The sequence below is a fragment of the Quercus suber genome, unplaced genomic scaffold, assembly GCF_002906115.3.
Source record: "Quercus suber isolate HL8 unplaced genomic scaffold, Cork oak 2.0 scaffold_888, whole genome shotgun sequence".
NCBI classification, from domain to species: Eukaryota; Viridiplantae; Streptophyta; class Magnoliopsida; order Fagales; family Fagaceae; genus Quercus; species Quercus suber.
Window position 1 is genome coordinate 131495 of NW_027070315.1, and position 72089 is coordinate 203583.

A 72089-nucleotide genomic window follows, 5' to 3' on the forward strand; every position below is an offset into this window, starting at 1 on the left:
TTTTTAGTTTGGTAATATTTTTATTACAAAGAATAGACATTCCTTATAAATAGCTATTCTTCAAAATGAAGAATAACTATTACTTTCTAATAGAGTTGTAAATGCTATTCTTTAATAGATGCAATAATTTTTAAAATTAACGTATTTCCAAATAAATAAACTTTCCATATATATGTAACAATTATAAAAATAAAAAATCATAAACTTATCTCTCTCTCAATTAATTTTTTTTTAAAGGAAATATAATTATTTGAGTAAGATATTTTTTAAAATAAATCTTAAGTTTTATTCCAATGTTACAACTCACAGTCAAATTTATGAATATGTTTAATTATTCCATTACATCACATTTTATTCCTAGGGTATGTTTGGTACACTAAATGGGGATTACGATAGGAATTGTAATCTTTATTACTAGTAATAAAGTGTGTTATAATGTAATAACTAAACATATTCATTAGTTTGGTTGTGAGTTATAACATTAGAATGAAACTTAACATTTATTTTAAAATATCTTACTCATACAATTATATCTCCTTAAAAATTGTTATTTTTAAATTTAAGAGAGATATGTTATTTTTTAATTGTTAGATGTATATGAAAAGTTAGTTTATTTGGAAATATATTAAGTTTTGAAATTATTGCACTTACTAAGTAATAGCTAAAGAATAACAAAACCATAGAAATAATTATTACATTACAGCGCCTATTAAAGTCTACCAAACATGCTCCTAGTAATCAAGATCACAATTTCTGTTGTGATTCTTATTTAGTTTACCAAACGTGCCCTAAGATTTTTGGTTTATTTTATTTTTTTCTAACATTACCATAATCTATAATTACAAAATATATCACATCACCTTAATCTCATTATATTCCTAAAAAATGTAATGTTGTATTCTTATGTTGAAATTACATTAATGTAAGATTACAATAATGTAATATTACGGTGTAATGTAATATCACGATGAATCAAACTCCCCCTTAATGGCTCTACATCATGATGATATTTGATTTAGTAGATGAAATTAGAGTTAATGCTAAGTTAGAAATTTAACAAAATGCTTTAGAAACAAACGGAGCATTTGTAATATATATATATAATGTTGAAAATTGAGATAAGTATGCAGGCTAGATTTTACTGTGGTGATAAGCTTGCTAGCTAGATTTTGATAAGTTGAGGCCTTTAGCAGCTGTGTAATTTAGCCTTTAATTATCGCAATAGCCTCCAATTAAAATATACTACTCTGCTTATTCTAGCTCTTCAAACCAATCGACTTTACATTACTATATATATAATGTGTAGTAGCAAAGAATAGGTACATGTTGTATCAAAAGGAAAAGAATCACTTTTACTTTAGCAATAACAATATAAGGTAGATGACCACTTATGAATAAAATCCTATATACAGTTACTCTATATTTACTACCTCCCTTTTTGTTTTATAATGTTATCAGACGAAATTCTAGCCAGATTCAGAAAAAGGAGTCATCATCATTTTCCCTGTTGAAGTGAAAGGTTATTACTTTGACACTTTCACTTAACTCACATGTGTTTACATATGAATAACGTAAACTAAATATTGTACTGCTTAATTAAATTTTTTCTGTCGTAAATACTTATCTACTTTAATTATTAATATTGCTACATCTCTGTTGTATAAATAGATCATGTCGAACTTGGCAAAACTTGAGTTTGTTACCCTTGATCAATCGGATACAAACTATCTATCATGGATTCTGGATGCCGAGATCCATTTAGAAGCAATGACACTTGGAGATACAATTAAAGATGGTAATAAAACATCTCAGCAGGATAAAGTAAAAGCACTAATCTTTATTCGCCATCATCTCCATGAGGAACTAAAAACTTAGTATCTCATGGAAAAAGGTCCTCTTGTTCTATGGAAAAAGTTAAGGAAGAGATATGAACACTATAAGAGTGTAATTCTCCAAAATGCTCGTTATGATTGGTTACAATTAAAGCTGCAAGATTTCAAAAGTGCGAATCAATACAATTCAACACTATTTAAAATAACCTCACAATTGAAATTATGCAGTGAAAAAGTCACTAAAGAAGACATGTTAGAGAAAACGTTTACGACGTTTCGTGCCTTGAATATGCTTCTGCAGTAGCAATATCAAGAGCGCAAGTTCCAGAAATATTCTGAACTTATATCATGTCTTCTGGTAGCTGAGAAAAATAATGAGATTTTATTAAAAAACTCACCAATCCCGCCTAACTGGCTCCGTACCATTCCCCAAAGTGAATAGAATATCATTTAAAAGAAATGGAGGGACTAAAGGTCAAGGGCTTGGTCATGGTAAAAATTAATCAATACAAGGGGAAACATACTCTTAGAGTCTCAAAAGGAAATAACCCACCTTATAACAGAAAGTGGAATAAAAGTGGGATAAAACCACAAGAAAGTGGCAGAAGTTTGCAGAATAAACCTCCAAAGGGCCATGAAAGTATATGTTATAGGCGTGGCATAAAAGGGCATTGGTCATGTACATGTTGTACGCCTATGGACTTGGCAGACTTGTACCAAGCCTCCTTGAAAGATAAGGGAAAAGGAGTTGAAGTGAACCTTGCCGATCTCAGTGATCCCAAAGATCCAATGAATTACCTTGATATCTCAAATGAAGCAAATGTTACTCATCTTGAAGCTTTTGACTTTTTTGAGGATATGGATAGAGAAGTTGAGAATTTAATTGGTGATCAAAATGTTGGTACCAATTAAATATTTCCTCTCATTGTATCATAAGATTATGCTATGTAAATTATGTGTGTGCTTAAATTAATAAAGTTCAGTGTACATTCTATATATATAATCTCACTGATTAATCAAAGTAGTCTAGGAAGACCCTGTGATTCAGGAAATCTCATGAATACATCCAAAAACCTGTTCATTGTTCACGCCAATGGCTTATCAGCCACACACACAGCGCACTAGGGGGGGCAGAAATCCAAGAGAAATATCCTAAAGTATCCTTTGCTCTGGATTTAAGGGATTTTGTTCCAAAAGAAGCAAACTTTTCAGCTTCTAAACCCCCCCCCCCTCCCCCCCAATCCTTCTATATATATGTGTGTTTATCACCATTGCAAAACACACCATAAACAAAGAAAATATACATATTTCATATTAGCAATATGGTTCTACTATTTTTCCTTTGTATTCTTCTTATGATCTTTTTGATTGTTTACATGTTAGCAGTGCAAAAATATTACTCTGCATTGTATTCTGACTATTATCTATGATAGCTTTAAGTATACTTCATTACGTGTTTATTTCATTTCTAAGCTATAAAATTCAATGTATACATTTTGTATATTTCAAAGAAGCATGGATCCTACTGATGAGTATAATTCCAAGATGATTGAGGAAAATTTTTGTCTAGCAGACAGTGCAACAACACATACAATCCTTAAAGATAAGAAATACTTTCAAAGCTTAACATTGATCAAAGCAAAGGTCAATACCATATCTGATTCATCAAACATAATTGAGGGCTCTGGAAGAGCAAATATTAAATGGCACAAGATTTTGTATTGACAATGCTTTGTATTCTTTTAAAGTTAGAAGAAATTTGCTCAGCAATAATGAAGGCAGTAAAGAATATATTTATATTACTTTAATGGTTTTGAGCTAGAAGCTCATATTATAAAAACTGCTTATTTTCTCTTCTGGTTTGTATTATATCACAATAAGAACAATTGAAGCAAATGTTGCAATGCACTAGAAGTGCTTTGATCCAAAGATCTTTATGCTTTAGCATGATTGTTTTGCACATTTAGGATCAATTATGATGTCTAGAATTATTGAAAACTCTCATGGACACCCCTTAATGAACCAAGTGACTATACATGCAGTGCCTATTCCCAAGGAAAATTAATTGTCAGACCATTGCTATCAAAAATTGTTTTTGAATCTCTATCTTTCTTAGAAATAATTCAAGATGATATTTGTGGACCTACACATCCACCTTCTGGCCCATTTAGATATTTTATGATTTTAATAGATGCATTAACTAGATGGTCAAATGTTTCTCTACTTTCTATTAGAAATGTAGCATTTGCTAGACTTCTTGCTTAAATCATTAGGTTGAGAGCACAATTTCCTGATTATGAAATTAAGAAAATCTGTCTAAATAATGCAAGTGAATCTAAATAATGCAGGTGAATTGAAATCTCAGGCATTTAATGATTATTGTATGTTAATTGGAATTGATGTTGAACACCCTGTTGCGCGCGCGTGCACGCACACACACACACACACACACACACACACTCAAAATGGTTTATCTAAAGCACTTATTAAAGACTTCAAATAATTGCTCGTCCTTTACTAATGAAAACTAAATTACCTGTTTATGCTTGGGGACATGCCATATTACATGCTGCATTATTAGTTCACATTAGACCAGCAACTAATCATAAACACTCACCAATACAACTTGTTTGTGGTCAACAACTAAATATTCTTCACCTTTGTATTTTTGGTTGTGCTGTATATGTTTCTATTGCACCCCTACAATGCACTAAAATGGGTCCTCAATGTAGGCTTGGAATTTATGTTGGTTTTGATTCTCTATCAATTATTCAATATCTTGAATCTTTAACTGGTGATGTTTTTGCAGCATATTTTAATGATTTTCATTTTGATGAAATTATTTTCCCACCATTAAGGGGAGAAAAGGCGTTGCCTGAAGCACGATGATAGATAACTTGGAATGATTTGGCATTATGCCATCTTGATTCTTGTACAAATCAATGCGAATATGAAGTTCAGAGGATTATTCATTTGCAAGGTATTGCAAGTCAATTATAGGATGTATTCACTGGCAATAAGAAAATTGTGAAATGTCATATTCCAACTGCTAATACTCCAACAAGGATTGAAATCCCAAAAGAACAATCAATTAAAATAACAGCAAATGAACCTAAATCGCACTTGAAGTGTGGGAGACCTATTGACACTAAAGATAAAATTCCTCAAAAAAGGAAAATATAGGAAAATCAAGTTGCAGCCCCTAAAGAGGTTATACCTGTGAAGCAAGCAACAAAAGGAATTGATCTATCCGAAATTCTTGAACAAAAATCTAATGAAAATGAACATTCTAAAAAGGATCCTCTTAAAGAGGAGTCCCCTGAAGGATTATCCTCTAAAGAAAATGAAGTACCTGAAAATAAAGAGATCTTAATATAATATGTGATTACAAGAGATATATGAGATAGAAATAAAATAGTCGTTGACAACATATTTTCATTTAAAATTGCCCTTGACATTATTGGAAGTAATGATCATGAAATAGAACCACAATCTATAGAAAAATATCGACATAGAAATGATTGGTCAAAGTGGTTAGAGGTAATTCAGGTACAAATAAATTCACTTGTAAAATGTGACGTATTTGGGCTTGTAGTCCAAACACCTATGGATGTAATGCCTGTAGGATATAAATGGGTATTTGTACAAAAACGTAATGACAAACATGAAATTATAAGGTACAAATAGGACTTGTAGCATAAGGTTTCTCACAGAGACCCGACATTGATTATGATGAAACATATGCTCTTGTAATGGATGCAATCACATTTAGATTTCTGATTAGCTTGGTAGTAGCAGAAAATTTAGATATGCATTTAATGGATGTGGTTATAGCATATCTATATGGATCATTAGATAATGATATATACATGAAAATCTCTGAAGTGCCTAAAGCATATAATTCCACATCTCAAAATGTATATTCTATCAAGCTACAGAGGTCTCTATATGATTTAAAGTAATCCAGATGCATGTGATACAATTGCCTCAGTGAATATTTATTGAAATAAGGATTTAAGAATAATCCAATTTGTCCATGTGTTTTAATTAAAAGATCAAAATCTGGATTTGCTATTTTTGTGGTTTATGTTGATGATTTAAATCTTGTGGGGACTCTAGAAGAGCTCACAAAAACCGCAAATTATTTAAAGAATGAGTTTGATAGAAAAGAACTCGGTAAGACAAAATTTTGTCTTGGACTACAAATTGAATATCTTCCAAATAAAATTCTTGTTCACTAGACAACATACACAAAAAAGGTGTTAGGATACTTTTTTTTTTTTTTAATACCTAATTTTATTTGAGTACCACCTATTTATTTTCAAATACCACTAATAAGTTATTAGGTGTGGGGCCCATGGGCCTGATAGCCTCGGCCCATCATGTAGCAGACCCAAGGCCCATGCTGAGGAGCACAAGCTATTCTGGACTAAAGTGGGGGGAAAACCTATTTTCCCAATCCACGTCGAGGACCGCCTTATCCTCGGCCTGACAAAGGTGATTTTGGGGAGAGACTAACCCCAAAGTAAGCTGTCACTCTCGCATTTAATGCATTCAACTAACCCCCCTGGCCGCATTAATGGGGAGGTAACCCCTTGGCAGGATAACGTTGATCAGTGAACCACTTGAGTACCGATAAGGCCTCTGATGGGATGGACGGCTAGAAAAAAGGCAAATAGATGATCAACAGATGGAAGGATGAGATAGGAAGATGAAAACTATAAAAGAAAAGCTAGTAAAGTAAGAAGGGGGGGGGGAAGGGAGAACAATAAGGCCTCCTCGGCCACAGGCCGAGGAGCATCCCCCCATTTGTAAAGAAACTCTTAGCATTTTTTAAGAAAAGTTCATGCATGGTGATCGACGGCCAACACCTAAACCTGTCAACCCACTCTCTATAAATTTATTGTTTGGGCTTATTGGGCTGAAAACCCATCACTTAGGGTCAATCCAAATTGAGTCCTTACATTGGGTTTTTCCAAATATTTTTTGCTCTAATATTATGTTAATCACAAATGTTTTATATCTCACTATCTAAATTGGGTCGTGATATAAACTAAGCCTAGAACCGGCCCTATAAACCCAATACACATATCTTATTCTATTTAAAGCTCATAAATACTTATACTTGGTAATATTTGAAAAGCCCATGATTCAAGTCTATGGCAAAACAATTTTATCAATGGAATTCAAATCCATAATCAAAGCCCATGGTTTAAACCCATGGCAATTTATTTATCCAAAACCTAATTCACATTAGCAATATCAAAGTCCAATTCTCATTGGCAATATCAAAGCCCAATTTTCATTGGCAACATCAAAGCCCAATTCTCATTGGCAATAACAAAACCCAGTTTTCTTTGGCAATATTTAAAGCCCAATTCTCATTGGCAACATTGAAGCCCAATTCTCATTAGTAATATGAAAACTCAATTCCCAGGCTAACTACTTGGCACTATTTTATCAAAAGCTCAAGGTTATTAATACTTGGCAAAATACTATATCATAATTATTTCACTTAAAAGTCCAATAATGAACAATACTTTAAATTCTTAAACCTATTACTATAATATTACAAGCTCATGGAATTTATGAATTATCTATTCTCAAAACTCATGGCAATCATCTTATAAAAGCCTATGGAAAGTTATGATTATTTATCTTAGACTCATGACATTTATTTATTTCATATTATATTATAAACTCATGTTCACTATCTATCTTACATCACAACATTCATAATATCTGTAAGGACTCAATCCAATTTGAATTGAGTGTTGGGTTTTCAGCCCAACAAGCCCAAACAATACATTTATAGAGAGTGGGCTGACAGGCTTAGGTGCTAGCCGTTGATCACCATGCCCAGACTTATCTTAAAAAATGGCTAAGTGTTTTCTTACAAATGGGGGAATGCTCCTCGGACTGTGGCCGAGGAGGCTTCAAGGTTCTCCTTCCCTTCCTCTTTTTTCCCCCTCCCCCTTTTGGTTTTACTGGCTCTTCTTTTATAGTTTCCATCTTCCTATCTCCTGCTTCCATCTGTTGATTGTCTATTCGCTTTTCTTCTGGTTATCCGTCCCATCGGAGGCCTTATCGGCACTCAAGTGGCTCACTCTAACCAACGTTATCCTGCCAAGGGGTTACCTCCCCATTAATGCGGCCAGGGGGGTTGGTTGAGTGCATTCAATGCGATAGTGACAGCTTACTTTGGGGTTAACCTTTCCCCAAAATCACCTTTGTCAGGCCGAGGACAAGGTATCCTCGGCGTGGATCCAGGAGAATAGGCTTCCCCCCCTTCTCCTCAGAAATAGCTTGATCTCCTCGGCATGGGCCTTGGGCCCGCTATATGATGGGCCGAGGCTATCGGGCCTACGGACCCCACAATATCTATTTCCAAAACTCATGGTAATTATTCATCTTACATGTCCATTATGATTATCTATAGAAAAATTCATGAGAATATCACATTATTCCATTATAGTGGTTGTTACCATATTTAAAACCCATGGATATTGCCTCTATCTAAAACCCATGGTAAATATTATTCTCAAGAAAATATTGAAGGTCATTATTTAAAAAGCGCCAAAGAAAATATCATTTACAAGGTAATCCATAGCAAAAATTATGAGAAACTATATAAGTTGTTATTTAAAGCCCATGGAAATTAATACTCAAAATCTATCATAAATATTTATTAAAACTCATGGATTCATTTCATTTCTACTAACAACTAAAGCCCATGTGGAATTAAAATCCATGGCAATATATGGTAGCTTTGTCCATTTTGTAAGGCTCACAATGAGAAAGCAAAAGGATAGGCTTATATGGAGAGAATCACCAAGTCAGAGGCCCATCAAAATACTCAGCCTTTATGGCCAAGCCCAACATGAAATCACAGCCAAAACAGCCCATGTGTGCAAATTGACCCCACTGGAGAACTCCATTCAGTTCTGCCTTTTGCTATAGGTCACCTTAAGAAGCAATCAAACTCCTAAACCAAATTAGAAGCGGGCCACCTGTCCCACTACCAACTCTGACGTGAACAGTACCAGAGGCTGACACCTAAAGGCTAATGGGTAATAAATACCCTTTTTCCCCAAGTTTTGGTCACCACTCAAGGAAGGCACAACCAAGACCTCTAAGTTCATGAAATCCTCAACCAAATAGTTTATTTTACTACTAAAAATGTATGTAATTGGTTTATGAACCAAGCTTATGAATCCTAAAGGGGAAAATTTGGGAAAATGTGGTTTGGAGGGCATAAAGAGATCTCCAGTGGAACCTTCTGAAGTAGCCTTAAACTTTGACACCTGGCTTGGGGTGTTGAATCCTACTTCTTAGGGTCCAAATCTCAGTTGTAGCACTAGAATTCTTCCTTAATACTTGTCTTAATCCCATTGGCTAAACACAATCTCAACAAGCTTAGCATTTAATGCAAGATTACCCCAAATACTACCCATGTGTGACATTGCCCAAAGAAGCAAAACAACCCCAAAAGCAAATCTCTCATTTTTTGGCCAAATCCAAGTTATTAATTAAGCTATCCTGCCCCCCCTAAATCAGACCTACGTTTTTTGGATTCTTGTTAATTAATGCTTCTCTAAACTCCATTATAAAAGTATAAGCATCTCAGCCCACAAATACACAGCTACTCCCTCTGAAACTTTCTGATTTGTTTGCCATTTTGCTTGTAATTTAGCTCTCCTCAAGCCCATAACTCATTCCCCTTAACCCACACTCACCTAGCCTCAGACATTCCTTTCCTTTTTTGCATAATCACAGCCTATAAATGCCTCCCAATAGTCACAAACAGCACACTACTCACTAAAGCCTTAACCTTAGTATTAATTCCATCCGCATGCTCAAAACAGCCCATATTACCTCATTCATGCCTTATGCACACATACTCACCAAAATCTTAGTTTAATACTTGCTGTACTGAGCTAAGATCTCTCTCTCCCTTCATACCATGCCAAATAACTCCTTTTTCATCACTATGCAGCCACTAATATTTACTTATTGTTTTACTATAGGAGGCTATAATGTATTTGAGACTTTTGGAATTTTTTCTTCATATTGATGTAATGATGGCTGAGAGTACTGTGACCCTATAGAACAAAATACACGAGCTTCCTAAAGTTAATACTTTATTGAATTTATTTAATAATAGAATATAAATTACCGTACCTCTGGAGAACTGATTTGAACTATGATGTTGTAAGATGACTAATAATGTAACAAACTAACAATAATAACGTGTTTATTGGGCTTTATTGTTGTCTTCTTGTCAAGGTGCAACCTCTATCTCTTGCTTGGGCCGGCTTACACGGCATCGAAAGCTTTTGGGCTTTATTTCAAGGGCCCATCGTCAAGTTTTGGCTTGGCTACCCAATATTCTATTTGGGAACATCAAAATTTTACCCCCAACAAAAGGTCCTAAAGCAATTTCTCATGGATAATGCTCATCCTTTAAGCACTCCAATGGTGAATAGGTCACTTGATGTCAAAAAGGACCCTTTTCGTCCTCAAGAAGATCATGAAGAAATTCTAGGGCCTCAAGTATCATACCTTAGTGCAATTGGTGCCTTGATGTATCTTTTAAATTGCACACAACCTGCATAGCATTTTTAGTCAATTTATTGGCAAGATATAGTTCTGCACCTACTCGAAGACATTGGAATGGAATTAAGCATATCTTACGCTACCTATGTGGAACTACTAACTTGAGATTATTTTACCCCAAGGGATCAAATCCATAGTTGATTAGGTATGCAAATGCAAGATATCTTTCTGATCCACATAAAGGCTGATCACAAAGAGCATATTTATTCACTTGTGCAACACTTCTATATCATGGAGATCAATCAAACAAACATTATCCGCTACCTTCTCAAATCACTCAGAAATTATTGCAATCCATGAAGCAAGTAGTGAATGCATTTGGCTAAGATCATTAATCCAACATATACAAGAAAATTGTGGCTTACATCAATTAAAGATAGTCCCACAATTCTATATGAAGCTAATGCTACTTGTATCGCACAGATTAGAGGTGGTTATATCAAGGTGACAAAACCAAACATGTTTCACCAAAATTCTTTTATACACATGATCTTCAGAGGAACAGTGAAATTGATATCAAGCAAATACGATCAAGTGAAAATTTGGCTGATATATTCACCAAGTCCTTACAAACTGCAACATTTAAGAAAATGGTGAACAATATTGGCATGCATCGACTGAAAGATCTTCCATGTGCTCATGAGGAGAAGTAAAAGTTTAACATGACATGTGCTGATTTTACTCTTTTTCCTTCGCTTAGGTTTTTTCCCATTGGGTTTTCCTTTGCAAAGTTTTAATGACGCCATCCAAAGGCACTTAAAGGTTCACAAGAATACTGTACTCTTTTTCTTTTGCCATTGCTTTTTTCCCACTGGGTTTTTTCTTGGCAAGGTTTTGACAAGACATATTGTTAGCAAGTAGTCATCTAAGGGGGAGTGTTAAAAACTGAGACAAGTTTGCTGGCTGGATTTTACTATGGTGATAAGCTTGCTAGTTGGATTTTGATAAGTTGCAGCCTTTAGCAGCTTTGTAATTCGGCATTTAATTACTGCAATAGCTTCCAATCAAAATATACTACTTTACCTATTCTCTTCAGACCAACTGACTTTACGTTACTATACCTATATAATATGTAGTTGCAAAGAATAGGTACAGCTTGTATCAAAAGGAAAAGAATCACTTGTACTTCAACAATAACTATATAAGGTGGATGACCACTTATATATAAAATCCTATATACAGTTACTTTAGTATTACGACCACTCTTTTTATTTTATAACATATAAGTATTTTATCTCTAAAATAATGTACACTAGGCCTAGTTTGTTTCTCTTTCTGGTCTTCCAAAACCACTTCTCTCTTCTTAGACCTTTTTATAAAAAAAAGGAAATAACTCTTACACATATGAACGTACACAAGTAGATTTTAAACTGAAATCATGACTTTAATCACAATTTTCATTGAAGTCACTATTTTGGTTTAAAATTTGCGTGTGTATATGTTTGTGTGTAATAAACACACCCTTTATAAAATCTCTTTTTGATTTTGAAGTATTTTTTGGTGAGTTTTCTGTTGGATTTATATATTTTCCAGATGAATATCTTTGGTGCAATTTTGTGAATTTTTTTATAATTTATTTATGGGAAGATGGATGGGTTCCAGAGAGTTGAGAAGCCAAAAGGGTGAGCAACTGTATCTTGTAAGTTGTAACCTATGAGCCTCCTTCACATTTCTCTCTCCCTCTTTGGTTCAATTTTTTGCTTTGCATGGTTTGGTTTTTTTTTTTTGTTGTTGTTAATTTTGGCGCTTGATTTATGCTATATAAGTTATGATGATTAGTTTGCTTCTTTTACTAGATTTTTTGATTTGGTACTTATTTGACTCTGGAATGCTGGAAAATGGTTTGGTTTGGGTTTGTGCTTTTGTTTTGTGATAGGGAAAATTGAGAATGAGTATAAAGGTCAAAATAATGTTTAGAGGCTTTGAAAAGTGTACAAAATTGTGGTAAATTGTAGGGTTGTAAAAGATTGGAAATCTAAATAGAATTGAGAGGATTTCATTGATGGAGAAAGAAAGTTACAAGAAATTGAATTAATGAAAATACATTACTATGCTCTGTTTATATATACACAGGAGGATGTAACCGCCCTACAATTGGCGCCAAAATCTGTTATTTGGTGCCCTCTAGAATCTGTACACGTGGCAATCCAAGAGTAACTGACTCCTGAATTTATGGAACTAACTTCTAACTAACTTCTTCAATGCTACTGGATGAAGAACACGTGCTCTGGCATGGCTTCAAGCATTTCCAATAATGACAAGTGTGTTGATCAAGCCACGAAGGCAGTAGTTGCTGATGAGAAGTGCACTGCTCAGAGCACAAGGATTACATCAAGTGGATTGATAAGCACAGAAGAATTGGAAATGCTTGAAGCCATGCCAGAGCACGTGTTCTTCATCCAGTAGCATTGAAGAAGTTAGTTAGAAGTTAGTTCCATAAATTCAGGAGTCAGTTACTCTTGGATTGCCACGTGTACAGATTCTAGAGGGCACCAAATAACAGATTTTGGCGCCAATTGTAGGGCGGTTACATCCTCCTGTGTATATATAAACAGAGCATAGTAATGTATTTTCATTAATTCAATTTCTTGTAACTTTCTTTCTCCATCAATGAAATCCTCTCAATTCTATTTAGATTTCCAATCTTTTACATGGTATCAGAGCGACTAGCACAGTTATACTGATTTCCTAGTCTCGTTTTTTGATTCCAAAAGATTCTCGCTTACCAAACAGAAATTTCTTCAAGAAAATTCTTGAGTTTTGATTCACAGAGACTTGAGTTCTGATTCACAGAGACTTGATTCATCTGTACCTTGAAGAATCTTTTGATTTCGTTTCACTAGAGATTTCATACAAGCATCAATGGCTTCTGGAGAAGGAAGTGACTCTGTTCCTGCGTCNCAAAAAAAACCAGGTCATTGTTCAATGGCTCCTACAACTTCCCCTTTCATTTAGCAGGTTTTAAAGCAAACACCACTAAAAAAGAGGAGGGTGGCTAAAAGGTAGGGGACGGATTACCATCAACTCCAAAAGAGAAACTTCAAAACACACACAGGCTTAAGTACTCAACCCACTTGAAACCTCTTGGTTACCATACATGCACCCTAGAACACTCGGTTAGATTCAGCATGTGTTTAGTATGCACATATGAGTTCTAAAATACCAAAATAGGGTTACCCTTTTCTCCAATTCATTCCTCATTATTTCTCTTGTTTTCTTGAAGTTGTGGTAGATATTTTTGTAAGCTTTTATAGTTGCTGTCCTTTCACACCCGCTAGTGCGAGTTTTTGGACTTGACCTTCTTGCATGTGCCTCATGTTTATTTAGACTAAGGGAAAGATGCAAGTTGCTTGCAACCACGATAAGTTTCTATATTTCTTACTCTACATATTGCTTCACATCTTATATAATTATTGCTTAATACATATATTGACGTACTTTAACTTTGAATATAGAAACTTGGGCATTGACGAAATTTATTAAATCTCGCTAAATATATTTGTTTAGCCTTACTAAATGTATCTAATTACCTCAATTTCAAATGCCACGTAACCTAATATATTTCCTATCATGTATTTATGCTTCATATATATATATATATATATATTACAAGATAAAAATTCTACTCTAACCTAATCTAAGTGTATATATGTGTAAAACTCATTTTTGGATACGTGAATCCTGGTCCTTATTCTTTACACTTCACAAACATTTATACTTGTAAAGTGACCATCATATCAAGGGCGTGCGGTAATGCTTCATATCTTAAATTAATTACTCATACTCTAGAAAACTTTGATCCATACCAATTCATTGTTTTGATCACTCATTACATTATCCTTTTGCCTAGGAGGAAATATAATGGTAGTGGCCAATAGGGATGGCAAAATATGTCCGACCCAACCCTAATGGGCGGGTTTTACCCGATCTGTGAAGCAAATGGGGCTGATTTGGGTTTTAATAAAAAAAACCAAAACGGGTTTGGGTCTGTCCAAGTAATATGCAAACCCAGCCCGAACCCAACCCGTATACATATATAATATTAAAAAAAATTAAAAACCCCTAACCATTGATATAAATATCTTCTACACTCTCTATTCATCTCTTAACTCTCTCACTCACACACCGCCTCTCTCTCTTTATCTCTCAGCTCTCTCACCCACACGGCCACAAGTAGTTAAGCACAGCTCTTTGACTTTCTCATCTCCGTTTTGTCTTCGTCGATCTTGCATAGTCCTCTCATCTCCCTTGCCTATCTACCATGTCCCTCACCTATCTCGCACCGATACCTTGCTAGTCAGCCACCCTTTCAAGGCCTCACTCAGCCGCCCCCCTCACAGCCTTGTTCAGCTTCCCTCTCAAGGCCTCGCTCCACCTCGTTCCCCTTTTTTTTTTTTTTTTTTTTTTCTGGGTTCAGTTCATCTCAATCATGTGACTTTGTGTTTGTGTTTATGCTTTTTGTGTTTGTGTTAGGATTTGTGTTTGTGTTTGTGATTTTGAAATGGAAAATAAAAAATTTGAAATTTGTGTTTGGTTTGTGATTTTGAAAGGGAAAATCATAAATCATAAATTTGAAATTTGTGTTTGTGTCTGTGATTTGTGTTTATGTTTGTGTTTGTGTTTATGTTTGTGTTTGTGTTTGTGTCTGTGATTTTGGGCGAAAAAATGATAAATTTGAAATTTGTACGTTTGTAATTTGTATTTCTGATTTTGTGCCGGGCATGATGGGATGGGGCACGTAGGGGCTCGATGGGGCGGGTTTGGGTGAAAAAAGAAAAAGAAAAAGAAAAAGAAAAAAACCCCCATTTATTAAATAGGCCAGGTTCGAGTCAAAGGGGCGAGCCCGTCTGGTCGGTCGGGTCGGGTCGGGTCGGGTCGGATCGGATTCGGGCATAAAATAACCCGCTTCGAACCTAACCCATTGCCATTCCTAGTGACCAACATACAATCTATTGGCATGAGTACCAGACTCAGCTATCTCAAAGAACCTAGGTCTAGACTTTAACCTATTGAATCACGATGAATGTCACGTCCACAAAAAAACCCCAAACACTACCGAAATAATCGTGCCAAAATTATCTAATTCATATAATATAGGACTTTATTTTGTATATTGCAATCTAAAAATTTATTGCTCTTTTGCAATAATGTCTATCTTTGTTAGAATTATGGTAAAGTGATTAAACTCACCATTTTCTAATAGTTTAAACTTTAAACATAGTATTAGAGCAAAAGATCCTAAGTTTAATCCTTGTTTCCACTCTACCTCCCATTTAAAATGTTAAATTCCCACTTCCTGACTCCTGCTTATTAAGGGGAAGTTTAGACCCACAAATGAGGAGGAGTGTTAAAATTATAAGTGATTAAACTCTCCATTTGCTAATAATTTAATTTTTTGGGACAATCAATTTAAGTTTTTTGGACAATTGGTAATTTAACAATTTGAATGTTCTCATATTCTTTTTTGAGGGTGGAGTGGGGTGATATATATATATATATATATATAATAGGGAGTGAGAAGGCCCTTATTTACTTTATAGAAATACGCGATTCTTCAAAATTTAGACTGTTTACCATCTTGTTAGAAAGTAGCACCTGCATAATCTTAGGCATCGCTCTTTGCTTAATTATTTAAGTAGAAGTGCAACAAGCATCTTGCTGGCGTTAGAAATTATTCAATGTTTGTAAAGTAGGGATCTATGAAGTAATTTTATATTCTTTTTCTCCCTATTATTTTTATTATTTTTAATTCTTTTTACCTTCCTTGTCATAATGATTCTTAATTTTGGTAGGAAAGGTTCTCCCCTTTTATCAATCAGATGCTGTTTCTTTATAATATCTTCACTTTTAAGGCATAGATGCAAAAGAATCATATCAAACTGAGGTTATTTTAAACAACCTGCAATTCTTTTTTAAATAAGTTGAGGATAAAAAAGTGAAAGTTTTGCTGGATGTCATGCAACATTACTTGTGTGGTTTCAAGTTTGTAGCTCATAATTAAGTTTCTAAAAAAAAAAAAAAGGTTTGAAGCTCATAATTAAATATTTATTATTATTTTTGATATATTTCCTAAAGGCACTCAATTAAAGGAGTTGGACCTAGCTTTTATAATGCATATACAGTACACTAATATTGCACTCACTTTATCCCGAAAAATAAAGTGAAGCTTGAATATTTTAGGACTAGATCTTAAAATTCAAATTGGACTAAGCAATTGATATAGGAAATGGAGATAGGATACTTAATATGGTTCTCATCTTCAATTATTGTAGATTGTAACATTCGCATCCCCTGGGGTTTTAAATCATTAGCGCCGCTACTTCTTTTTCTCATTTTGTCTATTGCATGGCCAATGCGACTCTTTGTAAGCTTCCTCAACACTCACATGGTCATTTTTTATACTTAATTTGCTTTGGTTCAAACAGATTCTCACTAGATTCTTCATTTATTTCTTTCTCAAAAAAATAATAATAATAATATTCTTCATTTATTTGAGTATCTATTCGTGGATTGAGAGATATTATTGTTTCCTGCTCTCTAAAAATTCTTTATAATGAAAAAGTTGACATACCAAACAATTACTATATCTAAAATGTGAAATTTATAAATTGGTTCTTAGTTTGAAATTGACTGGCTATGAACCGTTTAATTCTTAGTGATATGAGCATCCTCCTCGCATGTTTTTTTTTTGAGAGATTTTCAACATATGGCGTCCGTTCCTGATGATAGCTCTTTATCATCAGACCAAGACACCAATCAGTTTTTGGTGTAGGCAGGGATTGAATCATAGATCTCTTATACAACCATCAGAGACTTTACTAGTTGAGTTAACTGGAACTCACTCCTCCTCGCACGTTTAGATAGCATCAACAAAGTGTAAAGTTGGCAAAAATACAATACTCACTTTAAGAAAAATTGTTGGGTATATATGTGAGTAAAGTCTTATATTAAATAATAATAACAATAATGAGCGTATAATATAACACAATTAAGTTCAAACTCATAAGTTTAAATTTTTGATAGGGTCTCACATGTTGTGCTATATTAACAGTCTCTGGAGGGAAATATCTCTCCCCAACAAATAAACGGTACACAAACTAATGAAAAGTTAAAAATAATTGAGAAGAAACAACTAATCCAATTCGTAAACTAATATATGAAATATGAATTGTGTACAACTGTTGAATGCAAGAAGAGCCAAACACTCATATAGGAAACAAAAAACCAAAATAACTGCACAGCAAGCAGTGGCACTTTCACGCGGCATTTGTATGTCCACATCGGTCCAAAACGTTGCGTTACAATCAATCTCATAGGTCACTCTCTAAACTCTAAAGCCCTTGTTAACGAATGCCTTTTACACTTTCTAAACAGCAGGTATTAATGCACATTTAATACTTTACGAAAAATATTTTTATAGATTTTTATAAAAATAAAATCTTAATTATACAAAAATATTTTTAAAAAATACAATATTACCATTAATTTGTACATATAAGCCAATAAAATAATAAAATAATATATATATATATATATTAAAAAAATACATTTACTAATTCTACAATGCTGATTAATTTTTAACATTTCTTACAGACAAATATTAATAATTCTTTAACATGTGTCTTAAGAATACTCATTTATAGACCAACTTTTATAATGCATATACACTTCACTAATGCCCTTGCTTATATTTAGACCCTAGGCACATACTTTGACTCACCACCCGTGCTTGGACAGTATGCACCCACACAAGTAAATAGCTCTGATTCTCCAAAAAAAAAAAAAAAAAAAAAAAAAAAAGAGAGTAAATAGCTCTTCTGTCTCACATGAAATGGGAGTACTATCTTTCTATTTATACATAATTTAAGTTGGATTATCAACCACTGCACATCTTTGATGTGGTGGTTACTCTACAAATATAAGTGCTTATAAGATGTGGGAGTAGGGACCAAGATTCAAGTCTCCAAGAAGCAGTTTCATATACATATATATTTAAATTATGTTAGAGTAAAATTTTTATTTTGTATAAAAAAAAAATTGAGTTATCAAAAAGAAATTATTAGCAAATGTAGGCAATGATGCGAGGAAAATTTAAAATTCTAGAGAGAGGGAGAGAGAGAGTGAGAGGTGGTGCTTGATTTTTAATGATTCATGATTTGAAAATTTTAAACAAACATATTGCATTGCCAGTATTAATAAATTTAAGCTTCTAAAAAGAATTTGAAATTATTTTCAAACTCCCTAGTGGAGGTAATTAATAGGCTATCACACGAATAACATTTGTGTAATAAGCCGTTAAACACGTACGATCAAACTATTTAAATTTCTTTGAATATTTTTATTCTACAAGCCTAATTTTTATTAAATTATTTAATTTATTGTTAGCACATAAACTTTTGAACATCATCCTAACATTCATTTGTTAGTACAATATATTATTGTAATAAAACTTGTATAGTAAAAAAATAGTTTCTTATATTTTTTTTAGAAACAAAATAATTTCTTATTGATATAGCATAGGTAGATGTTTTTTTTTATAGATCACCAAATCAACTTTAGTTCTAATAACAATTCATAGATTGTACTTTTTGAACCATAGCACAAATAAATTAAAAAATGAAAATAAAAATCTAAGCGGGACCATTAACCGTGTGGATAAAAGACTAGCAGTAGTCTGGCCTCCCATAATTCATCTCTGTTTTTATTTTTTGTTTTTTCCATGAAAAAGTGATGGAATCATTTATCATTGTCAATTCCTCCCCCACGTTTTAGTCATGCTTTCTTAAAATGGAATGTTTCATTCTCCCACTCTTACTTTTGCTTTCTTAATAGGAATGAGCTCTGCCAAACTTTAAAGACTAGGCCCGCTGACTATGGACGAGCTTGGTTATTGAGCTTATTAGCTATGAGCTAGACTTATAAATAATTCAATTCAATCAAATGGACCCAAACCTAAGTCACAGTGCTCTTTCTCAAAAGAAAAAAAAAATGGACCCAAACCTAACGCATACGTTGAAGGATATGAAAAAAAGTCACTTCACTTTCAGTGATTCGATATTGGTCTGGCGGTATCGTTTAGCTCCTTTTTCACTTTGCTAGATACAAAATATATAGTACTATAGCCATGAATTACATGGACCATTCTTGTTTGTTCTCTGATCACCAGAAACACCTTCACAAGAAATCCAAAAGTTTGTATATACTTCCCTCTTATCCTCTTACCTTTGAGAATAGTTTTGCCCCTCCAACCCCAAAAAAGAAAAATCAATTGCCTTTAATCAGAAGAACAAAATGCCCCCAAGCAAAGAGAAGTCAAAATTTTTTATTGGATGCTTATTGTTCATCTCATGCATTCAGTTAGTCCTGTCAAGCTGGGCTTTGGAAAGCTTTTCTACATTAGAACATGAAGGTTCCAAGCTCTCAAAGCGCCTCAAGCAAGACCCAATTGTTCATAGTAAGAAAATTGCTGCATGGTCCATAATAGAACTATAAATAAATGACTTACTTTTATCCTCTTAATTTTAACATTCTATATATATATATATATATATATATCCGATTTTCTACAGCAAGACTTGATGGTGTAAATGGGACAGTTGGTTTGCATGGAGACTGTGATGACAAAGGTTGCATTCGAAAGCAAGAAATATTTGAGTCGGGAAAGTTAAGTGGAGGCAAGGGAGGTTCTGACGGTGGTGCAAGTATTGCTCGTCGACCACACTCCACGAAAAAAAGAGCAGCATCTTTATTAGCAAAACCTCCATTTTTCATTTCAACCTTTATATGTTATTTAAGCTTTGGTATGTGAAATTTGATATATAGGTTCCTACCGATTCTCTTTCGTTTCCCTTTAAAAAAAAAATAAAAAAATGAAGAAGACAGAAAAACATGTGTTCCTTTCTATGTTTTGGCCGTTATTCCCATTATGTTATGGTGTGCCCAATTTTTTTGTTGTGCACCCTTGAACTTTTTTTTTTTGGTAAACATGCACCCTTGAACTTTGTGGATAATTATTACTGCCTAAAATATTATACGAACTACATGTAGATTTATCGTATTCTATATAATGTGTATATCTTTATAGAGTTCATACACTTCTCCAGGGGCGTAGCCAAGATTTTTTATATAGGGGGGCCGATTTTCGTTGACGATGATTATCATCATTGTATAGATAATTTATATATTTAGGTTGATATGGACCTTCTTTGAAATAAGCTCGTTGAATTTTATCTTGTTTGTTGATAGGAAATTCACATATTTGTTTACGTTATCTTAGATCACAATCTATCTCTTCAGATTGAATTCTTGAACATTTGGAGGGGTGTTCATCAGACATTGAAATATCAATATTTATTTCTACAGCCACGGTGTCCTAAATTTTGAATTGCTAACATATTTTTCCTTTAAAAATGTATCAATTGTTTTTCGTTTGCTCATAATTTTTTTAGCTTTAAGAATATGACTCAAAAATTAACCTGTAAAGAACTTAAAAAATAAAATTTTAATTAGAAATTTTTACTTAATTATATGGATGATATACATACTCAAGAAAAAAAAATAAAATTTTCACTATAATTTAAACAGTCAACCCATCATCATTCCTATTATTCAAATTTTCCTATATTTTAATTTTTTTAATTAAGAATAACCCCTCAAACAAATGCAAAAATTAAACACACAAGTACACAACATAAACCAAACAATTTAACAACACCCACTGCCACATGATATCTAACTAATCAAAAATAGTTAATAAATAAAAAAAAAAAAATTTACCTAAGAAACTTTATCTTCACAAAGTGCAAACTTTATCTTCCCTTCAAGACTCATCACAAACAACCTCCCCATGCCCATGCCTTCAACCATATATTTCTCTAAAAATCTATGAAAAATTAAAGAGCAGTTTTTTTTTTTTTTTTTTTGGGGATTGTGATGACTAAGTTTGAGAGGAGGGCTAAGCTGAGCAGTAAAAAGAGTCTAAAGAGATGAAGGTCTAGTGCTTAAATAAGAGAAGAAAACTCACAAGGCAGTCACCAAGTTCCAAATCCTAAAATTTGATAATAAAATATGCTGAGTGATTTGTTTTAGAAAGCAAGAAGAAAGAAAAAATTGGTTAGGATTTTTTTTTTTTTTTTCAGACTGGAGGACTGATATTGAGTTTTGGGGGCTGGTAGGCGGTACCAGTGGGAAGTGAAAGTGTATCACAAAAGGAAAAAAGAAAAAGAAAAAGGATTTCGTGAGTGGGTTTTTGAGATGGAGAAAGTGAAATATTATTGTTTTTGTGTTTGGATTTTGAGTATTTAAATGTAAGTGGGCCAGCTTTTTGTTTTATTTGGAGTATAAGAGGCCTAAAACTAAAGTTAGGAAAATAGAGGCCTAAAACTAAAGGCTTTTAGCTGGGAGAATAGAGGCCTAAAATTAAAGCTGTGAGAATAGAGGCCTAAAACTAAAGGCTTTTAGCTGGGAGAATAGAGGAGATATAGGGGGGTCGGATGTCAAACATTGGGGGGACCTAATCAATTTTCTTACATACTTTAATGGATTTTTTTTTCTTTGCACAGCCCCCCCAAGGGACAGCGTGGCTCTGCCCCTGCACTTCTCTGTGTTAAAATAGAATAAATGAAAGAAAATAAATTATGTAGAGAGAGAGAGAAAGCTATAGAAAGCAGTAACAAGAGTTTTAATGTGGCTTACATCCACAACGAAAGCTTTTGGCTGCATCTTTATATTTTTGTATTTAATGTTATAATAAATCTAATAAAATTTATTGCAGGATAAATTGAAAATCCTACAAATACAATAACTTATTGTATAAAAATAGAGAAATGTTATGTTCACAATATTTTTTTACAATACTTTTACAATAAATCTTAAATGGTAGGTTGTTATTAGTTGTGATGAGAGGGCAAAAAAGTAACTTAAACTGTGAATTCAAATTAGATCCAATAACAATTTACTACTTATAATTTGCTATGAAAAATGTTATGAATATAACAATTTTCATAAAAAAAAATGATAGTAATTTATGATATTCTATAAAGTTATGACCTACATAATTGTGGTAATATGCCAATGTATTAATTCCAACACATATTGAGCTTCACACATTGTTTTAAAAACCGTACCAGACCGGCCAATTTAATCAGAAATTGGGCACCAGTTCAGTCTGGTAAAATGCCCAAAACTAGTAAAAATCAGTTAAAAACTGGGTTGAATCGAGGCACAAACTGGTTCTTTGATTGTACCAGTTTTTTAAACTATAGCTTATAAAATTCACCTAATTAAAGTAATAAAGAAAAAAAAAAATTGTTTTGTGCAATTTAGTTGTCATTTTTGTATCTTTTGCATGAGCATGAGCCATGTGTGTTGCAAAGTGGGCTAGAGACACTTGCAGCATCTAAAGCTCATGGAAAAAGGTTTACCAAAATGTTTTACCCAAATAGTGGCTTCTAACTCCTACTGTATGTGGCTAAAACCTTCAAATGATCCATTTTTAGCCCTTAAGAATAAGCTGACTTCTTAGGCCAACTTTGACTACATACTAACGCTTAGGGCAGCTTCTCAAGGGGCTGAATTGGTTGGGGAAGAGCACCCAATCCCATTTGGTCAATCCGTTCCCTTTTGATGTAAAAAGCAAGCCAACCCTTTGCCAAAACGAAGGTAAACCGAGCACAAACATCAAATTAGCACCAAAGAGGTCCATGGCGTCATCCATTATGCATGGACCAGTCCTGAAGGACGTACAAAGCTTGCTATATTATCTCACAATCAGATCTAAACCTATGAATTCACATTTTTCCTCTCAAACCACAACTTCAAAGCAAAAACCATCTCAGCCAATTAAGAATTATAGCAGTATGAAATTTAGAGATGAAAATAGTGGTATCAAGGAGTCTTCTCTCTCCCTCACCACTTCTCAAATTCCTCTTCCTGCTATATGTGCAAAACAATTCTAAATTTAACGAATTATGAATATTTTCCATTTCTTTGTTATTTTGCACTTTGATTCCATTCTTGTGATGCACCATTAGTCTTTATTCACTAAATATTAGAATTTAGGGCTTGACTTTCTCAAATTAATCACAATTTCAATAAACCCAAGGGGAGTTTTGGACTCGTTCTAGTATTTCAGCCATTGTTGCAAAATGTCCCCAACACTATGTCACGTTAGTCTTGTTTTATGTTAGTATATTTTAATTTGTTGGCTTGAATGATATTATTATAAACTATGGACTGTTATTAAAGAAGAGTCAAAGAGAAAATAGTAAGACTTGGTAGAAATATTAAACCTCTTTCAGAAAATTATTACTTTGGTTGGTTTGGTTCCTTGGAAAAAGGGAAAGATGGAAACTGAAAGTTTTTCAAAAGCTTCTTTATTTTTGGTCTTAATGTAGAAAGGATATAATTTTAAATTTGTTCAAATAACTTTTCCATTATCCCTACTAAACACATATGAGAAGAAAACTAAAACATTTTTTTTTATCATTCTTAAATATTATATTTTCTCACTTTTCTATCCTCCAACCAAACTGATTGTATATTTGAAAAGAAAGTAAAACATGCTTCTATCAAAAGATTTGTTTCTTTCTGTTGGAAATGAAAACGCAAGCTCGAAGAAGGTTCAGCAATGGCAGAAAGCATGCAGAGACATGAAGGCATGAAGAGAGAGAGAGAGAGTGAACATTCTAGAGCTTTGTGAAAAATGATTTCGTGTATCTATTAAATATCTCACTCTGTTTCTTTATATACAACAGAAAACAGAGTAGCCAAATTTGACCAACAATCAGCCAATACAAACATGACAAGTGGCTTTTAGCTTAACACTTTATTTACACACTACAATATAAAAACTACTAAACTAAACTAATATCTACAGGTAATTACAAGACTCACAGATATCTACAAGATATTTAATACTCCCCCTCAAGATGAACCGTATATGTTGATAAAGTTCATCTTGGAAAGCAAATGATGAAACTGCTTCTGCCCCAGAGCTTTGGTAAAGAAATCTGCAATCTGGTGCCGAGTAGGAATATGAAATGTCTTGATAACCCCATCTTCAATTTTTTCTCGAATGAAATGGCAGTCTATTTCAATATGTTTGGTACATTCATGATACACAGGATTAGCAGCTATATAGAGGGCTGCTTTACTATCACAATAAAGGAAGGCAGGTTGGGAATGATTTAAGCCAAAAGTTTTGAGCAAAATAATGAGCTAAACCACCTCACTAGTGACTGTTGCCATTGATCTATACTCTGACTCAGCAGAGGATCTGGACACCACCTGCTGCTTCTTACTCTTCCAAGAGATTAGTGAATCTCCTAAAAACACACAAAACCCTGTGATAGACCTTCTGGTATCAGGGCAGGCTGCCCAGTCAGCATCACAATAGGACTTCAACTGTAATTCTGATCTTGCAGACAGGAACAAGCCTTGACTAGGTGTTTTCTTCAAGTATTTGAGAATTTTGTAAGCAGCTTGAAGATGAGGTACTCTCGGTGAACTCATGAATTGACTTAACTTGTGGACTGAATAACAAATGTCAGGCCTAGTCAATGTCAAATACAAAAGTCTTCCTATTAACCTTCTGTACAGTGAAGCATCTAGGACTGCATCACCAACCGAGTTTCTGAATCTAGCTGATTGATCCATAGGAATGTTTGCTGGCTTACAAGCTAACATACCAGCATCAGACAAAAGCTCAAGAGTGTATTTTCTTTGACACAATGAGATTCCATTGGCGGTTCTTGCTACCTCAAGACCTAGAAAATACTTCAAGGTTCCCAAATCTTTGAGCTTGAATTTGCTGTCCAGAAATTGCTTAAACACATTCACAGCATCCACATCATTACTGGCAATAAAAATATCATCAACATAAACGAGTATAATGATCATAGAACCTCCCTTAACCCGGGTAAAAACAGAATAGTCTGCCTTTGATTGTACAAAACCTTGATCTACAATTGTAGAGGATAACTTGGCAAACCATTGTCTGCTTGCCTGTTTAAACCCATAAAGAGACTTTGTCAATCTACAAACCTCCCCCTTGCTACCAAAACCAGGTGGAGGGAGCATGAAAACCTCTTCATGTAAGTCTCCATGCAAGAAAGCATTGTTGACATCTAACTGAGTTAAATGCCAACCATGAATAGCAGCAAGAGCCAAAAGAGTTCTGATAGTAACAAACTTAACCATAGGGAGAAGGTCTCATAAAAGTCTTTACCTTCAGTTTGTGTAAAACCTTTGGCCACTAACCTAGCCTTATACCTCTCAACAGAACCATCAGCCTTCAACTTAATTTTATAAACCCATCTACACCCAATTGGTACCTTACCGGGAGGAAGCTTGCACATAACCCAAGTGTGATTAGCTTGAAGTGCATCAATTTCAGCCTTCATGGCATCAAGCCACTTAGGATCATTCAAAGCTTGAGCATAAGTTTCAGGTTCCTTAGCAATGGTTAATGCAAGAGCAAAAGATTTATGGGAAGAAGAAAGTTTGGCATAGGAAAGTGTTGAAGCAAGAGGATAAAGAATACCTGTATCACCAGGAGCAATGGAAGCATCTGATTGAGGAAGTGAAACCGAGGCAGACACATGTGCAGAAGCCAAGTTGCAATGATAGTCCTTAAGGTAACTAGGAGGTTTCCTAACTCTAGTGGACTGCCTAACAGATTGACCATCAGAGTGGGATTGAGGAACATCACAAAAAGAATTAGAATGGTTAGAATTAGGATGAACAAGGTCAGGGAACTCATCAGGAGGTACAGCCAAATCTGTGGAGAAAGAAGGAGTGAATTCTGTAGTGGGAAAAGAAGAAGAAAAATCTGGTATGGTAGGTTGAGAAGTAAACATGTTGGGGCAAGAAGAAATGGGAACAGACTTAGAATTGGATAACCAATGTTTAAAAGGAAAGATATTTTCTTTAAAAACAACATCTCTAGAGACAAGACAAGTTTTGGTAGTCAAATCATAAACCTTATAGCCTTTAGTGCCAAAAGGATAACCAAGGAACATACAAGGCTTAGCCCTGGCATCAAATTTAGTCCTATCTCTAGATAAGGTTGAAACAAAACACAAACAACCAAAAATACGTAAATGACCATAGGAAGGTGAGTGCCCTAATAGTTTGTCATAAGGAATGAGATTTTGAAGAAGAGGACTAGGTGTTCTATTAATCAAATAAGTGGCAGTGAGAACACAGTCACCCCAGAATTTGAGAGGTAAATTAGCTTGAAATCTTAAGGCTTTAGCCACAGTAAGAAGATGTTGGTGTTTCCTCTCAACAACTGAATTTTGTTGAGGTGTTTCTACATAAGACAGTTGGTGTATAATCCCTTTAGAATTATAAAAAGAATTCAAAGCAAATTCAGGTCCATTATCTGATCTAATGACCTTTATAGGAAGTTTAAATTGAGTTAGAATGAGATTATAAAAGGATTGAATCAAAGATGAAGCTTCTGACTTGTGTTTCATCAAAAACACCCAAGTGCACCTACTATGGTCATCCACTAAGGTAAGAAAATATCTAGAACCATTTAGGGAAGGTGTGGAGTAAGGACCCCAGATATCAACATGTATTAAATCAAAACATGCAGATGAATGAGAAGTAGAAATAGGGAAAGACAATCTCTTTTGTTTAGCTAATGGACAAATAGAACAATCAAAGTTCTTATTATTGCAAGAAATGATGGTAGGTACAGTAGATTGCAACAAATCAAGTCTTTTGGCAAAGAGATGACCTAATCTATAATGCCATAGACTAGTGGTATCAACAGAATTCATATCACAAGAATTATAAGCTGTTACAGTAGCTGTTACAGTAGGAAAAGAAGATGAAAGCTTGGAAAGAGCATTTGAAACACATGATGGCAAACTATCTGGCAAGCTGCTTTGCAATGTGTATAATCCACCTTGATTTCTACCCAACCCAATCATCTTTCAGGGCTGTAAGTCCTGAATGAAACAGTATTGTGAAAGAAAAATGCAACAACAAGAAGGACGTTGGGTCAGTTTACTAATGGAAATCAGATTAAAAGAAAAACTAGGAATGCAAAGCACATTGTCAAGAACTAAGGTAGAAGATAGTTGCACAGTGCCAATATGTGTAACTTTTGCCATGTCACCATTGGGAAGTCTAACAGAAATTTGTACAGCAGAAGTAATGGAAGTGAAAAAGGCTAAAGAATGAATCATGTGATCAGTGGCTCCACTGTCAAGAATCCAATCAGTGGACTGAATATGAGAAGTACTGATGGTAGAAGAAAAAACTGAATATTCAAGAGAGGGAACAGACCATATACCTGATATCTCATGGCCTTGAAGATCAAATGAAGGCTGAGTGATGATATTAGCAACCTGATGGGTATCTGCAGCTCCCTCAGAAGGTCCTTGAGTACCAAAGTGGCAGTTGGAGTTTAACAAACTAAGTAACTGCTGATATTCTGACTTAGTAAGACTAACACCTCCACTTGCATCATCTTCAAGAGCAATTACATTGTTAGCAAAAGGAGGTAGAGTAGGTGTAATCTGGCATTTGGTGGACTTGAACTTATAGCCAGGAGGATATCCATGCAACTTATAACATTTGTCAACCACATGGCCCATTGCACCACAGTGAGTACATTGTGGCCTACCCTTCTTGAAATTCTTGACATTCTTTGCTGCTAATGCCGATGCCAAAGCAGCTGCTGTGTCAAGCTGGATTTTCTTGGCAACACCAACCTTCCTTTGCTTCTCATCTTGAAGTATAAGGGAAAACACCTTGCTCAAGGGAGGCATAGGATCCATAATTAGAATCTGTCCTTTGACAGCTGCATAAGTCTCGTTCAACCCCATCAGAAAAGACATAGTACATTCTTCCACTTGATGGCCACAGGTACATGTCCTATAATTGGAGAATTCATCCCAAAAACCCTTAAATTTGGTGTAATATGCATTGATGGTTAAATTGTCTTGAGTCAAAGAACTAATCTCTTTTCTCAACTCAAAGATCCTAGGGCCATTGCCTTGTCCAAATCTAAACTATAAGTCAATCCACACATCTCTGGCAGTCTTGAAATAGACTATGCTTGGTTGTAAATCCCTAGAGACAGAATTAAACAGCCAAGCCAAGACTGTGCTGTTACATTTACACCAAGCTCTGTAATAGGGATGATCAAATCAATCCACACATCTCTGGCAGTCTTGAAATAGACTATGCTTGGTTGTAAATCCCTAGAGACAGAATTAAACAGCCAAGCCAAGACTGTGCTGTTACATTTACACCAAGCTCTGTAATAGGGATGATCAACAGATTGAGGTTTGGGAATAGAACCATCAATGAACCCTAGTTTGGTCTTGGCATCTAGAGAAATGAGGATTGCCCTACTCCAGGTGCTATAATTCTCCTCAGTGAGAGGTTGAACCACCAACGAAATACCAGGATTATCACCACTGGATAGAAAATAAGGGCTAGAGGAAATTTCCCAAGGCTGAACAGTTGGAGCATTAGCACTGGAAGTATTTTCAGTCATACTTAGTGCAATGTTTATCAAGAAAAGGATGAAAATTGATTGAAGATTCAGAGTCCCAAAACAGGATTTAGTAAACGAAAGATCAAGAATTGTCCTTTCAGAAAAAGAAAAACTTCAAGGAACAAGAAATGAACACTTTGATACAATGTAGTCCGATCAAATCAAGATTCAATTTACAATCTTGATGAACTCACTGCAAATTGGGAATTAAAGAAAACCTAAAATTGAAAGAAATCAATTTCCAATTATGAAGAGTGGAATCTAGATTTCAATATGCTAAAGAAAACTAGATCTAGAAAATGATGAACTTAGTGCAAGAATCAATCAGAAACACGATGAAGAAGATTCCTAATTGATTTGAAAGAAGCACCAAGAAATCAAAGGACAAACGAAATTAAAATAGGAAGAATCAGAGAATACTAGACATGAACGATTCTCTAAGCTAGTTCAGCTCTGATACCATGTTGGAAATGAAAACGCAAGCTCGAAGAAGGTTCAACAATGGCGGAAAGCATGCAGAGACATGAAGGCACGCAGAGAGAGAGAGAGAGAATGAACATTCTGGAGCTTTGTGAAAAATGATTTCGTGTATCTATTAAATATCTCACTCTGTTTCTTTATATACAACAAAAAACAGAGTAGCCAAATTTGACCAACAATCAGCCAATACAAACATGACAAGTGGCTTCTAGCTTAACACTTTATTTACACACTACAATATAAAAACTACTAAACTAAACTAATATCTACAGGTAATTACAAGACTCATAGACATCTACAAGATATTTAATACTTTCTTTGTTTCCTTTTAAAGTTGTACTAGTGGTTAATAATGAAGAACCGGTCCATGCATTTTTGCTATCATGTTTTAAAGGCAAATAGCGGTTTGTAACTTTTTGGCGTGATTCTCAGAATCTGATTAATTTGTGAGTTCACTAGTTATGTTGACAAGTTTTTGGGCAGACCAAGCTGAGATGCTAGATTTATTCTGAGAGTAGGCTTAGCTCATCTTGATTTTACCAAGTTGAGTAGATGACTTGAAATAAGCATTGACTAAACTTGCATCGATCAACATTATAAATGAAATCAATTATTCACACACCTAAAAAAGATTTTTTTTTGGGCCACTAGTTAAAAAAAAAAAAAAAAAAATTACATACAAAAAAAGTACGTATTAATCATAGATTGAATCTTTAGACTTCATACAAACAATCTCTTGTTTTTATACTCAGGAATATCCTATGCTGTGGAGTTTCTTGTAGTGAAATAAAATCTCTAACTTATTCGGATTAGCCTAGTTTTGATAATTTATTTGGTTTAAAAAATAAATAATATAAAAATATAATTGTATCTATAAAAAAAATAATTATGCATAGTCTAACAATAAAATAAAATGACATTTTAAGCTAAAACAAGCATACGTAGGTCCCAAGCTTACATAATATACTACTGCGGTTTCACTACTCCTTATTTCCCACAAACATTTCATAATTATCAGTAATCCATAATTTTGACTAGAGACTCGCAAACCAGTAAAAGTAAAACAAGTGGAGAGAGTACTCGCACCTCAAGCTTTAAACAATACTTGTGTTATACATGTTTTGTGTAAAGCCTTCTCAGGACCACATTTTTACTTTAATATGGTAGCTCCAAGATGCGTATGTTTCCCACTTCTATATTTTTTTTTTCTACCCCCTAACTAGACAATTTCTGTGCCCTTGTGAATACATATTTACATGTCAAAAGGAATTGCTCAATTGCTCCACATTTTTTGCAGTCAATCTCATCTCTATGAACATTGGAAAACGATAATCAAACAAGTGATAACTATAAAAGGGACTTTGTATCTCTTAACCATTTGATCTACATCATTATATTGAAAAATCCAAATTTAAGAACACTTATCAACTCCTGAGAAATCCTTAAACAAAAACAGTCATTAATTCATTCCAACACCTATATTACATTATATCATCTATGAGCACCCCAAGGCATGGTTCTTGAATGCCACTCTGATATTTATCCTTGGTAATATTAATCAGTTTTTTAATTCCATAATATTAAATATATAAATAGATAATAATAGAATTTTTTTTTATTTGTTTGGTAATTTATGGGAAATATAACTATAATATTTGGCTTTTTCAAAAGAAAAATACAAATAATCACAAAGTTATTTTGTGTTTTTTCTTTTAATTATTTATTATTTTTATGGGATGTATTTTCTTTAATTGATTGGTCAAAGAAATTTATTTAGAATAATGCTACAACTACTATAAATTTTAAAATATAGGATTTACAAAATGGATGTATCAATTTTTAAAACATAATAATAAAAAGTATTATATTGTTGATGTAATGTCAATCATATTTGTGGGGCCCATGGGCCTGATAGCCTCGGCCCATCATGTAGCAGACCCAAGGCCCATGTCGAGGAGCACAAGCTATTCTGGATTAAAGTGGGGGAAAGCCTATTTTCCCAATCTACGCCGAGGACCACCTTATCCTCGGCCTGACAAAGGTGATTTTGGGGAGAGACTAACCCCAAAGTAAACTGTCACTCTCGCATTTAATGCACTCAACTAACCCCCCTGGCCGCATTAATGTGGAGGTAACCCCTTGGCAGGATAACGTTGATCAGAGTGAACCACTTGAGTACCGATAAGGCCTCTGATGGGACGGACGGCCAGAAGAGAGGCAAATAGATGATTAACAGATGGAAGAAGGAGATAGGAAGATGAAAACTATAAAGGAAAAGCTAGTAAGGTGAAAAGAAGGGGGGGGGGAAAAAAGAAAGAACAATAAGGCCTCCTCGGCCACAGGCCGAGGAGCATCCCCTCCTATTTGTAAAGAAACTCTTAGCATTTTTTATAAGAAAAGTTCACGCATGGTGATCGACGGTCAGCACCTAAACCTGTCAACCCACTCTCTATAAATTTATTGTTTGGGCTTATTGGGCTGAAAACCCATTACTCAGGGTCAATCCAAATTGAGTCCTTACAATTGGCGCCGTCTGTGGGAAGGATTAGGGTGCTGGCCGGCGCACCAGGTAAGTGTTCTAAGTTCTAAGTATTCGTTTTACAGTAGGTTAAAAAAAAAAAGAAAAAAAAATATATAGAAGATTTGGCAGCAAAAAAAAAAAAAAAAAAAAGAGAGAAAATGAAAGATCTCGATATTATTATTACTTCATGAACAGAAAGGTTACAGATTACAATCAAAGGCTCAGGTAGGCCTGTTTTACAAGCAAATTTACAAGCTAATAGCCACATGCTATTCCTGGCTATTCCTACAATCAGAGGCCCAGGTGGAGCCGCCCTAAGAAAAAACTAGCCGGAGGGAAGTGTCAACTCGTGCTTTTATTTGGCACCAAGAGAATGGGAGAGCTTGACACACGATGGAGGAGGTGAAGGGCAATCATGCTCCCAGGCCCCCAACAACTCCCTCCTCGGCTAGGCGGAGCTGGAACAAAGAGAGGAGCAGACGCAGGGGCTCCAGGATACCCTCCCCCATGATGTTCCCTCGATTCTCTCCGTTCCTCTCGAGTGTTGGCCGTTGGAGACGGCAACACTCGAGCACCGCCCATGAGGTGAATTCGCACGCCTTCCTCGTCGGGGGTGTGCTCCGAGGAAAGACGTTAGGTTCTCTAGCAACATCCCTCTGGGATACCTCGAAGGGCACCATCAGGGTTACGCCTAGACTCTGCCGCACCGAACGCCCAGTGGGGGTTGCGGCCATACCGGTTTTTGTCAGTCCCGGTAACAATTCCGGCGGGGTTGTTAAAAGGGCATGGGAAGTTGGAAGAAAGTGTTTTGTTCTGTTTGTGTTGAGAGGTTCATGGGTTGTGGAGGAACCATCTCCTTACTTTATATAGGGGATGGGGGTTTGGTGAGAATTAATTCATGCAGAGTTCGAAAAGAGTATTATCAGCTGGGTCAGTAATGAAGTCGCCAATTTCCAAGGAGGCCACGGACGGTTGGACTCGTGTCAATTTACGAGGACATTAATGAAGGCGCGTTTCGCGCACCGGAGCGTCAAGCGCGGAATACGAACAGACAAAGGGCGTTTCATAAATGAAAAAGATGGGGCCACGAGTTGGAGGCGAGGTCAATGCCACGTGTAAAGATCATAATCTGACACAAAGAGGAATCATCTCCAGTAAAGCGATTTGAGGACAAACCTCTACTTACAGGAAAATTGAAGTGGTAGACAGAACCAAGGTATTGCATGGTCCTCGGACCCAAGCCTATGGTAAAACTACACACACCATTATATCTAATACTTACAGGAAAATTGAAGTGGTAGACAGAACCAAGGTATTGCATGGTCCTCGGACCCAAGCCTATGGTAAAACTACACACACCATTATATCTAATACTTACAAAAAAATAGAAGTGGTAGACAGAGCCAAGGTATTGCATGGTCCTCGGACCCAAGCCTATGGTAAAACTACACACACCATTATATCTAATATTTACAGGAAAAATAGAAGTGGTAGACAGAGCCAAGGTATTGCATGATCCTCGGACCCAAACCTATGGTAAAACTACACACACCATTATACTTGGGTACTAGACAGAACCAGGGTATTGCATGGTCCTCGAACCCAAACCTATGGAGAAACTAGATACTTACAGGAAAAATAGAAGTGGTAGACAGAGCCAAGGTATTGCATGGTCCTCGGACCCAAGCCTATGGTAGAACTACACACACCATTATATCTAATACTTACAAAAAAAATAGAAGTGGTAGACAGAGCCAAGGTATTGCATGGTCCTCGGACCCAAACCTATGGTAAAACTACACACACCATTATACCTGGGTACTAGACAGAACCAGGGTATTGTATGGTCCTCAGACCCAAACCTATGGGGAAACTAGATACTTACAGGAAAAATAGAAGTGGTAGACAGAGCCAAGGTATTGCATGGTCCTCGGACCCAAACCTATGGTAAAACTACACACACCATTATACCTGGGTACTAGACAGAACCAGGGTATTGCATGGTCCTCGGACCCAAACCTATGGGGAAACTAGATACTTACAGGAAAAATTGAAGTGGTAGACAGAACCAAGGCATTGCATGGTCCTCGGACCCAAGCCTATGGAAAACTAAATACTTATAGAAAAATAGAAGTACTGGGCATAGAAAAAAACCAAAGCGTTACTTAGAATCAAGCTATACTACGATCTTTAGATTTATATTCGAAGGATAACAGATGGTTTCACGAGGCGAACTCCAAAATAGAATACGAATATTGAGCAGAATACAATAGTAAAATAAACAAAAGAAAAGAAAATATCATTAGTTGGAAGCGAAGTATTAAGTGTTCAATTCAAAAAGAAAGTATACAATTCCCTCACAACGCCACTGAGGCAAGAAACAAAATGAGATAAAAGAGAAGATAAACAAATTCATCCTACGCCGTATACTAGTCTTCTCAATTCAATGGGCAAATTAAGTCAATAGGTAAATCAAAAGGTCTGGGCCAAGGCCTAAGGGCTTGATTTCAAAAGGTCCGCCGGAGGACTTGCCATGTCTTGTGGTATTCCCTCACCCTCGGTTACAACTTTCCCTAACACTCTTTGGGGCTCAACCTCCTCGGATGGTTGATCAGTTAACGGCACATCCTCGGCGGTCCTATCCTGACTTTCAACCGATGGTAATGAGGATCCCTCCTCAGGAGCAGCAGGTGCAACCTCGCGAATGGCAATAGGGTAATATACCCTGTCCTCTCTTCTAAGATCAGATGAGGCATCAACCCCTGCTTGGTTGAGGGCTTCCTACCAGGTTTGAGAGCAATAATGCCTGCACACTGCAGGAACTTGAGCCCGAAGGATGGCTTCAGTCTTAGCCACCCCTTCGGCGAAAGCATCCTCCTCTGCCTTTTCCATAGAGCGCTCAGCGTCTGTTTTCGCGAATACCGCCTCGTCTTTGGCTCTCACAGCCTCGTCCCTGGCATACTCGGCAACACCTTTTTCATGGATTGCCTTGGTCAAATTTTCCTTCATATAGGTAATGTCCTCTTTGGCCTTTTGTAATTGACCCTCAACATCTTGCAAGCGGTTAGTTTGATCCTCAGCTTGCTTCCTGACCACGGCTAGGTCAGAGACAGCAGTATCCCTGGCCTTCGCCATTTTTGCCAGATCCTCGGTCGCCTTTTTCAGGTCGGCCTCAGATCTCTTAAGAGTATTAGCCGCCTCCAGGAACTTGTCGCGTTCTTGCGCTAAGGCATTGCTATGATCATCAACCTCTTCGCCCAACCTGAAAAGGGCCTAGATAGCCTGCCAGTAAAAACAAGCAACTCTGTAAAGAGAAAAAAAGGTACTAAGCGACAAAATTTTAAGTAAAATGAATAGGTGTCAAAGGACTTACCATGCCTAGATATTTCTTAAGGTCGAGGACAACCTCTACCCCGCTCATTTTCTCTAACTCGGCCATGTCGATGGGAAGAAGAAGAGATTTCTCCAGGGCCTCGGCCACAAGAGCCCCCTCGTCTCCTTGAGACTCCCGCATCGACGCGTTATCCATTAGGGGCTGATCATGGAGCATGGCAGCAGGCAGCCAGGCTTGAGCCTCAGGCTGCTGGGTGGCCTTCTTGCTTTTCCGTTGATCACCGAGCCTCAATTGCTTTGGAGGCCTGCGAGTCCTACCCTCCTCGGGCGAAGAATGAGATTTGCTCCCATCTATTGGCTCCTTACCCTTAGAAAGTCTTTTCCTTTTCGGGTCAGGAGACTCAGTAGGAGGGGCTGTTACTGTAGGAACGGAGGACGACCTGGTTTGCATGGTTAGAATCTGGGGCTGAGGTGCTGGGGGCTGGGGCTGCGACTCCCCTGGTACATCATTCTTGGAACCGCCTTCAAGCAGGTCAAGAAGATTGGTTTGGGGCTGTCTTTTTAAACCCATCTCAGCCTAGGTACCAACTCTTAAGGACTGAAGATCGGCTTCGGACAAGTGAGGGTCTCCTAGGTCACCGGGAGGATCCTCGGATTGATCAACTAAGTCAAACACACTATATTCGTCCTCGGAGGAACTCAGTTCAACCACCTCCTTTGCTTTCTTAGATGGTCCTTTCTCGGCCACCGTTACTTGCCGGGATGAAGAGGGACCTGATAGCGGAATGCCTTCAGGTATATAAGACCCCTCAGTAAAAGCAAAACCGCTTTCCACCACGGTAATCTGCGTAGGCCGAGGGTCACGAGCTCTAATTACGTGCTTCGGAACTGAGAATGACGTCTGAGCTAGGTCGCATCCGAGGATTTTATGAGCGGCTCTGACTTGGTTATCAGGTTCGTTCAAGAAAAGTTCCGACCTGAGAACGGTTTCCAAATCCGCTTTGTTAACCAGGTGGAAATGACGTGCAAAGGCGTGTGGATCTGCGAAAAGAAAAGCGAAATTCCTATGGTTAATCAACCAAATCGAGTATACAGGTATAAAACTTGAAAATGCTGAGACCTAGATTATCTTGTATTTCGGATGCCCTACCTGGTTCCCCCTCTACGGTTGGGCAATGAAAGCCGTCGTGCCACTCTCCCGACACTATGAGGAAATCTTGGTTCAACCCCTTATTGGAATCAGGAAGACACTGGATAAGACGAACCCTATCGTCCCTTGTCTTCATATAATATGTCTTACCCCTCAGGTGATGAAGGTTGTAACACCAATTCACATCATGGTGAGTCAGTCTCAGCCCCATTTTCTCATTCAGGGTATCTACACACCCTAGTATCCTAAATACATTCACGACACACTGAGTAGGAGTCAGGCGAAAATGCCTAAGGTAATTAAGGGTCACCGGCCTCATAGGGATTCTCATCCCTCCTTCTACGAAAGCAACTATAGGGATCACAACTTCACCCTCTCTCCTCCTAAGGTACCACTCTCCCTCTTCACAGTACTTCAAATTCACATTATTGGGTATTCCATAGTCGACAATGAATTTGTTCATCATCTCATCGGACTCGACCAACTTCTTAAACTTACCCATTCCCCAAAGACAACTAAAAGTTCTAAAAGAGAAAAGGAAGAATGAAATCCAGGAAATTTGGGGTCACTAGAAAAAGAAGACTTACAGAAGTATGACGATACTCTTCAGATAGTGTGCAAGTCGAACCAGATTCAAACTATATGCATCAATAATTGTAAGCGCAAAAATGATGAAACCCTTAGGTTCAAACAGGTATTTATACTCCCCTTTAGGTTCCCCAAATGTAACCGCTTGCTCATAAAAGCAAAAGATCATGCCGTTAAAAGTGGGAAACGTGGTGCCGCCAAAATTTAATGTGGGCGCCCATTAAGTCTTGAAACGCTAAAAACGCGCATCGGGCAGTCAAAAAGCCGCCAGCATCAGTACAAACCGAAGTGGGGCAATTCGTCCAATGGACCCGCGAGTATCAAAACCCTCCTCCCCGTCCGAGGGAACGTGCAGCAGGGTTTTGAGGGGCTATTGTGGGGCCCATGGGCCTGATAGCCTCGGCCCATCATGTAGTAGACCCAAGGCCCATGCCGAGGAGCACAAGCTATTCTGGATTAAAGTGGGGGAAAGCCTATTTTCCCAATCCACGCCGAGGACCACCTTATCCTCGGCCTGACAAAGGTGATTTTGGGGAGAGACTAACCCCAAAGTAAACTGTCACTCTCGCATTTAATGCACTCAACTAACCCCCCTGGCCGCATTAATAGGGAGGTAACCCCTTGGCAGGATAACGTTGATCAGAGTGAACCACTTGAGTACCGATAAGGCCTCTGATGGGACGGACGGCCAGAAGAGAGGCAAATAGATGATCAACAGATGGAAGAAGGAGATAGGAAGATGAAAACTATAAAGGAAAAGCTAGTAAGGTAAAAAGAAGGGGGGGAGAAAAAAAGAAAGAACAATAAGGCCTCCTCGGCCACAGGCCGAGGAGCATCCCCCCCTATTTATAAAGAAACTCTTAGCATTTTTTATAAGAAAAGTTCACGCATGGTGATCGACGGTCAGCACCTAAACCTGTCAACCCACTCTCTATAAATTTATTGTTTGGGCTTATTGGGCTGAAAACCCATCACTCAGGGTCAATCCAAATTGAGTCCTTACAATATTTATTATCACATTATTTTGTGAATATTTTGTAATAAAGTTGGAAGTAGGTTTGGTTTTTTTAATTTATTTATTATGTTATTGATGTGGTAGTAATCATGTTTATTGCCATATCAATTTGTAATGTTTTTAATTAGAGAGCAAAAATTAAGTATGTTCCCCAATTAAATTCAAGTATCAACTAATAAAATACAAACATCGCTATATTTTTCAGAGACAATTAATTTCAATATAACTTAATGTATGAATTTTATTGGGGAACCATATGTATCACTTAAGTAACGATATCTAAAGTTTACCATTTGTAAAACTAGTAGTAGCTTGAGCAATTTTCTTGTTGATATTTTGTATTTTTAAATTCTTTTTTTTTAAGTTACACAAGTTAATTAATATCCTAATTTTTTTGTCTCAGCATGTTCAGCAGTTTTAGGATCACAAAATTTTTTTTTTTATCACAACTTTACCAAAATTTTAATATGACAAATTGAGAGTTGTTGCCTATCACTTCCATATAGATAATCATTATTTTTTCTTCACTATTTACAAATTACTACATCAAAGTTGTGATTAAAAAAAAAATTGTGATTCTAGATTTTCTTATGTTTGTTTGTAAGTCATCTTATTCAATGCAGTTTGGCTTCCCTCTAATCTTTTTGTACGTTAGAGATGACACAGGACTAACACTTAGCATAAAATATAGCTATGTGCCAGTCTTGTCTCATGTGCATAAGATGGAAGCCCTGCTCTGTTTAATAAACACTTTACATTTTATTTTCTTTTTGGATAATTCATGTGAAAGTTTCTACATTGGCTCTTGATGCTTGTGCATTTAAATGTGCGTTTCGATCCAAATTAAAAAGCTAACTTATTTCACTATTCAGTTTATTTTTGTTACTATTCATGGGCTTCATGCACTTTTTGATAATATTTTTTAGTGTCACTGTACTATTTCAATTAACATTTATCTTTATCTATAATACTTTTAGTAAAAAAAATTCAATTTCAACAAAATAAGCAGATCCTAAAAATTAAAATTAATTTTTTGCCCCAACTTTAAATAAGTTGGCCGAACAATGCGCACATAAATAGCACTCATTGGCTTTTTTCTTTTCTCTTGCCATCGTCCCAAGAAATTATTGGCACTCAACAGGCTCATCCCCCTTTCAAAAAGTGGTTGTAATATCCTGGAAGTTTCTGAGCAAAGCCCAAAATAACTCTTTGAACTTTCAACGAACCATACCGGGGTCATTGTGGTCAATCAAACTATGTGAAACGGTAGATGTCCCTCTTCCACGCAATCTTATACAGCTGTTCCACTAACTTTAAATCATGTTAAAGCTTGATTGACAGAGAGACAAATCCAGGGGCTCCAGCGGTTTTGAGAGAGAAAAAACTTGTTTGAAAAAAAAAATTATTTATTTTTGGGGCAAATTACAAATAGTCAAATACAACTAAATTTATTGTTTTTGGGATAAATTTCAACTAAAATTTATTTGTTTTTGTTTTTTTGAATTATTTTAGTTTAAAAAAATCAAAATTCTTCAATTTTTTATTTTTTAAGAGATACTAGAATTATTTCAGTTTTTGAATTATTTGTTTTGGTTTTTGATACATTAAATTTTTTTTTTTTACTAATTTATATGCCGATGTGGCAATTTTTCAATGCCAAATATATATTTTTTTTAATATTATCCTAATGAGAAATGATATATCCACAATATTTTTACAACAAATTTTAAGTAGTAGGTTGTTACTGATTGTTATTGTTGAGGCAAAAAAGTAATCTTAGTGTTAGGTTCAAATTTGAATCATTAACAACTAACTATCTGTGATTTGTTATAAAAATGTTGTGAACGTAGCATCTCTCTTATTCTAATAGCTACATCCGCATTTATTGTGCAACAACGCACTTCGTCTATCACATAGGACTTTTCAGTTAGTAGGTTAACGGCAATGACCAAAATGGAAATGATTTTCTGTTTTCAAGGACTGAGGTAGGGACAAAAGTGTAATTTTGTTGTAAGTTTATAATAAAAAATTACAAATTAAATTTATTGTGAGATTCATAATTCATGTAAAAGAAGAAAAGTACGTATATATTATACTCTATTCAATAATTTTCCTAGATTTTGACTTTAAAAACTAGGCTTTGCCAAGTGGCACTTAAAATTGAAAGACTCTCTACGTTCTTTTAGGAGGACTTTTCTATTAAGTGCCACATTAGTTTACTCTTTCCTAAACCTGTCTATTGGAATGCCTGAACTTTGACACAATCTCTTCTAACCTCTTGACATCTATTTTTATCTCCACTTTTTCCCATACATTTGATCATTTTGCTATGAACTCATTTGGCCTAAGCTATAGGGTTTGTATGGGTTGATAATATTTAGGCTCTATAATAGCGTTTCTTTTATTTATTTTTCTATAAGGGTTATGTCAATAAGAACAAATTACTAGATTCGCCACGTGTTTGACAAAAGGCTTCTAATAAGTATTTTATTTTTTAATTCTCATTTGAGTCTTTTTTTGTTTCTATACAGATAAATCTCCTATGGTGGAGCTTAATCAATACTCTAAAACATTGAAAGAGAATTGCATGGTTAGCATATGCAATTAGTGCTTCCTAAGTCCAACACATTTTTTCTTTTATTTTGCTCTGTGACAATTAGTGCTATCTTTATTTAACTTCAATTGAAAAGAGAAGTGAATTGGTTCAATGATTTTTGCTGAAGCAATTAAATAACTTGCATCCTTTCAATTTCAAAAAAGATGTTAAAATTCCATTTTTTAAGAGGTGAGGTGGAAGGTCAAATGCAAAAGTTGTTCTAATAGAGCGCCACGTGGCTGGACCTTATGCTCTCTCGTATGAGATCTCTACTTTTATATATATACTAGTCACATATCCGCGCATTGCGTATGATAATTTTTTTTGGATGATCTCATTAAATATTTTATTAATACTATAATTTTAATTATTAACCATTTGTTTTTCATTAGTTTTTAAGTTAATAAAAACCATAAATATACCTTTTTTTTTTTTTACCTTTACACACACACATGTAATCTTTACACATACCATTAAGAAAATTCTATATATTCCACTTTTTTGGATGCGTTAAATTATAAATTACTACTCCATAATGATAGTGACTAATTAATTTTATATTTTTTTTTAGTAATCTCATTTTTAATGCTTTTTACCATTATCATATACTAGCACGTAACTCCATGCAAACGCATGGATGCATTTAAAATTTTAAAAAAATATTATAAAAATATAAATAATTAGTCAAATTATTATTATTTAAAAAAAATGTAATACATGCATTCATGCATACGTATAGATACATTTAAAATTAAACACAATTTTTATCATAAAATATATATAATTAGTCAAATTATTTTTTTAAAGTAAATATAATTACTCACACATTAAAATTATTACCTAAATTTAATACTATTGATGATCATTTTTTTTCCTAATTTTTAATAAGATAGAACGTGTGGTGATTTTTATTTTATTTATTTTTTAAGAAACATGTGGTGATTTTTATTGAGTATATGTAATTGTTTTTTTTTTTTTAATTTTATAGTTTACTAATATTAGATTCTTAGTATTTTGAACTCATTAACTCACTTGACACAAAGATTAAAAAACTTAAGTAGACATATGGCACATGCTTAAGTTGATAATTATGATGTATTCCCCACATAAATTTAGACAAGTGCAAAATTGGATTATAATTTCAAATTCTAATTCAACTTTCTCCAAGTATTACCTATTAATATATATATATATAGATGACTTATAAATTTGAATTTTTTTTTATGTTTTTTATGGTTTGTTATATTGGACTTCTCATTTTCTACACCAAATTAACTAATTTAGCACAAAAATTTAAAAATTTAGATTTGATGAGACATATGACGCAAAATTAAACTCTAATTGAAATTGAAATTTTACATTAAATTAATTCACTTGGCACAAAATTCTAAATTTAGATTATATGAGATATGTGACGCAAAATTAGACCATAAACCGTTATGCCTAGTCAAAAAGTAATGTAAAATAAAAACCTTTATAGCTGGTCAAAAAGTAATGTAAAATTTACTTAAAAAGCTTGTGAAAAGCAATGTAAAAAGAAATTTATAATGAATGGGTCACAATATTCATCAAAAAGAAAAAAAAAAACTGGTCACAAAACAATATTATAAGAAGTTATTTGTCCTCTTTTATGCTCTAACGAAGGTTTCTTGGAAATTTTCTTCATATGCGTGATCTGTAATCTACTCCTAAAACGTTAAACGAAGGGTTGAAAATTTTGTACACCATGCCAAACTTGTTTGTCCTCTCTCTCTCTCAGAGTGCTTGGCAAGGCAAAGAATTAGTTGGAAATTTCCATAACTACACTATTCTCCTCAAAAGTTATGCCAGTCTACTCTCTTTCTCTCTTTGAATTAACACAATACAATGTTTTGCAGAGGACTGAGATTCTCTGACATTAACACTGTTTGATGGAAAAAAGAAGAGATTCGGGTTAGAATTCTTACAAACTCATCATATATATTTATATTGAGTGTGAATTTTGAAAATCTAATCGTTAGATCGCATGTTTTTACTACATCTTTAATGCTTACAAAATTTCAAGAAAATCAAAGATCAATTGCTATGTCATCAAATAAATGTTATAATTTCAAATTTTTGTAATCTAAAGTTGTATATAAAAAATAAGTTAATTGATCAAATAGTAAATAATATCCGATTTAAACACAATTTGATATGCATATTAAAGACATAAAGAACATAAAATTCAAACGATTAGATTTTTAAAATTTACCTCAAAAAAAGAAATATACAAGTTTGAAGAAGATAAATTTTGTTTTGTTTTTTATTTTTTTATTTTATAAAATAAGCAGTAGAGTACACTGTGAGTCTTTTTGCTTAATATTGCAAAAAATAAAGTTTATTTGTGATATAGGTACTGTTTAAATTTATTTGGGAAAATGAGGAGAGAAGTGAATTTCGGCAACACCAATGCCGAAATTCTGAGAAAAAGTAGGAGAGAGGAGAGAGAAATAATGTGACAGGGAGAGAGAAAAAGAAATTTCGGCAATGATATTGCCGAAATTGGAAGATTAAAAAAAAAAAAGAAAAAAAAAAACTGAATTGTGGCAAGAGTAATGCTTCGACCTCACGCTATTTTATCATATTTTTTACAAATTGTTGTTATGGCCAATTTTTTACTGGGTCTCATTAGTGCCTACCAACAAATCACTTTTTTATTTACCAATAATCACTCATCACATCACCAGTTTATGAAAGTTTTTGTAAAAAATTTGGTAACTCTAGCATTTTGCCAAAAGTTAATGATTTACAAAAAATAAAAATAAAAACCTCAATTGCGGCGAAATTGGGATTGTTGTGAGATTAATGCAGCCACACGATTTTATTTTTTATTTACTCCAATTTCGGCAATTCAACTGCCGCAATTGAGTTTTTTTTTTTTTTTTTTTTTTTAATTTTATAAATCATTCACTTTTGGTAAAGGCAATTCAACTGCCGCAATTGAGTTTTTTTTTTTTTTTTTTTTTTTAATTTTATAAATCATTCACTTTTGGTAAAATGCTAGAGTTACAAACTTTTTTACAAAAACATTCATAAACTGTTGATGTAATAAGTAATTATTGATAAATAAAAAAGTGATGTTTTTCTCTCTCCATCCGTCACATCATTTCTCTCTCCTCTCTCTTACTTTTTCTCAGAATTTCGGCATTGGTGTTGCCGAAATTCACTTCTCTTCTCATTTTTTCAAATAAGTTTGAACAGTATCTATATCACAAATAAACATCATTTTTTGCAATATTCGGCCAAAAAACTCGTACACTGTCACTCCATTAATGCAACTCCATTAAAATTTACACTGTTTCACATCACTACAAATTAAAACTTAACTGTTTCAGAATTCTGCTATATGTCCTTGTCACGTACCAAAAGATGCAAGAGCAATTACATGAAAAAGGAAAAATGAAAAAGAAAAAGAAAGCAACAGATTTAGTACGTAGATTTTCAAAAACCCCCCTCAGCTTTTACTCTGTACAAGAGCATTAGCATTTTCAAGTTATTACTTATTTATATTCAATAGAATATTTAGGGAGTGTTTGGTAAGTAATTTTAAACAACAATTTTCAGTTTTCAAACAATATTTCACGCATTTCAACGCACTTTTTCACCCACACGTATTTCGACAAAAATTTTTAAACAAAAATTTTCAGTTTTTAAACACATGTACCAAACGGGCTCTTAGCCTTCTTAAAAATACTCCTAAATAAATGAGTGTTTGAATATGTAATTAAATGAGAAAGATCTCGAAATTTGCATTTTTCCCTGCTCTTATAACACATATATAAATATATATATATATATACACACACATAATATTATAATCTTTTCTCTTTAAAACATATTTTTACACATAATTACCAAATTTTTATATATAAAATCTTTAAAAGGAAAGATAAAAAAATAAATGGGAAATTCGAGATTGTCCTTTTTGTTGCCACATCGTATTTTGAAAATAGTGAATACAAAACAAAAAAATTAATTTTTTAAATCAGATTTGTTTCCACTTTTTTTTTTTTTTTGGTTGTATCTTTCTTTTCAAAATTACACACACATATATATCAACAATAAAATGTTACATTTTAACAATAAGTCTATTTTAAGTTGTGGTATGTCCTCATATGATATATCTTATTTTTATTTTATTTTATCTATATGCAATTGACACCTCAAAAATTATAAAAATATTATGATAATACTAAAAATGTTATAACTTTTCACAATAAATTTATTTTTAATTGTAATTAGTTTCAGTATGATAGTTTATTATTTTATTTTATCTTATAAAAAATAAACACCTCATTAATTATGAAAATATTACAATAAAAATGTTCTCAAACGTGACAAGGTTCCCACGATATCTTGACATCAGTTTCGGTTCCATGAAACTTGGTAGAGCCATTGACTGTATTGTTGGAATCCAACAGGCTTGTCAACTTGGAAGACGCAAGTGCTCACCAAGAATAGGATTGCATTAAAATCTAATTAAGAAGTCTGAATACATTAACATCATGCCTACCATAACAAATGCATGGTCCCTATCCTATCATAATAAATATGCATCCCCACTCGGCCCTGTGGCCCCTGTCCCATCCTATCATAATAAATATGCATCCCCATGTGGCCCTGTCCAAAAAATTATGATGAAATGGTAAATGTATTTATGGGTCTTGTTAACGTACTGCTGTGCAGCACTGGTATAAAATTACATTAAAATACTAATGTTTTTGGAAGTAGGAAAAAGCTGAATGTGAGTGTTAGGCGTGGGTCAGACTGTCAGCTTTGAAAGAAAGAAGAAGTTATTTTGCAACCAAACCAAAATGTCCCTTAATTTTTTCCTATACCTTCATCTAACCGATTAGCTTTATCAAGAGTCTGTTTCTATTTTTTTTTTTTTTAAATTATCTAGAGTCACAAACTTTATTTTTTGTCTTTGCTTAAAAAAAAAAACTTTATTTTTTGTCTCCTATTATTTTTAAAACAAAAATATAATGAAAACAGTTTTTTCATATAAAATTCTGTAATATTTTTAAAGTGGCCAATTAGATATTCTATATTCAATTATTCATGAAATTGAAAAGAAAAAAAGGAATATATATATATATATATATATATATATTCTTCAACATGATTTAAAGTTAGTGGAACAGTTGTATAAGATTGGACATCTACGTGTTTTACATAGTTTGATTGACCACAATGACCCCGGCAAGGTTCGTTGAAAGTTCAAAAGAGTTATTTTGGGCTTTACTCAGAAACTTCCATGATATTGCAATTAATATAAAATGCGTGTTTTTTTTGAAAGCAAGACTACAATAAAGTCTAGCCTCTTGCATCCATAGACTCACTCTCTTCCTGTTCACTTTCCTCACTTTATATTGACACCGCTTTCATAGCTAAGCTACAACTTAGCATATGATATTCTTTGAATATTTTTTGAAAAAATTACTACCAAATTTGGTCACTAAAGCTGCTTCTCTTCAGTAAATGAAATTCTTTAGGAATTTCATAGTTATCCTACTTTGAACATGATTGCAATAAAGGTCATCTATAAATGAAAATTCACAGTTTTTTTTTTTAAGGTCTTGACCTCTATGTTTGATAACCATAAGGGCAATCCTTAAATAATTGGTGACATATTTGCATCTCTTGGAATGAAGGTCCATGATGGCAAAAATGGCCCTTATGTGTTGGACATTGTTTTTGGTATTAGTTCTTGGTATGTAAGACTTGGTATTAGTGGCAAAAGATATATTTCTTACTATATTTAGCTATAATTAATGTATATGGAAGCTTCAAGGAGGCTGAAAAATCATTATAGATGAATCATTACGGTTTTGTTAATAAGTTGAACAAAATGGTCAAATTTCACCCTTTCATTTTTCTTTATAAAGATGGTTGTGGTTAACTTCCTCCTAGACTCATCTTCTTGTTGTACTATAAAGACTGTTTCTTTTTCCTTTTCCTCTTTTTAATAATATAATATAATTGAAGCTAATTCTTCAAAATGCGTAGCACAAGGTTCAAAGTTATATATAGGTCATAAAGAATAGCAAGAAACTATTTAAAAATAAAATTATAAATATTCGTGCATCGCGTGAGATATCATCTAATTTATATTTATATTATTACTAAAAGTTGAAGCGTAGTATTTATTGCTACTGAGCTCTTGCTGCGCCACTTTATCACCACATCATTCGCCACATAATTATTGTTTTTTCATTCCTATTTTTTTTTACAAAAAAAAAATATATATATAAATAGATTATTGACTTTACATATTCATCTTTGTTGGTTTTAACACTTATATATATTTCATTTTTATTTCCAATTTTCCTATAATTTTGTTTTGACATTCACTTATTTTTAAATATTTACACTTTCTTCAACCTTTCTTTTTTTCTTTACATTTTCATCTCCTCACTATCCTCTACTTTAATATCACTATTCATCTTTCCCTTTATCTTGCTTTATTTATCTCTTCTTATTCACTCCCTTCTACCATAATTTAGAATGCAAAAAAGTAATTTACCTTTTATTTTTACATTCAAACCATAAAGAAATTTTTTTTTCCTTTTCATCTCTTTTTTTCCCTTTTTTTTAATCATTTTCCACTTCTTTTTCCTTCCTTTAAAACAGTGTTAATTTTAAAGAGCAATTATAAATTTGACTCCCTCTTCACAATATTTGTATCACGCTTGAACTAAACCTCTTGGCTCCCATCACAGATTCACATACAAAATTGTGAGAGCATGTATATGAAATTTTCGGTGAAATTTAGGATGTGTCTACTAGAATTTTTCTTGAAAGAGAGGGAAAGAAAGAACAAGCACAATTTTGGAGGTTTACGCGCACGTAAGAAATTTCCAACCCTTCTTCTCAACGTGTGAGCCTACCCCATATGAGAGCTCGAAGTAATCTACACAATAGTTTTCCTTCAGCTAACGGAACAATTATTGTATGAATCTCAACATCCAAAAACATTGTGCTAATTTCAAAGAGAGAGAGATAGAGTGGGGAAGACGAGCACAACTTTTGAGGAGCAAACTGTAGAATGATGCTATGCAACGTGAAAGTTTCTAACCCAAATATCTTATTTTTTCCACCAAACAATGTTAATGTCAAAGAATCTTAGTCCTTCGCGATACATTGTGTTGTGTTAATTCAAAGAGAGAAAGAGAGCATATTAGCACAACTTTTGAGGAGAACAATGTAGTTGTGGAAATTTCTAACTAATTTTTTGCCCTGCCAAGTACTCTGAGAAAGGAAGAGAACACACAAGTTTGGCATGATGTACGAAATTTCCAACCTTTCATTTGACGAGCTAGGAGCAGATTGCAAATCACACGCATATAGAAAATTTCCCAGAAACCTTCCTTAAGAGCATAAAAGAGGACAAACAACTTATCATATTGCTTTGTGACCAATTTTTTTCTTTTTGCTGAATATTGTGACCCATTCATTATAAAGTTCTTTTTACATTGCTTTTCACAAGCTTCTTAAGTGAATTTACATTACTTTTTGACCAGCTATAAAAGTTTTTATTTTACATTACTTTTTGACTAGTAATAACAGTTTACATCATTTAATAAAGAGTTAAATAAATCTTAACTCAAACTCAACTTGGGTTCCATATAAGATAGAAAATTAAATGATCTTAGAATTTTAATAATCAGCTTGATTCAGTTTAGCACAATTAAAACCTATCTCACAAAACCTGAGAATACTTTATTATTGCCCATGTTATTCAAACAAATTTAAACATACTTTGAGGAGGACTTGAGTTTTAAGTTTCAAGAAGTGAAAATCACAACCGCCTTGTCATTTTTCCTGGGATATATTTATGGTGAAATTAACAACTCAAAAAATTCTCCCACCAAAGTTGGCATACACCTTGTATTTAGCTTATGTTTGGATAGCGGCCACGTCCAGCATTTTTGCTACACTTCAACTTTTAGTAATATATAAATATAGATATAGACTAGATGATATCTCATGCACGAATACTTTATAATTTTATTTTGAAATAGTTTCTTGCTATTCTTTATAACCTATATATAACCTTGAACCTTGTGCTACGTATTTTGAAGAATTAGGGGGTGTTTGGTTCATCATTTTCCATAACTCAGTTCTCAGTTTTCATAACTCATAACTCAAAAATGGTGGAACTCATAGTAAAAAGGTTGTTTGGCTGCACAATAACTCTGTTTCCATAACTCATAATTCAATGGCAATATTGTAATTAAACACACATAGAAGACCCACAAACAGTACTCAGCCATACCTTTTGACTTTTTTTCTTTCTTTCTTCTCTTGCGTTGGCTGTTCGGTTTTTTTTTTTTTTCATTGGTTCGGTCTTCATGTTTTGGGTTTTTTTTTTTTTTTCACTAGGTTATGTGAGTTTGGGTATTGAAAAAAAAAAATGCACCGGCTGATAGGTATGGGGCCCACAAATAGTGTGAAAAATATTGAGTGATGTGAAGTGAGTGATAGTGCCAAACAAACATGGTATTTTAAAGTGATGAGTGATGAGTGACGGAAATTGAGTGACCAAAAAAATTGATCCAAACATGGCCTTAGCTTCAATTATATTATACTAGGCTTTGGAATCGTAAAAACTCTTGTTAGTTGATTGGGATTTTGTGCCAAAGTTTCGAGTCTAAGGGAAAACATAATCTCCTTTTTGTGGTTGATGGTGAGTATTTATATTTAGTTTTGGGAGATGCTTGTGACCCGTTTTTTGGTTGAGAGGAGAAAATCTTTTGAGGGTGTGGGGTTAGGAATTGTCTCCCTTAAGCCCCTAGCCTCGCTCATGTTTGAGGGAATAGTCAAGTATCGAGACGCTTTGCATGCCTATGTTCATAAAAGAAAAAAAGAAAAAACATACTACTTAATTTGTTATACTAATTTGAAAGTGAATTGAATATTTGTTTTGTCTAGGGGTGAACCTCTTGACTTTTTAAATTTCTCCCCTTTATTTTTATAAATTCAATAGAATTGCCTCTGTTCATTTTTCTTTTTCTTTTTTGCTTTTAATATCTACTTTTTCCCAACATATATAACAAAATTTTTCATTTTTGTTTTATAATATACTTTATATACATATNTAGTACCCAGGTATAGAGGAGCGAGTAGTTTCCCCATAGGCCTGAGTCCGAGGACCATGCAGTGCCTTGGTTCTATCTAGCGCTTTCATTTCTCTGTAAGTATCTATTTTCCCCATAGGTTTGAGTCCGAGGACCATGCAATACCCTGGTTCTGTCTAGTACCCAGGTATAGAGGAGCGAGTAGTTTCCCCATAGGCCTGAGTCCGAGGACCATGCAGTGCCTTGGTTCTGTCTAGCGCTTTCATTTCTCTGTAAGTATCTAGTTTCCCCATAGGTTTGAGTCCGAGGACCATGCAATATCCTGGTTCTGTCTAGTACCCAGGTATAGAGGAGTGAGGAGTTTCCCCATAGGCCTGAATCCGAGGACCATGCAGTGCCTTGGTTCTGTCTAACGCTTTCATTTCTCTGTAAGTATCTAGTTTCCCCATAGGTTTGAGTCCGAGGACCATGCAATACCTTAGTTCTGTCTAGTACCCAGGTATAGAGGAGCGAGTAGTTTCCCCATAGGCCTGAGTCCGAGGACCATGCAGTGCCTTGGTTTTGTCTAACGCTTTCATTTCTCTATAAGTATCTAGTTTCCCCATAGGTTTAAGTCCGAGGACCATGCAATACCTTGGTTCTATCTAGTACCCAGGTATAGAGGAGCGAGTAGTTTCCCCATAGGCCTGAGTCTGAGGACCATGTAGTGCCTTGGTTCTGTCTAACGCTTTCATTTCTCTGTAAGGAGGGGTTTGTCCTCGGACCGCTCTGTTGGAGATGATTTCTCCTTGGGTTGGATTATGATCTTACACGTGTCGTTGATCTCGCCTTCAGCTTGAGCCCTTATCTTCTTCACTTACGAAGCGTCTCTTGGCCATTCGTGTTCCACGCTTGATGTTTCGGTGCGCGAGACGCGCCTTCATTAATGTCCTCGTCAATTTACACAAGTTCAACGGTCTACGGCCCCCTTGGAATTTGGTAGCTTCATTATTAGCCCTGCTGGTAACTTTCTTTTCGAATTCTGCGTGGATTAATTCTCACCAACCCTTATCCTCTATATAAGGCTCTTCGGGGGGATGGTTTCTCCATACTCCATGAACCTCCCAACACAAACAAAAAGAATACACCCTTTCAGCTCCCCACGCCCCTTTAATAACCCCGCCGGAATTGTGACCAGAGTCAGTAGATATAGGGCGGCTTTGGGCGGGTGTAAGGACATCCGTGTCAAGAGCCATTGTGGCCGCAGCCCCCATTGGGCTTCCGGTGCGGCAGAGTCTAGGCGTAACCCCAATGGCGCCATGCACGGTGGCTTGGAGGGATGTCGTTGAAGTACCTAATGTCTCTCCCCGGAGCGCACCCCCGACGGAGGAGACGTGCGAACTCATGTCATAGGCGGTGCTCGAGTGTTGCCGTCTCCAGCAGCCAACGCTCGAGGGGATTGGAGAAAATCAAGGGAACATCACGGGGGAGGTGTCCCGGAGCCCCTACATCTGCTCCTCGCTTTGTTCAAGCTCCGCCGCTCCGAGAAAGGAGTTGTTAGTGGCTTTGAAGCGTGCCAGCCTCAACCCCCTTCCGCCCCCTTACTGTCAAGTTCTCCCATTCTCTTAATGCCAGTAAGGGTACGGGTTGACACTTCCCTCTAGCTAGTTTTAGGACAGGTCCGCCTAGGCCTCTGATTGTAGAACTAGCTGGTAGGAATAGTTTTAAAACACGCCTGCCTGAGCATCTGATTGTATATTGTAACTTTTGTTTTTATGAAATAATATCGAGCTCTCTTTCTTTGCTGTTGAATCTTCTGTCTCAAACTGTTTTTTTTTTTTTTTTGTCTCACCACTGATCTTCCGTAAAATGGTTATTTAGAACAGTCGCCTGTTGCGCCGACCGGCGCGCTAATCCTTCCCACAGACGGCGCCAATTGTAGGGTCAGTTTTTGTTGCCTAAGCCCAAAAGAGATGGGTTCAAGGCCCAACGAACCCAGAACAATGAATTTGTAGAGAGTGGGTTGAAGGTTTAGGTGCTGACCGGCGTTTACAAAGCGTGAACACCTTTCTCTTTTGTTGAAAAAATACTTAGAACAGTTTATAACTGGGGGATGCTCCTCGGCCCATGGCCGAGGAGGCTTTCTTCCTCCCCTCCTCCTCATACATTTTGCTCACAGTTCTTATATATGCCAATCTTCTTCCTCATGTTGATCATCTATTGGCCTTCCTACTGACGGCCTATCCCATCAAAGGTCATATCCGTGCTCAAGTGGTTCACCCTGATCGATGTCGCCCTAGCAAGGGGTTACATCCCCATTAATGCGGCCAGAGGGGTTAGGTGAACACATTCAATGCCGAGGTGACGGTTCGCCCAGAGTCTGCCCTTCTCCGCACTGAGGTCTCGGACGACCGAGGATAGGGTCATCCTCGGACACATCGTGCGCCCTCAGCGTGGGCCATATGGGCCTGGGTTGAAGTGGGCCTTGGCTATTCGATTTTCTGGCCCCACAAAAGACACATGTTATAATAAATATAATTAGTGTTACATTAACAACATAATAATTTAAATAATAAAATAAATTGATTCTCAAAAAAAAATATTTATTTATTTTTCTTGTGTTTAAAAAATTACTCGTGATTTTGAATGATTAATATAATAAAATTTTTAATTTCACTAACGTATAACTCTTTTCTTTTTCTTTTTCTTTTTCTTTTTTTTTATGCTAATTGTCAAATCCTACAATTTTGGGAATTTCCTAATCAGATCCACAAAGAGGCAAAGAGCTCTCTATAGTCTACTGTCTTATCCTTTTTAATATGGTGGTTGACAAATTATTTTACTTTTAGTGAAATCTATTCTGATGAGGTTCATTATCAAAATAAAAATAAATAAATAGTTGCATGTGTCAATAAATACATCTATCGCCACAAATCAACAATTAATTGATTAGGATTACATGCTCATTTTGTGTGGCAACTGGCAACTTGACTCTTGAAAACCCGATTAATTTCTTAGTAAATTTCTAAGTAGTGTATTTTTGTATGGAAGTTCCAAGGTTAATAAATATCAGATAAAGAAACTTTTACCGACGCCCTTATAGCCATCCAAGGAAAATGGGGTAATTTCTCATTACAATTTGTGTTAACCTGCGTTGATGCAGCCGATGATAGTGAGTAACATGAAGAAGGCATGCAAGATAAGAACCTCAAAATTTCAGAACACGCAGCAGTTGTCATTGCCAAGACTTGCGTGAGTTGCATTACTTACACGTACACAACTAAATTCGCTTGATTGAGACTTGCTTATCGCATACATGTAGTTCGTAGGAGATGAACCCATCACTATCAACAAAGATTCAGAAGTTATGATGTCTTCTAGTCCAGTTGTATCATCTCTTTAAGTTTCAGCTAATCCACCATTCATAAAAATCCTTGAAAAAAAAATACAGCAGCGCATGACCATCAAACTTGTCATGGGGGCAATGCTATTAACCCAATTTTTTCTGTGAGCCTAGGTTGCAGGCTTGGGTTCTTAAGACTCTATAAGTCTTAAATTTTGAACCAAGAAGTCTACATTACCTATTTTTCAGAACAAAGGCTTCGATAGCCGATACAACATTACAGTTTGACATTCTTACAAACAAATGTTCAAACAACAGTAAAAAGTTCCTGACCCTAGAATACATGATCCCAGATCAACTGATGTGAGAGGGAAAAGCCCGCCAAGGGCTGCAAAACTCACATAACATACGCCTGCCAGTCGCTTGACATCTTGGACACTCCTCTTCAAGTCCTCATTTTCCTTGTTCAGAAGATCAATTCGAGATTGAAGAATGTTAAACACGGATTGGGCACTCCTCAGTTCAGACCTCAATGTCTCCCTCTCTACTGAAATTTTATGTATCTCATTTTGCAGATCTTGTATGAATTTCAAGCAGCTAGGAGGCACAGACGAATCAAGATTAGCAATATCAAATGGAGGAGAAACCGAAAGACTATCTTTGGGTTCAATAGATTTTGATAGAAAATATTCCACGAGTTTAGAAAGGAAATTCCTTCTTGTTGCAGGGGCGGTGGTGGTGGTTGTTGTAGATGAGCAATGATCCTGACTTGTCCTAGTTGAAGTCTCTAAACCATTTGAATGGTTAGAGTTCAATTCATTATTACGCCTTCTTTTATACCTTAATAGTGGGCTGGGTCTTGGATTAGCCAAGCACAGCGAAGGATAATCATCCATTCTCTCACTCTTGTAGATGACCAGAGCATTTTGATTCTCTCTTGGTACTTCACCAGCACTAAGAGGAGCCTCGTTAATGGACTGAGTATCCTGAAACAACCAACATTGGAAAGTAAAAAATACTTTTTGGATATATTGAGGCTTGAAATACAAAGTATAGGAGCTACATAATACACAACTAACGGCATAATAGATATAAACATACCCACAAATCGGAAGAGCACAACCAATATCTATCTTGGAATAAACAAATTAAGCCTTCACATGTTTTTTATTTATTAGGTATAGGTGGGGTTCAAACTGCAAGTGCCCTAGCACCACAAGAGGGGCGCAAACCACTAGGGCATCTCTTGAACCCCACAAGTACTTCACATGTTGACAAAACACATCCTGCCGTTTCAACCATAGTTATTTACTCATTTAACCATAGATCATATCAAGTATTGACTTTATAATCATCACTCTTGGATCTCTAACACTGTGTGACTGTGATTGCTAGAAATGGGGATGGTGTGTATCATTCCAGAGAGTTGTATCAAATCACTTGTAAAGAATTTCAAATTGTTTGTGGGTATAAAAATGCTCATAAATTGTATGATTAGTAAGTTTATTTTCCAAATCTATTCAAGTCAGGCATATATCGTATTGTACAACAATTTCTGTTTCGTTTTTCATTATGATTCATTTTTTCTTCTTCATATTTGGGGTTTGATGGAGACTTTAGATTGGACCATTTGTTTTTAGTTTGTGATTGTTAGAATTTAATTGGATGACTTTCCCCCTTATATATACTAGTTTGAAGGCAATTTATAACTCTATTCTGTTTCGGCAAGATTATGAGAAAGACAACTGTTGGTGTGATGTATTTTAATATGGTGTGAACTACCTACTTGATGCATTGTAACTTGAAAATATGATTATTTTGAAGATTTTGTAAATATATCTTAATTAAATTTTTTAGTTGAATTTCTAAAATATTATTGTATAAATGATGATATAATTGGTCATATATTGATTATGTCTCAAGCTTGTAATTCGTATCTTTTTATAGATGTATATCTTATATTTATAATATTATTATTTATGATATTATAGATGTATTTTACAATACATGACACAAAAACTTATATATCGATTCACTTTTTGACAACAATATGCATAACCATGATTTAATATGGAGAAAATGCATTCCAACTCTCTATAACCACAAATGGAAGAGTCAAAACTGACTATCAAATATAAAAACCTAGTGGTATAGACCTAGCCTGTCCAATTTCTCACTATACTGCAACTCCTCCATACATTACAAGGTATTTTGTCCCCCAGGAGGGTGGGAGGATAAACAAGGATACGGGTAGTATGCAAATGAGATCATTCAAAAAATATATTAAGAGGGAAAAAAAATCTCAATGCCTAAATTTAAGGTCAATAGAAAACCTAAGAAAGAGGTCAAAGAATGGACCAACACCTAGCTGAACAACAGTTTAAGAAAGTTAAACTTTATTACCTCCAAGGAATTCTCTCTTCAAAAGCACTCTTATTTCTTTCCATCCAAATATACTAAATAAGGCATGACGGAGTAGCTCTTTATGCTACACCCTCAAGAAATCAAGAACTGATCTGAGCATAATCTGACGCACTCCAAAGAGTGAAAAAGGCAGAGACCATAACTCACAGGCGAATAAAAAATGAAGTGATGTACAGTTTCACCATCCTTCTTGCACATATAACACCAACTAAGAATATAATTCTTTAGATAAATTCCAAATATTCTTACATGGGAACTGATTCTTCAACAAACCACATGGTTTGGCATGTTGTTTCCTTGGAAGTTGGTGTGGTGCTTGAAGGTTCCTCCTAGGGTAGCAATCGTTGCATGTTACTGCCTTAGGGAAGATTTTGTCTACAGATACTGTATGGATCAAGAGAGGTATTATTGTTGTAGATTGGTGCAGTGTTTGTTTGGTCTTCAATGGGTTATGCCACAAAGGGTTCTCAATTTGTTAGCAACATGGCAAGGTTCTTAAGAGCACCTTCGATAGCTTAGGTAAAAGCAAAATAATCTCTATAATAGAAAATGAGACCCAAAAAATGGTCTCCAATGGATTCTCTAAATCATTTTTTTTTTTTAGCTCATGAACAGTAACTCATCATATCTAATGAGCTACTGTACATTAGCAAAAGAATAAAACTAAATAAAAAATTAGCAAAGAAAGGAGTAGGGATGGGGGTATGAAAATATGTGTGATAAAAAATGAAAAAATAATTAATAAAAAAATAATATTTAAATAAGATAAAGAAAGAATAGATAATCTCTTGGACGTATTTGAAAAAGTAAGTAAAAAGTAAATGTCACTGTCCAAACAATACAAAAATATAAAGAAGCTGCTGGAGATGTTCTGTGCATTGTAATTTCAAAGATTAATTGCACTGCTCCCTAAGTTGAGTACATGGGTTGTTTAATTCAATAAAATTTTACTAATCAAAAAATTAAAATCAAAGAATCAAAGTTAGAAAAATAACCAACCTGCTCAAGATTATTCCCTTCAACGCATTCAACATAACCATTCTCGACATATTCGTAACGGCCATTCTCTTCAGCATATACAACATTGCCAGCATCTTCATCACATTCATCATGACCAGCCTCTTCAGCATGTGCATCATAGCCAGCCTCTACATCACATGGATTGTGGACGGCTACCACTTCCTTCCCAGCCTGTTCCCCCAGAAGCAAAACCAGTGCACTATCATCCCATTCCTCCTCAATAAAAGGAGCATATCGGGGGCTATTCGGTGGTCCAATATTATTCTTATGAAATACCCTACACAGCACATATGAATCCTTCTCCACACAAACAAAAACCCAAAACATAAAGGTTAACAAAATAATAGTAACCATACAATTCCAATTCGACAAAATATAATAAAAATGCTTTTTAGTTGCTGAGAAAAACGTAGGAAATGAACAACCTTGAACTTCTAAATTAAGATTCACACTTGGGGGGACCCAAATTGACTAACTCCTCCAGCTCACTAGCATCAACTAAAATATCCTAAATGTGGTGAGTCTTTCATTCAGTCAAATCAGAAGTGCACAATCCATAAGTTCCAAAGTTCACATTTCAACTCATTTGATAAACTTTCTCAGCAACTAAATGCTAAACTGCATAAAACCATTAACTTGCCACAGCCCTCACCTGCATAGTAGACCCAGCCCGAGCTTTATCCAATTCTTCATCTACAAGCCTGTACTCATGCATCACCCAATTGGTCCTCAATCCACCCCGGGCTCAGCCACTATGAAAAACCAAAGTTTTCTTGAGCCCAACCGTTCTAGAATTGTGATGAACCTTGGTCCCTCGTCTTCAATCCAGACTTATCTAAACACCCAATTCATTTAAAAAAAATAAAAATTAATTAATTAAACAAACAAACAGGCAAATCAGAACCCACTAAATAAGAACAAACAAATTATGGACAGAAATTTTCAACCAATTTTGTTAGTTAGCACGTTTTCAAAACTATTTAGTAAACTATTTTGAAAACGAGCTAACTAACAAAATTGGTTGAAAATTAATGTTATTTTAAAAATAAATCCAGAAGTTTTATAAAAACATAAAGACATAATCTTAAACGAAACAAAAACAAAGACCCAACAGAGAGAGAGGTACAGGATATAACCTGCGAGGTCCCAAGGCTCGCTCTTGTAGATGTCGACCTCGGAAATAGCATTGTTTCGAAAGGGTTTGCTGCAAACCTTGTGTTTAAGGTAGTATATGACAAGCTCTTCGTCCGTGGGGTGGAACCTGAACCCAAGTGCCAACGCCGTGGGTGGCGGTGCTGGCAGCGATGGCGTTTCACGGCGCATAGTGTTTTGAGATATTTTCTTGGGGGTTACTAGGGTTTGTTTGGAAGGAGGAGGAATATAGGTAGAGAAGATGAGGGTTGCCCTTTTAAAAACCTTTTTTTTTTTTTTATTTTAGTTTTGTTTGTTGTGTGTTTTATTAATTTTGTGGATCAGCTCCATTTGGATTCGAATGTTGGTGTCCGCGTCTGGACCTATCTCACGTTTTTGGCTTCTTTTTTTATCCAGCTTATTTAGGCCAATAAACAGTGCTGAACAGTAATTATTATTGGAAAAGAGTATATATATTTTTTATTTTTTTTTTTTCAGTTTTTAGATTATTTTTAGTTTTTAGTAAAATAAGCGGTATTTAAACGAAATTATACGAAAAGTATGAGAGGGAAGAAAGTTTAGTGATGTAATTACCAAAATTCATTTCACTGCCTAACCTCTGCCCGTAAAGTGCCCCAGTGCCCGAATGGTTTACCAATTGTGGCAACCAACTTGCCGAAAATGAGAGGGGAAAAAAAAAGTAGTTGCCAAAATTTGGGAAGGAATTAAAAAAAATGTTACGTCTACAATATTTTTACAACATTTTTACAACAAATCACATGTGATTAGTTGTTATTAGTTCAAATTTGAATTTAACATTGTAATTACTTTTTTAATCCAACAATAATAACTAGTAACAACTTGCCATTTAGAATTTGTTGTAAAAATGTTGTAAAAATGGTGTGCACATATTATTTCTCCAAAAAAAAAGTGGCAATTGGTTTGTGGCAATGGTGTGGGGCCAGCTATATAAGGTGGTATTGGTAAGTTTGTAGAGAATGGGCCTGCAGCCTAATGGCCCAATCCGAGGACAGTTCCGAGGATGATTTAATAAGAGCATGATACAAATAATATAAGGAAAAGAGTCGAGGATTGCAAATGAAAATCCAAAATGTGTCCGAGGAGAAGATTCACCTTAAAACGATACTCCGAGGTAGATGTAACTATCTGATTACCCTAGATAGTCCATAAAGTTGTATTGTAATTAAGAAACGAATATGGGATAATGGAGGTAACAAATATCTTCTGACATTGCTACCTCCACATTAAATGCTTCCCAGCTAACTCTCTGGCCGCATTAATGTGGAAGTGATGTCTGAACAGTGATCAAGCAGCCTTATGATGGCTGGTTGAGGATTCTAGAGAGTGGGAGATGGGACAGAAAGGAGTTCCCCAGATAGAATCTACACGTGTACGGTGAAGGTAAGGGGAGGAACGTAGTATATAACATGAAAGGGAATGACATTATAGGGGGAGGGAAAATAGACAAAAAAAAAAAAAAAAAAAAAAAAAAAAAAAGGGGGGGGTTGGTGGCATGTGTTGGAGGTCAGACTGGAGTACGAAAACATAATTGAATTACACGCACACTTATATACATGTACATATACACGTATATGCGCGCGTGTGTGAAGTATGAGGAAAGATTCTTAATTCAATTATCATTTGCACTTGATAACATTATAGCTTTTAATTGGATACTTCCTCTCATCTTTTTTTTTTAATCAATAAGTTTTGAACGAAGGGGATTATGCTACTGCTTAGGGAGATATCTTCCTTTTACATAAGATTGTAAAAGGTTTTACTAAAAATTGCTATATAATATTTAATACTTTAAGACTCAACTTTTATTACAAAAAAAAAAATGAGAATTGGAAATCTATGGTGTCTCTGTAATGTACTTATCTCTTTATTCTCGTTTTACAAGATAATTTTGTTTTCTTGAAATTCCAATCTTGTGAATATATGAATCTACGATACCTAAATTTTCTCTTCTTTTGTTTCCATTTTTCTTTTCTTTTCTTTTTTTATAAGATTTCTCTTCTTTTGTTTTTCACAGACAGGGCGCTCATAAGGTTTAGGTGGCCAAAGCACAAAAAACTGATTTTTATTTATACTCTACATTTATCCCTCAATGTTTTTGCAACAATAACATGGCGCAATTCAGTATCTATAATTCAACACTTACAATGAAGGACCGCTAATAAGTATAAGTACTCTTTCAAGTTTTCCTACTTATTTCTTTTCTCTCTTTCCTATTCCAGTGGAGATGGCCAATCGGATTGAGAATTACAAAGAAACTTTTTATAGAGAGGGATTGGTAAGGAACCTAAATTCCATCTGGTTAATTGGGCTCAAATTTGTGAACCGCTGCAAAATGGGGTGTTGGGTGTCAAGACTTTGAGAAGATTTAATCAAGTATTGTCAGGAACTAGTTGTGGAGATATGAGACCGAGAGAGAACTACTTTGGAGGAGTACCATAGAAGTGAAGTACAGGAGTGATTTTTTTGGGGGTGCTAGTGTCCTAAAGGTGTGTCAGGTCCTTATGGTGTTAGTCTTTGGAAATCCATAAGACAGGAGTGGTTGACCTTTTCCCAGTTTGATGTGGGTGATGATGCTAGGGTGAAGTTTTGGCATGATTTCTAGTGTGGTGCTAGTCCACTTAAAGAGGCCTTCCCAAAAATATATAAAATTAGTCATGATAAGGAGTCTTCTATAGGGAAGGTTATGCAAGTCTCTAACGAGATGACTCACTGGGATGTTCAATTCACTAGATCATTCCACGATTGGGAGTTGGAGTCTCTGGCTGCTTTTATGGACTTAATCTATTCTAGGCCAGTGAGGACTGAGGGGTGAGAGGCTTGATAAACTTAGTTGGCGGCCAGCCAAGAGTCGGGGTTTTGAGGTGCATGGGCATTACCATTCCTAAAATTCATCTAATGGCATGTCGTTTCCTTGGAAGTTGGTGTGGCGCTTGAAGGTTCCTCCTAGGGTAGCAATCTTTGCATGTACTACTGCCTTAGGGAAGATTTTGTCTACAGATTATGTCTGGAAGAGAGGTATTATTGTTGTAGATTGGTGTGTTTGTTTGGTCTTCAATGGGTTATGCCACAAAGGGTTCTCGATTTGTTAGCAACATGGCAAGGTTCTTTTGGTAGACATCAAAATATAGCTTTTTGGAGGGTTGTGTTGCATTGCATTGTGTGAGTCTTTGGCGGGAATAGAATGCTAGAAGCTTTGAGAGATGTGAACGGTCTATTTTTTAGATTAAATCTTTTTTCTTTCATACTTTGCTAGATTGGAGTGTTACTTTTCAATATGTTCCTTGTTTTCCTTTTTTAGATATGCCAGAGCATTGTAATTTCAGAGATTGATTGCATTGCTCTCTAAGTTGAGTACACCGCCGATGCACATGGGTTGTTTAATTCAATAAGATTTTACTTATCAAAAAAATAAAATAAAATAAAAGAATCAAAGTTAGAAAAATAACCAACCTGCTCAAAATTATTCCCTTCAATAAACGAATCCTGACGATTTTCAACACATTCAACATAACCATTCTCGACATATTCGTAATGGCCATTCTCTTCAGCACATACAACATTGCCAGCATCTTCATCACATTCATCATGACCAGCCTCTTCAGCATATGCATCATAGCCAGCCTCTACATCACATGGATTGTGGACGGCTACCACTTCCTTCCCAGCCTGTTCCCCCAGAAACAAAACCGGTGCACTATCATCCCATTCCTCCTCAATAAAAGGAGCATATCGGTGGCTATTCGGTGGTCCAATATTATTTTTATGAAATACCCTACACAGCACATATGAATCCTTCTCCACACAAACAAAAACCCAAAACATAAAGGTTAACAAAATCATAGTAACCATACAATTCCAATTCGATAAAACATAATAAAAATGCTTTTTAGTTGCTGAGAAAAATATAGGAAATGAACAACCTTGAACTTCTAAATTGAGATTCACACTTGGGGGGACCCAAATTGACTAACTCCTCCAGCTCACTAACATCAACTAAAAATCCCAAATGTGGTGAGTCTTTCATTCAGTCAAACCAGAAGTGCACAATCCATAAGTTCCAAAGTTCACATTTCAACTCATTTGATAAACATTCTCAGCAACTAAATGCAAAACTGCATAAAACCATTAACTTGCCACAGCCCTCACCTGCATAGTAGCCCCAGCCCGAGCTTTCTCCAATTCTTCATCTACAAGCCTGTACTCATGCATCACCCAATTGGTCCTCAATCCATCCGGGGCTCGGCCACTATGAAAAACCAAAGTTTTCTTGAGCCCAGCCGTCCTAGAATCGTGATGAACCGGCCTGTCATTCCCGGTGGCTTTCCAGTACCCTTTGTTTGTAGCCCTGTTCATTCTCGCCCCATTGCCATACTTCTTGTCCAATGCACTAAAAAAGTACCACTCTTGGTCCCTCGTCTTCAATCCCGACTTATCTAAACACCCAATTCATTTAAAAATAATAATAATTAATTAAACAAACAAACAGGCAAATCAGAACCCACTAAATAAGAACAAACAAATTATAGACTTATAGCCCCCCCCATAAAAAAAAATACATAAAACAACAATTATACTACAATAAATCAAAAAAAAAAAAAATTACCCACCACAAAGTGATCAATACCCACACAAGAAAAACACGTGATCAATACAACAACACTAATAAAACACATGAACAGGAAGTTTTATAAAAACATAGAGATACAAACTTAAACGAAACAAAAACAAAGACCCAACAGAAAGAGAGGTACAGGATATAACCTGCGAGGTCCCAAGGCTCGCTTTTGTAGATGTCGACCTCGGAAATAGCATTGATTCGAAAGGGTTTGCCGCAAACCTTGCGTTTAAGGTAGTATATGACAAGCTCTTCGTCCGTGGGGTGGAACCTGAACCCAGGTGCCAACGCAGTGGGTGGATTTTTTTTTTTTTTTGGGTTGCTAGGGTTCGTCTGGAAGGAAGGAGGGATATAGGTAGAGAAGATGAGGGTTGGCTTTGAGTGACGCTTAAGGAACGAACGGTGGGTACCTTCGATTGCAAGGCAATGGTATTTTTGAATTTTCCTGTGTATAATTTGCCTTTTTAAAAACCTTTTTTTTAGTTTTGTCTGTTGTTGTGTTTTTATTAATTTTGTGGATGTATTTTACGTGGTTAAATTGGGAAACTTCATTTGTAATTGTAAATACTGCTTAAAATGGAAGAAAACGCATTAAATTTGGTTAGAGATATATGGTATGAGAGTTATGCGGTGCTTTTAAAACCAAAAAAAAAAAAACAAAAACAACACCAAAAAAAATTGAAATATGAGTGTGGGTCTGTGAATTTCATTATTTTGTATTGTACTAATTGTAAATAAAAAATATTGATGATAAATGAGTTTTAAAATATTAATAATAAAAGTTTTAATACTATTGTAAAATTATTTAAGAGTTATGGTTTGAGACCTCTCGGTTGGGATTATTATTTAAGAATTTTAGGGATTTTTAAAGATTTTGTCTAATTCTCATATTTTGGTCATAAATAGTTTAAAGGATTTAGATACCGTTAAAATTTACTTATGTCAAAATGTGGTTTAAAGGATCTGGATATCAATAAAGTTCATTTTTGTCAAAATGTAGTTTAAAGGATCTAGATACCGTTAAAATTCACTTATATAGAAATGTAGATTACGTTTTAAAAAGTGATTAAACGTAAGGCAATATATTAAATGCAAACATAATAACTCGGTCTTACTAAGAGCTATCAGAGTCTCTCCATCACATTCAATTAGTCATCAAAAACAACCAAAATAGAGGTTTATACAAAACAATGATTGGCTTCATGATAAACATGATCGTGTTAGGAAAATTCCTTAAAAATCGTTTGATATGAATAAGTAAAAGCTCCACTACTTAGTTGTTGCAAAGGTTATTCTTTGCAAGAAGAATAGTAGTCTTACTTTACACTGCCTAGATTTCCAAATGAAGATTCACCCGTTTTAAGCTTAGTTTAGTTTTATGAAGGTTCCATTTAATATGTATATTGATTACTTTTTAAAAAGACAGGTATTAACATTCACTTAACTTATGAAATGTATAATTTTGATGTGACAATAATAACCCTAGTTTATTTACCCTTTATCTACCTATGATGTAACTATTTTCTACAAACTTGAGCAAAGCAACCCACGATATTGATATTATGAAAACATATATGCATTTTAAAAATTTTAACATTTTGATTTAGTTTGGATTGTTAGAATTAATGTAAATTTGTTTGTTTGACTTATAATTTAAGACTCAACATTGATGAAAATTGAATTATAAACTTAGTGCATTAATTGTATCATTTATTGAATAATGGGTTTAAGTAGTTAATTGTTAAATCCCTTTTTTTCTCATTAGGGTTGACAAAATGGCCAAAACTGAACGAACCAACCTAATTCTCTAGGGTGGGTTAGATTGGTTATTAAAGTTACATGCGTTGGAAAACCCAAAGAGGTTGAGTTAGAGCTAGGTATGTTTTAATCCAAAATATTTCATTTTTAAGAAAGTTAGGTTGCTTGATACAGGATCCTTGTAGTAGGCTGGACCAACATTTAATTGAGAGGCACCCAAAGGCGGACTTGGTTTAGGTCCAATGCATCTAATGCATTGGACTCCGTCAGATTATGACACGTGTCTAAAAATGGATACATATCATCATTTCAACAGGTCTAGTGCTATTAGACACTGGACCTAAGCCTGACCTCCCAAAGGCAACTAGTTCATCTTTGATGTAGGTGTTTTTGGGTAATTATGTGCCTCTTGCACAACTACCTATGCATCTATTTATGTACTAGTGCCTTCAATAGTCTCCTAGCCTTACAATTGGATTAAAGGATCGAAATATTAGGATGATATATTAGTGTGAAAGTCTTTAAGGTTGCTCTAATTCTATAAGGGAAATGCTAACGGGTGCTCTTAGAGCACTGGTTAATAATCTATTTTAAGAAAGTTTTTATACCACTTTTATGAGAAATGAAAAAAGCTGTCAAAATATTAATTACTTTTTTTTTTTTCATTTCCCATAAAAACTTTCTTTAAATAGATTATTAACCCATTCTATAAAACCGAGATTCCAAGACCTACAAATGATTATTTGACCATATTTTGGGTACATCACCAAATTATCTTTCTCATTAAAGTCATGTCAAACTGAGTTGGTTCAACTAGTCAATATAGGAATCAATCCTTACCAAGGTTTGCAATACATTGTTCAAAATAAATTTATATAAAAAACCACATATGTAAATTTTTATGATAACTATTTTTACATAATAATTAAATGGATAGAAATAAGTGCCCTCAAATGCACACTCATTCTACGAAATAAAATGTATAGAACTTTTAAAGCATTTACATCAGCTTATGAAAAAATTAAAGTCTATTTTAGAATAAAAAAAACTACTATTTTTCTTTTCTATTTTAGCTAGCCGTTTTCAAAATTCCTATATTTGATTTTATACTTTATTTCATCAAAGTATTAATTTTCTTAATATTTTTAATTGTTTCTTTCTGTCTCTCTCTCTCTCTCTCTCTCTCTTTACATGCAATAATCATTATCCACTCTCTTTCTTCACCATCGAGAAACACAAAAAATTAAAATAAAATAAAAATTGCATAAGCTACAGTGACTTGTGTATTTGCACAAACACTGCATCAAAATTTCATTTTGCATAATTGGGTCATAAGTTGATATGGGTAATTTTGGACTTCATTGACTATATTTTGGGTTTTATGTTATTTTATAGCAAAAAAACAAAAACAAAAAATGTTGAGTTAATAGTTTTCAAAACAATTTGACAGCATATGAAACATCTTCTCATGTTTAAAGTGCAATCACTTTTTCTTTTAAAAATCTCATAACTGTGTTTTTATTTTGGTAAATAAAATGATAGTTTTTCTCTCATAAATTCTCTATTTGTTACGTGAGTAGGGTTTGGCGAATATCAAATAATTGGTACATGTTTAAATACACTTTACTATTTTATCACTTTATCAACTAAAATTAGTTTTTTTTTTTCTTTTTTTGAGGAAAACTAAAATTAGTTAGTATCCATATATCTTATGCTCAGTTTTTGTGTGACAATGACATTTCCTTTATTGAAAAAACAGCATTTATGAGACAAACCTACCAATAAATTCTTATTAGGAAAGTAACTTAGCATAATAAATGACTGGGATACCCCAGGTGGAAAATGCATCTCTTCCAGTCAAGTAGCCAACTCTTTCTAAAAAAAAAAAGTAGCCAACTCAGTGCCAGGGTCATTTTCTCAAAAAGCAAAATTAACAACTTTGTTATTATTAGGGACCTTTTTTTTTTATAAATATAGTTAAAATTAATGACACTTTTTATTTAAGTCACAACTGGTTTCAGCAAATTGGGAAAGAAAGTGTAAAATAAGCTGTCACAATTCACCAGACTTTCAAGACAATGAAAGGCACCACATGTGTCCGTGGGGGACTGAGTCTTGGAGATCCGAATCTATGTTCGTCTGTGGACAGTGCACATTCCAGAAAAGCAAACACAGGAAAAGTTTTGGTGTGAGAGTGAGGTTTGCCATAAGTTCGATCACTTTGGTTCGCGCACTTAGAAAAGCACTGACTGTTTTTCTTGGATTTGCTAGAATTTATATGTGGATACCATAAATCAAAGGAATAAACAATACGTTTCCATCAAAGACTTGAAGACTTTACCCGTAAGGCAAGTAATTGCTCGTGGGACCTCCAAAATTATGAATTAGCTTATTCTAAAAATATATATATAAATAAATCTTAGCGTAGATATTAGATCCAAATTGGAAGTCTTATCCAGTTTAGGAATTAGTAGATCACAAATTCAATTAGTAGGTTACCGGTTGAACCACACGAGTAGAAGTATAAATTTGAGAAATTGTTAAAAAAAAAAAATAGTATGACTAAATTACTAACTAAAATTCAATCTAAAAAACTAGTTGCCTAGAATAAATCAAAATCAATATTTCACCAGTTAACAACAATAAAAAGCAAAAAATAAAAGAATAACATAAAATTGCAACAAAGTCTTTGCTAAATTTAATCCTATTAATGTCTAAAAAAAATACCTAATTAATGTCTAGATTGACAAGTGAACAAATGGATATCTTTTTTTTTTTTTTTTTTAATTAGTCTTTTTTTGGAATTACGAAGTTGGTTGGATGAAGATCAGCGATTTGGGTTACAAAAAACTCAATTAATTTTATCAGCCCAATTGCATAAATAGTCCAATTAAACAATCAGATCGACTTAGGTATTAATTCACCGGATTGCCGGTCCAACTGGCTGGTGGGTTTAAATGTTTAACAATTATGCCTTTTGATTACCAAGCCCTTTCATGTTTGATCACGAGCATGGTTTTCCATGTACTTGAGGTCTTAATTGCCATCACAGTTAATTAACTAAAGTAGCCTTAACGTGTGACTTAATAAACAAATGAACACTAGCCTTTTAAAAAGAAATGTTATTTGTTCGCAGGTAATTATTTTTTTCCCCTCCTCTTTGATAAAAAGTTTTTTTTTTTTTTGGTGAGAACAGATAAAAGTAAATTATGCTCAAGAAAAGTCTAACACAAAGACTAAAGATGTTATTATGTAGGGTATGCAACAGTGGCCCTTATCATGAATGGCATATTCTAAATTAGAATATTCGAACTAGAGTAGTGCTTCACTTCTTCTACTAATGAGTGATGATGATGTTGAATCTTTTTTTTTTTTTTTTTTTTGCTGAATGATGATGTTGAATCTGACTACTGCTTAGCACTTAGCAGCTATCACTATCAATTAGGGATACCAAGTTAATGAATTGGATTCATGTTCATGACATCCAATCATCGTATTAGATTCATATTTATGCATGCCATGTAGCAATTGATGTTGAGAAATTGCCTCAATTTTCTATTATGACTAGGTTAGTTACTTGGGTTTTCTTGGTGAGGAAGGAAATTTTAATTGGTTATTGTTGAATTTCCTTTATGTGGACGAAAAGTTTATTCCTTAATGTTGAAGCAAGACATTTTTTTTTTGTTTAATAAGTATAACTGTATTTTTAAAATTTTCAAAAAATAATGTATTTATTATCCACCAAAAAATATGAATTGAAATTATAAAAATTGATAGTGTTGCAAAGAATTTGATGGTTTTGGACTAGGATCCTTCTCTGAAAGTTCAAAATGAGTATGAAACACCCTTGAACGTTTAGACCCCAAAATTACAAAAATACCAATTCAAGTTTTATATCAAACAATTAATGCGCGGAATATGATAACATGCTTATAACAGAATTGATAAAACAATCTAAGCCAAATATAAACACATCCACAGCAGTAAATATAAGGCAAAGATAAAGGAAAGAGAGATGCAAACACACGGACAACACACGATGTGTTATCGAAGAGGAAACCGAAGTCCTCGGTGTAAAACCTCTCCGCCGCCCTCCAAGCGGTGATAAAATCCACTAAAGAATATAGTTGAGATACATGAACAGCAGAAGACCCTCCAAGCCTAATCTACCCAAGTACCTAAGCCTTCCAAGTTTCTTGCTCCAACGAGGTTATGCCGAACCTATTTCTTCTTTAGCTTCCCGGATTCCACTACTTGACCATAGCATCAACCAATGTATATTGGTTCCTTCCCAAACTGCTTCTCTAAGCACCAAATGGACCTTCTCACAGACGTAGGTGTGGTGAGATAAGGGTTTGGTAAATAACCTCTCAAGAGTATGACAATGGAGAGGAAGAGAGTAGATGAATTTGTAGAGTCTCTTAGATAAAGATTGGGGATGAGGCAATCTTGTTTTTCTCTAGGGTTTTCTCTTACAAAATTCTCTCTAGAAGCTCTCTCAATATGATGGGTATAAGGGTGTATATATAGTAGGGTGAGAAGGGAATGCAAAACGTCAGTTTTTGCCAAACAGGGCGAGTTGGCAACTTGGTCTCGCGGCTTGTCCAAGTCGCGACGTAACGGCCTGGCCAGCCTGTGACTTTTGTCCTATAGCGTGACAGCTGGCGCGACCCTTCAGCTTCCCAGTGTGCCTCTCACGTGCCAGCTTTTGGTGGCTTGCCAGTCGCGATCCACCCGCAAGCCGTAGCCGCGAACCTCTGTTTTTCTTGCACACTCTTGAGCTTTTCTTCACATCTTCTCACACACTACCCTTACAATTTTTCCACTTAAATACAAGGTTACTAAGTGCTAAATTACAAGCAAATTGGTCACAGAATAAAGCCAATTAAATGGTTGATTAAATTCAACCTTACAATCTCCCCCTTTGGCTATTCCATGACAAAACCCTACAACAGACTCTAGACTTAAACGTGAGTTGGGAACAGTTGGAAAACTCACTCACACCTAACTCTAGATTCTGTAAAGCTCTTGAACATATGAATAAGTAACTCCTGAAAACACAATAACATAGCAATATCATTGTATGCAGAAAACTTAATATGCATATGGAGCAAAATAAGCATGATCAAGCAAAAATGAACATAAGCATAAAAGCAATAATTCATGGCAAGATCAACAGTTCAGCAATCAAACACTTGGTATGCATCTTAGAGATTCATTTTCACATTTTAGCTCATCAACAAGTTTGTTAGCCAAAACAAGTTTAGCATCCATGTCTATATTCAAACATTCAACCTCTTTCAGCTTTTCAACAAAATTTTTAGCAAGTTTCTTATATTCTACCACCAATTTGTTGGATTCATTGAGCTTAGCAATCAAATCATCATTTTCACAAAATAACTTACTCAAGTCCTTATTAAACTTCTTAGCCTTTTTCTTCAAGAGTTTGATGTTAGGAATATCAACAACATCCAAATCTTCATGTAAAATAGAATCACAATTATCAAGATTATCACTCATAGAGGCATTTTTACAAACACGTGACATGCTACATTTATCATCAACCAAATCATACAAAGGCATACAATGCATAATCCATGGAAAATAAACACAAAGGGTCAAGGATCACACTTAGGTATTTAGACCACAACAAGTGTACCTGCTCTAATACTAATTGAATGTTCAAATAGCATTGAAAACACTATGAACGTTTAGAACCCCAAACAAAAAATTACCAATTCAAGTTTTATATCAAACAATGTATGTACGGAAAAGGATAACAAGCTTATAACAGAATTGATAAACAATCTAAACCATAAATAATCACAGTCACAGTAGTAATTAAATGGTAAAGATAAAGGGAACAAAGATGCAAACACAAGGATAACACACAATATGTTATCGAAAAGGAAACCGAAGCACTCAGCGTAAAACCTCTCCGCTACTCTCCAAGCGGTCAATAACCCACTAGAAAATGTAGTTGGGATACATGAACAGCAATAGACCCTCCAAGCCTAATCTACCCAGGTACCTAAGCCCTCTAAACTTGTTGCTCCAACGAGGTTGTGCTAAACCTTTTTCTTCTCCAGCTTACTGGATTTCGCTATAAACCATAGCATCAACCAATAATCATTGGTCCCTTCCAAACTACTTCCCTTAGCACCAAAAGAACCTTCTCACAGACATGGGTATGGTGAGAAAAGAACTAGTCAAGAACCTCTTAAGGATGTATCAATGGAGAGGAAGAAAGTAGAGGAATTTGAAGAGTCTCTTAAGTGAAGATTGTGGATGAGGCAATCTTGTTTTTCTCTAGTGTTTCTCTCTCAAAATTCTCTCTGGAAGCTCTCTACATTTCGTGGGAATGAGTGGTATTTATACTAGGGTGAGATAGGAATGTGAAACGTCAGGTTTTTCAAAACAGAGTTGGTGGGTGACTTAGCCTCGCGACTTGGCTGAGTCGCGAGTTCAAGCCGCGAGCTAACAGAACGATCAGGCTGGACTTTTTGTCTTGTAGTGCTCTGCTTGCACGACTGTTCACCTTCTCGCACGCTTCACTTGTGTGCTGAATTTGGCGATTTGCCAGTCGCGAGTCACCCGCAAGTCCTAGCCGCAAAGCCCTACTTTCTTACACTTTCTTGAGCATTTCTTCATACTCTCTCACTCACTACCCTTACATGAATCCCATCTAAATACAAGGTTTCTAAGTGCTGAAATACAAGCAAATTAGCACGGAATAAAGCCAACAAAATGGTTGATTAAATTCAACCTTACACAATTCAATCATGTAAATTTTTATTTAGTTCTTTTTTCTTTTTTTATTAAAAAAAAAAAGTGGCGACTCCACACCTCTTACCCAAAAAGAGAGGTGCCCTTATAAAGCACTCAAATCTCTTTTTTGATAGCACCCTAATTTTGGAGGTCTCTCACATTACTCTCATGGGCTTTCATTAGAATGTACTTAGAGATTTTCAACATTTTGTCTCAAACATGGGCTTACAATATATTCATCACCTTTGAGCTCTTCTCCTTTCATTTCATTATCATCTTTTTTTTTTTTTTGAAGTAGCCCACTAACTAGAATATATTGTAACCTTCCTCTCAAAGTCCATGAAGTTCTTATCATTTTTGGCCTAGGCATACAACAAAGAGGCCCAAGATTGGGGAAATTCATATTGACTTTGTAGGATTTTGGATGCTAAGTCCATAGCATACTCGTTATCTTAGGCCGAAAGACCTCTTTTTTTCAAAAGGGCTTTTTAATTTGGGCTTACGATAGTAGGCTATGGTCTTATGAACCTTTCATGTTAAGAGATACCTTGAATATAGGGATAAGCCTCTTACATGTGAGAACCTCTTTTCTTTTATCCCATTGGTCTTAGGGTATGTCACAACTTTAGGGTCATCCTTCCATTTTTTACATCTTTATTTGTCCTTTAGAATTAGGTGATCACAAGATATATGGTTGAACAAACGAAAGATATAAAAAGGGAACCCTCTTTTGATAGGATCTAGGATCTCTCTAAGAGTGGGTAGGCTCCTTAAGGCTAAAGGGATAGATAAGTAGGTCACCCACAACTAGGTGGGCCATGATTCCAACTGAGGGCCTAAGTGGACATTTCTAGATTGGTGGCATACCATTAACGTACTTAAAGCCCATCATAGGTAATGGCACACATTGTGAGTTGGTGGGATGAACTTTGAAAGACTTGGCTCGAATGGAGCCTTCCATCTTCCCACTCATCACCAACCAAGGTTAAGGGACAAAAGAACTGTGTGATGTGTGTGCAAACAAATATTGAATAAGCCTTTATTAAGGTTAGGACATAGGACACATAGGAATTAAACTCACAATCCCCAGTGGACTTGCCACTATGGACACAAGGGGGAAGTCGCCATCTAGTTTTTACAATGGCCTAGGAACCATATATATAACGTCCTTTCAAGCAATGAGCTTTTGATGTTACTACCAAAGATATGGGTTCAGAGTTAAGGTATGGTCTTAGGAAGGAGTTAGGCACCCAAAACCGT

The 72089-nt window shown here is 35.0% G+C and overlaps 3 protein-coding genes across 3 annotated transcripts; all 3 read right to left on the minus strand.

Annotated features, from left to right (window-relative positions):
* Positions 1–24665: 24665 nt before the first annotated feature.
* LOC136065224 (uncharacterized mitochondrial protein AtMg00810-like) lies at positions 24666–25526 on the minus strand. Its single transcript, XM_065768114.1, has one exon. It carries the CDS (start codon positions 25524–25526, stop codon positions 24666–24668), a length of 861 nt encoding a protein of 286 aa, XP_065624186.1.
* An 8933-nt stretch (positions 25527–34459) lies between these two features.
* Positions 34460–35870, minus strand: LOC136065225 (uncharacterized). The gene is made up of 4 exons (XM_065768115.1): positions 35340–35870; positions 35060–35239; positions 34790–34954; positions 34460–34747 (listed from the first exon to the last, which is right to left on the minus strand). The coding sequence occupies exons 1-4, from the start codon at positions 35868–35870 to the stop codon at positions 34460–34462; spliced, it is 1164 nt and encodes a 387-aa protein (XP_065624187.1).
* A 17254-nt stretch (positions 35871–53124) lies between these two features.
* On the minus strand, positions 53125–58037 carry LOC112014114 (NAC domain containing protein 50). The gene is made up of 4 exons (XM_024046491.2): positions 57652–58037; positions 57168–57350; positions 56495–56812; positions 53125–54057 (listed from the first exon to the last, which is right to left on the minus strand). Exons 2-4 carry the CDS (start codon positions 57228–57230, stop codon positions 53365–53367), a joined length of 1074 nt encoding a protein of 357 aa, XP_023902259.1. The 5' UTR covers positions 57231–57350; positions 57652–58037; the 3' UTR covers positions 53125–53364.
* Between the last annotated feature and the right edge of the window lie 14052 nt (positions 58038–72089).

What these genes read in the sequence shown, in the direction of transcription:
- LOC136065225 (XM_065768115.1), bottom strand. Translation starts at nt 35,870, where the DNA reads ATGGGTTTAAAAAGACAGCCCCAAACCAATCTTCTTGACCTGCTTGAA. An exon ending in CTGTCTCTGACCTAGCCGTG is followed by an intron (nt 34,955 to 35,059) that starts GTCAGGAAGCAA and finishes AATTTGACCAAG; the next exon opens with GCAATCCATGAAAAAGGTGT. An exon ending in AAGCCATCCTTCGGGCTCAA is followed by an intron (nt 34,748 to 34,789) that starts GTTCCTGCAGTG and finishes CAAACCTGGTAG; the next exon opens with GAAGCCCTCAACCAAGCAGG.
- LOC136065224 (XM_065768114.1), bottom strand. Translation starts at nt 25,526, where the DNA reads ATGCTCCCTCCACCTGGTTTTGGTAGCAAGGGGGAGGTTTGTAGATTG.
- LOC112014114 (XM_024046491.2), bottom strand. Translation starts at nt 57,230, where the DNA reads ATGCATGAGTACAGGCTTGTAGATGAAGAATTGGATAAAGCTCGGGCT. An exon ending in GGGCTGGGTCTACTATGCAG is followed by an intron (nt 56,813 to 57,167) that starts GTGAGGGCTGTG and finishes TGTGTGGAGAAG; the next exon opens with GATTCATATGTGCTGTGTAG. An exon ending in AAGGGAATAATCTTGAGCAG is followed by an intron (nt 54,058 to 56,494) that starts GTTGGTTATTTT and finishes TGGTTGTTTCAG; the next exon opens with GATACTCAGTCCATTAACGA.